The sequence below is a fragment of the Sesamum indicum genome, linkage group LG15 (assembly GCF_000512975.1).
Source record: "Sesamum indicum cultivar Zhongzhi No. 13 linkage group LG15, S_indicum_v1.0, whole genome shotgun sequence".
NCBI lineage: Eukaryota > Viridiplantae > Streptophyta > Magnoliopsida > Lamiales > Pedaliaceae > Sesamum > Sesamum indicum.
The window spans coordinates 8,744,558-8,800,777 of record NC_026159.1 but is presented as its reverse complement, the minus strand read 5'-3'; the positions used below and the strand labels follow the sequence as shown (position 1 = coordinate 8,800,777).

The following is a 56,220-nucleotide window of genomic DNA, read 5'->3' as shown; positions in this document are numbered from 1 at the left end:
CCCCCCCTTCCCCTCCCTTTGGTGCCGCCACTCTTTCTATATTATATATGCCACACACATAATATATATAATACATAAATATATAATTTTAAATCCAAATCGTTGAATCAAATTAAGTAGAACTTAGGTTATTGATCAAATTAGATCCAACAGCTTTTAAATAATATTATAAATATAATTTTATAATTTAAATTAAAAAAATTAAAGGAAGAGCACATGCACTTGACAGAATCGCATGAGAGGTAATTTGGTATTTTTTTTTTCAATGGGGGGATAATTTGCTAAATTTGGTATTTTTTCACAGGAGGATAATTTACCCATTTCCAATATCATAGAGAACAAATTGCATTAAACCCCATAAAAATATCCTCAATTTGCATCCAACACATGACATATGTGTGACATCTGTTCAGCTAAATAGTCAATTTTCTCCGACCAAATTTTTTTTTTTCCTTTATTTTAAAAATAAATTTAAAGTGAATCAAAAATACCATTTCTTTATATTTACAGAACGAAAATTACAATATTTTTCGACCCATTAGATATGATTCGCAAATTATCTCATATCTGCTGTCCCTTTTTCACTTTATGATCTTTTCCTATGTTCCCTCTTGTTGGGGACTGTAGAAAATTCGAAAATATAAATGCAAAAAAGAGAGGTGTAGTATAATTACTAATAAATTTGAATTTTTCTGGGGCAGCCCATTGCATTGCATGGCCTGCAGCTAACTGCAAGATATTTCCTGCTGTGGGTGTTTTTCAGTATCTGCAAAAGCTGCACATCTAAATGCTAATAATTGTGGTCCACAACACAAGGGTTAATTTAGTCAATAAATAGAATCATATATGCCTTTGAAACATCACTATAGTTTTTTGATTCATTTCCGAGTGTTTTATTGTATTTTATAGAGATAAAGACAAAAAAATAAAAATAAATAAGTATGTGTTAGAAATAGTATGTATGTTGAGATTTGTTTTTGGAGATAATTTAAAATAAGTATTTTATGTTTAATATTGAGTTTTAGAAAATAAAAATTACTATTTATTATCGAATTACTGTCAAATAATATTTTTTTTATATATATATTTATGGTTTCTAAGACGGAACGTTTTCCATCTTAAATTTTTGTAATTAATTTCATATCAAAGACGGAATTAGCCACAGAATATTTTTTTATAGTTTTATTTTCTTAATTTTTTTTAAATGCCAATTCATTAGAAATGCTACAAGATTATTTTATAATTAAAGACGAAAATACTTTTCGTCTCTGAATTCGTCTCTGAAGGTTAAAAAGTATTGACGGATACTTTTTCATCTCTGATTTCCATCTTAAAAGCATGCTCTCTTGTAGTGCCTTATCAACAAGATTGGCCAAATCAAACAGCTAGTAACCACTTCATAGATTTATTGATTGGCAATGATCATTATATAGTCATAATTTTGTCCAGATAAGTCCAAATCAAGTCCGGATACTTTCGTTAGTTAGCTAACATCTTTGACTTTCTGAGCTATAGCTTGCTCTAACTGACAATTTCAATTTCACCCTAAATCCCGTTATAAATAGAGATCATATAACAGTAAAAATGGTAACTCAAATGATTGACACTTACACTTTCACTTTCCGCAAACAACAAGATATCTGTTTCAAGCTCTTTCTGCACTCCATAAGCTTACTTTAACTTCTATTTTCATATTCACACACTCCATCATGATTATTTTACTATTGTTTAATGTTATTTCAAGTATTTCCAATTCTTTTTAAATAATTAATTATGCACAAACTTAAATATTGAAGTGCTAACTTCTGTTTTGCAGATTAATTTGTAGGTAAGTTTAAGATTTTTAAGAAGATCTTTCAACCATTATGGTGCTACTAAACTCCATTACGCATCAAATATGATTAACATCGAATGGATTTTTAATTTTATAATACTAAAAATAAGTTAAGAACTCTTTATTTTATTTTACTTTTTAAAAAAAACTTATAAGCTCTTCATATCTTATTTTAGGATCTGACAAACTTTACTTATCATAAATTCATCCAAACACCCTCCGACAATTTTCAGACAATTTTTTAGACAAGACAAAATACACCTAATGTTTATCTCTTTGTTTTCACACCTTGTTTGTGTGTTTTATTATTTTTGAACTTTCTATATATTATATATATATATATACACATTTATATATATAAATATAATATAAAAGAAATATGATTTGACAATGAATAGTAATTTTTGTTTAAAAAAAATACAACATTAAACATGCAATATCTATATATATACATATTTATATATAAAAAATAATATAAAAGATACATGATTTGACGATGAACGGTGACTTTTGTCTCCTAAATCCCAACAACAAACATGCACTATTTATTTTAAAATATTTTAAATTATATCTAAAAACAAATCCAAACATACACTCTATCTCCAGGACACACTTATTTATCTCTATTTTTCTCTCTCTATCTCCAAAACACCAAACAAAACACTCCAAAAATAAAACCAAACATTATGTTTACTTTTTACAAAATCCTTGCTTTGAAATCTTGGAGTTCCATCTGTCAAATGAAAGGAGTGGGACTTCAAAAATTTGTTGATTTCAATAAAGCCCTTGTTTTTAAAATTGCATGGAATATTGCTCAGAATAACAACAAACTCTAGTTTAAGATCCTAATTGCTAAATATGTTAAAAGTGACACTAATCTCTCTGAATTGCAGGTTCATGGCACATCCTAGGTCTGATAAGATGTGATCAGAAGCTTGAAACTCATTAAGGAGGGTGCATGCTATACTATGTCATCTCAATCACCTCTCTGAATATGTGATGACCCCTGGATCCCGTCTATTGAAGGTTTTAATCTTAAACAGCCAGCAATCGATAACCCCCCGTGGCCCACTCAAGTCCTTGGTCTCATCAACATGCAAAACCTCTAATGGAAACCCGAATCCTATCCCAAATGTTTGATCCTCAAGTCGTCAACAAAATCCGAAAAATTCAAATTCCGATTTCAATGGAATCCCCAAGGCTTTTCTGGGTTCTCTCTAAAACAGAGAAATTCTCTATCAAGACAGCGTATCTTACACTTTTGAAACCGCACATTCCAACAAACCAGGAGGATGAAGATATTGGGAAGGAAATCTGGAGAGTTCACATGCATAACAGACTTAAGTTATTTGCTTGGAGGGTCCTTTTTGATTGTCTTCCAATTCGAGGTAAAACTTTGTCAAATTTTCCCGAACCCGGATACTAAACGTTAGAAATTGGAGAGCATAAATTTTTATAAAATTCTAAGAGTGGAGAAAATTAATTTGTTTTATCTTCTAACTTTAGATCTTGACTTCTTACAAAATGATGAATACATGAGTATTTACAGGTGATACCCAAGATGTATCTTACACACATTCATGAATCAAAATTAACTCAACTAATAAATTAAGTGCATGTATTGACCATGTTTATCGAAAAACTTATTTATGAACTTTGACTAATTACTTAATTAATCTAGATTATATTTTCAACATCCCCTCTTAAACTAGATTAATTACTCCGAGCAAACAACGCAGCATTTCGAAGACATCGGACTTCAATGGTTTTGTGAAGATATCAGCAACTTGATCTTGAAACTTCACATACTCGAGCTTCACTTCTTCCTTCGATATGCATTCTCGAATAAAATGATACCTAGTATCAATATGTTTGCTTCTCTCATTAAGCACCGGATTCTTTGCCAATGCAATTGCCGACTTGTTATCAACATAAATTTCCGTCGGACCTTCTTGGGCAAATTTGAGTTTTTTTTAACAAACTCCTCAACTAAATAGCATGACAAACACACGATGTTGCAGCCACATACTCCGCTTCACATGTTGAAAGAGTCACAATAGGCTGTTTCTTTGAGTTCCACGTGAATGCTGAATTTTCCGTCAAGAAAACAAACCCGGTAGTACTTTTCCAACTATCAACATCATCGGCCCAATCGCTATCACAATAGCCAACAAGCTTAAAATCTTGAGAATTACCATAGAAAATTCCATGATCAATCGTACCTTTAATATAACGAAGAATCCTTTGTGCTACCTTCAAATGTGATGAAGTAGGAGCCTCCATGTACCGACTAACAAGTCCAACACCAAAGAGAATATCCGGTCTCATACAAGTTAAATATCTTAAACTTCCAACGAGACTTTTGAAAAATGTTGGAACAATTTTCTCACCATTTTCATAAAAGGACAACTTTACTCCACATTCCACTGGGGTGCTCACCGGCTTGCAATTCTCCATTTCGAATTTCTTGAGAATTTCTTTCGTATATAGTTCTTGCGAAATAAATATTCTATCTTCTCGTTGCTTCACTTTGATGCCAAACTAGTAGGGCATCAAACCAATATTTGTCATCTCAAATTCTTTTAACATAGCTCTCTTGAAATCATCGAACATCTTTGGATTGTTTCCTGTAAAAATCAAATCATCCACGTACAAGCATACAAGTAGTATATCACCATTTTTGCTCATCTTTACATAGAGAGCATGCTCATATGGACATTTTGTCGAAAATATTGATCAATTTGACTGTTCCATGCGCGCGGGGCTTGCTTTAAGCCGTAAAGAGCTTTCTTCAATTTTAGCACCTTGTTTTCTTGGCCTTGTACCACGTAACCTGGAGGTTGAGTAATATATACTTCTTCCTTCAAAACTCCATTTAGAAAAGTGGATTTCACATCCATTTGATGGATTTTCCATTGATTTTGGGCTGCAAGTGAAATGATCAACCGAATTGACTCCAGGCGAGCAACAGGAGCAAATACTTCGTCGTAATCAATTCCTGTCTTTTGCTTATACCCTTTTGCCACCAATCTTGCCTTGTATTTCTCAATCTCGCCTTTTGCATTTCTCTTTATTTTGTACACCCACTTTACTCCAATAGCGTTCTTGTCTTTTGGTAATGGTACAAGCTCCCAAGTATCATTCTTTGTGATTGCTTTTATTTCTTCATTCATAGCTTTCTTCTATTTTCTTTCATGTGTAGCATCTTCATAACTTAGGGGCTCAGTTTCTGCAATTAAGCAATATTGAGTAAAATCACTCAAATTTACCTCTTCAGGAGCATCATAAATGTCTCTCAAGCTTCTAAATTTCCAAGGCCCTTCACTCGAACTTGTTTCATCAACTTGTGCATTTTGTGTTGGTGGTGGAGTGTTAGTTTCTGCCGAGTCTTCTTCTTCCTCATGATCATCAAAGAAAGTGCTATATTCAGTCTCCCTTTTTAAAGTACTCCACTCCCAAACACCTTCTTCATCAAACTCTACATCTCTGCTGATGACAATATTCCCAGTGATTGGATTATGCAACTTGTAGGACTTAGAGCTTTGATCATACCCAATGAAGAGATACTTTTCACTTTTATTATCAAGTTTAGTTCTTTTCACATCAGGAATATGCGTGTAGGCAATACTTCCAAACACTCTCAAGTGTGAAACACTAGGCTTGTATCCACTCCAAGCTTCTTGAGGAGTCATACCACAAAGAGTTCAAAGGTCATTCATGCATTCTCCAATGTTTATCCAAAAACTTATTTATGAACTTTGACTAATTATTTAATTAATCTAATTTATATTTTCAACACTAAATGCCTATTTTGTGACTTTCAGGTGGAGGACGGTGGTCATCTCTTCCTCCGATGCCTTGTGGCGAAACAATTGTGGCTACTCTCTAAATGAAAAGTGGGACTTCTTCTTTGGTCCCACTTGTCAATTAGAGAGTAGATCTTGCTCATCTCAAATACACAATCAAACATCTTCACAAACCACTGTAGGGTTTAAACACCCCTTCGTTGTATTCCTTTCCAGAAATTTCTAACCAACTATTACAAAAGAATGGAGTACAAAACTCCTTAAATAATTACAGACCAATAATATAAATAAACATATCAATAAAATAAATAGAATAATGAATATGAATATGAGAATAAGAATAGGCTCAGATATTGCCAGATCCAAACCACAGATGGTCAAAAAACTCAGTCACAAAAACTTAGCCACCATGGACAGCCACACCCACGATTACACCACTGAACCACACCAACGGATCACAGAGATCTTAGTTTAACTCGGTCACAAAAACCCACTACAGAGCTCACTTAGAACTTTTAAAATGAAGGAGAAGTGTGTGTGTGTAGTTATCTGTTCTTTAGAGCCGAAGGGGAGAACAAACCGTAGAAATTGAAGTCCATGGTGGCTTTCCAAAAGCCATTAGATTGGCTTTGGAAAGCCACCACCATTTCTGGTGGTGAAGAAAGGAAAGGAGAATCAGAGTATCCATGGTGAAAAAAAAGAGAAGAAGAGAGAGGTATAAACTGTCGGCGCAAGGAAAAAAAGAGAGAAGAGAATGAGGGATATTAGAGTTAGGTTAGAATTAAATAGGTAGTGAAATGGGTCGGGTAGGTTAGTGGGTAGCCAGGTGGGTTGGGCTTTCATCAGATGGGCCTACCATTTGAGGTCATTGGACCATTTTTATAACACACTCCACCTTGGAGCAATGATCCACAAGGGAACTCGGGAGTTAATTGGATCTGGTGTACCATCATAGCCAAGGAACTCGCCTTGGGTGTATTTACAAAAAAATGACTTTGATAGAGCATTTGTTAGTCAAGAAACCCAATTCAGAATTTTTAAACATGCGATAAATTTCTCCATGGGTAAGCTCTTAGTGCCCATGTCTGCAGGATTTTCCTCTGTTTTGATTTTCTCTAGTTTTATAACCTCTTTTCCTACAATGTTACGAATGAAGTGATATCTAACGTCAACTTGTTTCGTTCTGTCTTGAAAAACATGATTTTTGCATAGTTGGATGGAGGATTGGCTATCAGAAAGTACTTCTAGTTTTTCTTTAGAGAAATCGATTTCTTTGATTAAACCATCTAACCAAATAGCTGCTTTAAAGGCTTTGGTTGTAGCAATATACTTAGCCTCGGTTGTAGATAAGAAAACTATGTGTTGAAGTTGAGATTTCCAACTAATGCATGAACCACAATATGTAAACACATAAGATGTGGTGGATTTTCTACTATCTTTATCATTAGCATAATTGGAGTCGACATATCCAACAAGTTGAGTGCATTCAGAGTTATTAGAGAAAGTGATGCCAATATTTTCAGATCCACGTAAATATCTATTTAATCATTTTAAAGCTTCCCAATGAGGGGGACCAGGAATAGACATATATCTACTAAGGTAGTTAATGACATATGCAATGTCAAATCTAGTGCACATCATAAGAAACATTATAGACCCAATGATATTTGAATAAGGAACTTTATTCATTTTCTCTTTTTCAGACGCGGTCTTTGGACATTGGTGTTTGCACAATTGAAAATGAGCAGCTAATGGCCAGAGGTGGGTTTAGAATTTTTCATTGAAAACTTTTTCAAAATGGAATAAATGTAAGACTTTGGATTTAAAAGTATGGAAAATCCTTTTCTATTCCTACAAATATCCATGCCAAGAATTCTTTTTGCGTCACCAAAGTTTTTCATTTCAAAATTTTTGGAAAGGTCCTTTTGTAATGATTCAACAAGTTTTATGCTAGGACTAGCAATGAGCATGTCATCGACATATAATACAAGAAAAATAGGCACATCATCCAAAATTTTGAAATAGAGACAATGATCATAATCACTCCTTTTAAAATTAAGGGAAAGCATAAACATATCAAAATTTTTGTTCCATTGTCTTGGTGACTGTTTCAAACCATATAAAGATTTTCTCAACAAGCAAACATGATCAGGTTTGGTTTTATCAATAAATTCAATCGGTTGTTGCATATAAATACATTCATCAAGATCACCATGCAAGAAAGTAGTTTTGACATCCATTTGTTTTAACTCCCAATCAAAATTAGTAAGAGCAAGAATTATACGCACAGTGGTATATTTAACAACTGGGGAGAATATCTCATTATAATCTATCCCTTTTTTTTTTTTTGAGTGAACCCCTTGGCTACTAATCTAGCTTTGTATTTTATGGGGTTTTCTTGCTTTATTTTAAAAATCCATTGGCATTCCACTAAGGAATAATTTTCCGGTTTAGGCACTAGATCCCATGTATGGTTATCCTTTAAGGATTTCATCTCCTCATTCATGGCACTAAGCCATTCTTTAGACTTAAGAGCTTCGTCTATGTTCGAGGGTTCAGAATTTTCAATATTGAAAGCTACTTGGAAATCTTTAAGCCTTGAAGGGATCCTATGTTCTCTTCTACTTCTATCTCGTAACAATTGGTAATCATCTAAGGGGATTTCTTGATTTTCTATAGGTGCTTCTAAGTTTTGTTCATCAATGTTTTCTTCTAAATTATCTCTGGTTCTAAATTTACTCCTATTATTTTTTCTATTTTTGCTTTTGCTTCTACTGTTGTGTCTATAGCTAGAATTTCTAAATTTAGACCTGTCTCTCACAGAATTAACCTCATGCTGATTGTTACTAGGTCTATTCAATTTTAGGTCTATTTTTTTGTTTTTTAGTCCATTCACAATAGTATTAAGATTCACGCTATCTCTACCGTATACCACTGTTGAGTGGATATCAGAAATACTATCCAACTTTTAGAAACGAATATGGAGTACGAAACTCCTTAATACGCCAAAATAATTACAGAAATTATAATGGTTATAAAATAATAATATATGAACAAATCAAATGAAAGGAATACTGCAGTATCAATTAGGATCAGATTCAAACCAGATCCTTTGAGCACACAAAAGTGCCGCACCCACAACCCAATTCACGGTTGCACTACTACCCGAAAACACCACCCATAGGTTCTGTCTCTCAATCACACAAACCTTTCACTTTCTTGGTCACAGAGACCTTTATCACTTAGATTCACAAAGAATGTTGGAGAATAGAAGATACCAGTTTGTATTTCGGTTTTTTTCTGTATTTGGCTGAGAGGGGAGAAGCCCTTTATATAGGGATGAAGATACACAAAGCAATAGAGTCCTTCCTCAAGCCATTGATTTTGGCTAAGGAGAAATTCCATGGAAATCGATGATTTTGAAGGAGGAAACGTTGCAGAGAAGATAAGAGAGAGAGAGAGACAGAGTAGTTTGGCTGAAAGGGAAGAGAAAAATGAGGGAAAAACTTGGATTACCTGATTAAGAGCAGCTCGGATCTGGTCGAAAACGGGTCGTGGGTCGGTAGTGGGCCATCCAAGTGTTAATCTATCCCTTCTTTTTGAGTGAACCCCTTGGCTACTAATCTAGCTTTGTATTTTATGGGGTTTTTTCTTGTTTTATTTTAAAAATTCATTTGCAATCCACTAAGGAACAATTTTCAAGTTGTTTGAACGCCGTATACGATCAGTGGTTCGCCGACGCAGAGCGATCCAATGAATTACCGCCGCAACAAGAATCAGGGGAACATATCTGCGGAATTTGCTTCGAGCCCTTCAAGATTGAAGTCATGGTTTCTGCTTCCTGTGGGCATCCTTTCTGCGTTGGTTGTTGGAAGACTTACGTCTCTTTTTTGATCAATGATGGCCCGGGATGCCTGAGACTGCAATGCCCGAAGCCCAAGTGCAGAGCTGTTGCAGGCGTAGACATGGTCGAGTCGATGGCGTCGGCAGATGAGAAACAGAAATACTATGGATATCTTTACCGATCGTACGACGAATTCGCAGTTGAATTCAAGGATGCCGATGGGTGTGAAAGCTACGATGTGACTTGTGATTGTTATTATAAGTTCTGCTGGAACTGCATAGAGGAGAGCCACCGTCCCATCGACTGCAAAACCGTGGAAAAGTGGATCAAGAAGAATAGTTCGAAGGCAGAGAACACTAATTGGATACTGGAGTACACCAAGCCCTGTCCCAAGTGTCGTCGGGCAATCAAGAAAAACCAAGGCTGCAACCACATGATCTATCAGAGTCCCTGTAAGCATCAATTTTGCTGGGTATGCCTGGGACCCTGGGAGAAGCACACATCTGGTAATTCCACATGCAACACGTACAGGGATGAGGGTTCTAACATAAATGAGGAGAATAGAGAGAGAGTCAAGAACTTCTAGGCAAGATACACGCATTACTATGAAAGATGGGACTCCAATGACAAATCCAAGAAGAGGGCTCTAACTGATCTGAATCAAGCCAGAAACCAGCACATCGACACGTTCGCTCAAACGCAAGGAGAAAACATGGCTGGAGTCCAGCTTGTGATTGACGCTTGGAACCAGATCGTTGAGTGCAGGCGTGTATTGAAATGGTCATACGCGTATGGATACTATCACATGTCGATGGAGAAACTAGGGAAGCTGGATTTCTTCAGGTACTTGCAAGGGGAGGCAAAGGCTGCCCTGGAGAGACTTCACTACTGTGTAGAGAAGGAGATGAGTAAATATCTCATAGCAGATCGGCCATTGTAGGATTTCAAGGATTTTAAATCCAAGCTTTTGCGGCTGACTGCTGTCACGAGGAATTACTTCCAGAATTTGGTGTTAGCATTGGAGAATGATCTTTCTGAAGATGATGATGAGACTCTGTTGAGTGGATATCAGAAATACCTATCCAACTTTTACAAACAAATATGGAGTACGAAACTCCTTAATACGCCAAAATAATTATAGAAATTATAATGGTTACAAAATAATAATATATGAACAAATCAAACGAAAGGAATACTGCAGTATCAATTAGGCTTAGATTCAAGCTAGATCCTTTGAGCACACAAAAGTGCCGAACCCACAACCCGATTCACGGTTGCACTACTACCCAAAAACACCACAATAGGTTCTGTCTCTCTCTCTTATCTTCTTCGCAACATTTCCTCCTTCAAAATCACCGATTTTCATGGGATTTCTCTTTAGCCAAAATCAATGGCTTGAGGAAGGACTCTATTTCTTTGTGTATCTTCATCCCTATATAAAGGGCTTCTCCCCTCTCGGCCAAATACAGAAATACCTATCCAACTTTTATAAAAAAATATGGAGTACAAAACTCCTTAATACGCCAAAATAATTACAGAAATTATAATGGTTACAAAATAATAATATATGAACAAATCAAACGGAAGGAATACTGCAGCATTAATTAGGCTCAAATTCAAGCCAGATCCTTTGAGCACACAAAAGTGCCGCACCCACAACCCGATTCACGGTTGCACTACTACCCAAAAATACCAAATAGGTTCTGTCTCTCGATCACACAGATCTTTCACTTTCTTGGTCACAGAGACCTTTATCACTCAGATTCACAAAGAATGTTGGAGAATAGAAGATAGTAGTTTGTATTTCGGTTTTTTTCTATATTTTGCCGAGAGGGGAGAAGCCCTTTATATAGGGATGAAGATACAAAAAGCAATAGAGTCCTTCCTCAAGCCATTGATTTTGGCTAAGGAGAAATCCCATGAAAATCGGTGATTTTGAAAGAGGAAACGTTGCAGAGAAGATAAGAGAGAGAGACGGAGTAGTTTGGTTGAATGGGAAGAGAAAGAATGAGGGAAAAACTTGGATTACCCGATTAAGAGCAGCTCAGATCGGATCGAAAACGGGCCGTGGGTCGATCGTAGGCCATCCAAGTGAACCGGGTAAGTGGGCCTCTAAACACTTGGGCTATAAAAATACAACAACCACGAGACTTAACACCAGTTCATAACAGTGCGGGTCATCACCCTTGAGTGCATTTGGGGAGCCTGGAATGAGAAGTTTCATGGAAGACGGCCCCATCACCAGTGGACATGGCGAAACCCATTGCGGCCAAGGTCGACGAACACTGTTCGGCGAGTAGGATAAAGCACGCAATCCAACAACCACACTATTTTTGGCATTCCCCACCTCCAAGTTGGTGCAAAGTGAACGTTGATGTTTCATTCAAAGTTGGAAAATCCTTTGCTGCCATTATGATGAGTGAGCATGATGCAGCATTACCATTTTGGAAGCCCACGAAGTCTTTGCATATGATGCTACAAATTCAGAAGTCCGAGCATTATGTTTGGGTTGTCATAAAAATGAATGAACTCAATGTGGAAAAGTGTATTTTCGAATCTAATTCTGCATTGGCTGTTTAGTGGATAACCAACCAAAGTGCAGAAATTGAAATGCTGCTTGCGATAATTAGGAGGATTAAACTGTCTTTTTGGATTATACCAAGGCTTTGTAACAAATTTGCACACGGAGCAAACTAGAAAGGACCAATTTAAAAAAAAATGATGTTTTTTTGTGATTTAGGGCAAGATCCTCTAGACGTTTCTTCCTTTTGAGTGCAAATTACCATATCAAAAAAAAAAAAAAAACAAAAAGGAAAAAGAAAAAAGTCCAACGTATCTTTACAATGTAGAGAAAGAAATATCTTTCTAGTCCTACAACTAAAGAAAATTTTATTTCGCCACAGCTGTTTATAAACTTGAATATATTATCATCAGCGATGAATCTTTTTCTGGAAACACAAATTTGTTCTCCTTTCGTTTGGAGGGATATTTAGTGATAAGTATGTAGGCAAAATTGTCATATCGATAAAATATTGGACCATTTCAACTTGTTTCACACTTCATAAAACTTTATTTTTAATCTTAGATTTCATCAAAACTTGCATTGATGGTCCAAAAATGTAGCAAATTTAGTCATTTTCTCACTCCACCGTTAGTAACTAATGGCACAACCCATAAATTTTCATGTAGCAATCAGCTGGTAACTTTTTATAGGGAAAATTTACGACGTTATGTTCACGTGCACGCAGTAAAAAGCTAAATGAAGCATCGCATAGTAAAATAAACCTAAATTATATGCTTATCCTTTAGAAATTCTCCCCAAATCTTGATCTTTCAATATCAAGTATGTTTTATGCATAATAAATTGGGTGGGTTAGGAAAGATTTCGAAAGGATAAGCAGATGATTTAGGGGGCTATACAGGAATTCTTTTTTATTAATTCGACTATCAGTTTGGCATTTTACTGCATATATATGATAATCATGTGGTGATTTTCTGGACTAAAATAAGTATCAGCCAATGGCCACGTGAAGATCACGTGGGTTATGCCTTTAGTTTCAATTATGAAATTCAAAAGGACTAATTTGCTACATTGGACTAGCAGTGAAAGTTTTAACAAAATTTAGGGTAAAAATAAAATTCCATAAAATAAGGGATCAAAGTTGAAATGACCCAATTTTATGGACCAATTTTACAATTTTGCATAGCTCTGTAGATGCCCCCACTCATGGCGACCATTGTCATGTATATACTAGCCATCATAATACACATTATTTGTGCATATATAATTGAATAAATTGAACATAAATTTTTGAATCAAAATCAATATATGGTTAAAAGCGGAGGAAATGACGAACATAAGTTAAAGTGGAGGATAAACATAATAGTATATATAATGGGGGTTAAATGATAATATGGATCATTTAAAATAGATAAGCAACGATGGTGCTGCAAATATTTTAAGATTATAATTGGTATTTTAAAATTTGAAGTTGTTGTATCACAAATCTCTAGTTGTGAGGGAGAAGTGATTTTTTTTTCTATACTAATTGAATAGCAATCGTGATACGCAGTCCCTATGTGCATATAATAAATTATTTTTCATGCTCTAAAATACGTTATAAATAAAAATCAAATATATGATGAAACACATCACTTTTTTTTAAAAAAAAATAGAAAGAATAAATAAAAAGAAAATCAACATAAGGATAATATTGATACAATAAAAAAAGTAATGTAAGTGTCACAAATTGCCATTTTTGAATGGGAAGTATCTTTTATATTAATATAGATATAGTTATATTATTTTTTTTCGATTTATTTTGATCATTTTAAATTCAAAGAATTTGAAATTTTTCGACTTTATTTTTTAACTATATTTATTAAATAGAAAAAATATTTATTTTAGTCCATTAAATATGCCTATTTTACCTCCAAAACCTCGAACTCCCCCTGACCCGTCGTCGCCTACCCTTCTCCCCAACCCAAGCACCCCCTGCAAAGCATCGCCCAGACCAATGTCGCCCAGAGGTGGAGAGTGACTGCTTCGCCCTCCACTGGTTGAGGGGGGTGAAATGCCGTGGTCCTCCTCTGTAGCGGCGGCGTCCAATTCATTTAAATTAATTTGTTTTTAATCAAATTTTAGTTAATTTGTCTTTAGTTAATTTGATTAAAATAATTAAATTAATTTTAATTAATTTGATTAAAAGTAATTAAAAGAGATTAAAAATTGTTAAACTCAATAATAACTTTTATTAAAAATATTTAAACTAAATAATTATTCAAATTAATTAATAAAATATAATTTTATAATTAATTGATATTTAATCATAGAAATATTTAATTTGAAAAATGAAATTATTATATTAATTTTTGTATTGAAACTATAATTTAATTTTTCAATTTGAAATTACAAAATTTTAAAAAATTTATATATTTTTTTTACAGTTTTGATATTAAAAAAATATCCAGTCAGCATAAATGACCACATATCATTACACATGGCTATATGCGCGTATGAGTAGCCGAAAGTTCAACAACTCCCACGTGCCACGTAGGCAATTCTCTACTAGCTTTCAAAATCCCATCAAAATATTCCCTACAAAATCCTAAATCGAACTAAATTTCACCATATTACAAAACTTAAAAGAGTTAAAAAAAAATGGGCACGGTTATCAAATTAAAATTAATATCAAACATACTTAGCAGACTAAAAAACTAATTTTCTCCATTAAATATTAATAGATTACAGATTCTGTTGATACCCAGTTATTTAAAATCTTTTCCTCAAATATAAATCCACCAAATATAGCTCGAGGGAATCTGGTCTGAGACTCTGACGCACGAGGCAAAGATTATCACAAGCCTAGAACTTTTACTCGTGTTGTTGTGCTTTGGGTAAGGTTCAAATTGTTTTGGGCCTAAATTAAAGAATGCAAATCAAATATAAAAAAGAAAGGCAGTTCACTATCACAAACGACAATTAGTGGTACCGTTGCATTAATTTTTTAATATATTAATTATAGCCCTATGAAAAATATAACATGATGTTTACTTTTTCTTTCTTTCTTTTTTTTTATTTTATTAAAAAATAATTTGTTAGTTTATGTATTTTAAAATATAAAATATTACTTATTTTATACATGCAGGAAAAGCGTGTTATGGTAGCTAGTAATAAAAAAATGATAAATGTGCTTGTTTTATACATTTTGTAGGAAAACATTTTCATCATCTTCTCACCTTAATTGTTATTATAGTTACTAGTTGGCTTGTCGTCCCTGTATGTACATAATAAATAATATTTCATACTTTAAAATGTATTATAAATAAAAATAAAATATATAGACCAATACAACACATATCAGAATAAAATGAAAGAAAAGAAAACCAATTTAAGGGAATTATTGGCACAAAAAATGAATTTGATGTAGTAGTGTCGGAAACTGTTATATCTGACTGAAAAACTCCTTTCCTTTTTCATATTAACTAGCCGTTGTGGTAATTATAGAAATACATTTCATTAAAAATAAAAAAAGAAGAAAGAAAGAAAGAAAATTAATTCATCTATTAATATAAAATTTGAAAAGTTAAATAAGTTAGTTATTTTATCGATTGAAGGACATTTTTAACTTCACAAAAAACTAGTACAACGGTGTCATTAACTATCATTTGTAAGTGTGGAATACCTTATCGTTTTATGTAGTATAGATATAAATATATCTTTCAATAAAAAAAAATAATATTTATTTCTAATAATACATTAATATGACGCGACAAATAAGTTTCAATGAGTGAAAAATATAATTATTACTTCTATTGAAATAAAATTTACATTGATTTTACACCATTGACAGTTTTAAATAAATCCTCAAAAATTAATTCAAATGAATTATTTCATTTCTACACAAAAATACAAATGCATCTTTCCTCTTAAAAACTGAAAATTGGAGCAAAATGGAAGAATCGGTATGATTCGAAACTTGGCAAAAGCACAATGGAAGTATAAAAATAAATATATTTAACTTATAAATAGAAAGGGAATTTATCCCTTAATTTCGGGTGTTCGACACTAAACAAGTATTAAACAAGTTTGAAATCAAACAATTAGTTATTGTGTAACATAGAGTGACGGAAATGTAATCACGAAATTTTACCTTTTCGATTTGTGTAACAGGGTTCGATTTCTCCTTTCAGAAACATTCAATTGTGGCGTTCCAAGAGGAGTCCACTAAGAGAGAATCCCATTCTTATCTAGATAGTTCGAGAACTCTCTACTCAAGTTCTAACTACCTAGATCTGATTGAAGGGTTTTGATCTTGCTGCCAGTTTGGTTCTTTACTTTAAGTCTGAATTTTTTGAACTTTTCAAAAGCCTCAGAGTTACATTTTATCAAGTAAACATAATCATACCGTGAGTGATCATTGGTAAAGATTATGGAGTAAGTGAACCCACCTCTAATTTGAGTGTTAAGTGGCCCGCAGACATCTAAATGGATCAAATCCAACAGATCACTGGCAAATCTGCTTTGTCCTACAAAGGACTTCTTGGTCATTTCCTTTTAGACAAGAATCACAAGCTGGAAAGTCGCCCAAATCATCTATTTCTAAACTCTTTGAGTCCACCAACTTTCTTATCCTATGTCAGAGATATCATAGAGTGGTAAATCGCAATTTTCCCTATTAATTCATGATTGCAATGGTGATTAATTAGAAAAATGACTATTTAAGCTATAAGGAATGTAACATTTAACCATAATTAATAATAAATAACTACAACGAATGATCATTGATCACTTTGATGTAACGATTGTTAGCGTTGGTTTTGAAAGGGTGGCTAAAATATTTATCATGTCTAAAAGTTGTTACACATATTTTTACCATGACCTTTAACTATAGTGCGTAATTTTTTCATAGTCAAGACGTCAGTTCTTTGCATCATTTTTATTTAACTATAATTAATAATAGTTATTTACTACAGTTTCTAACCCATAACTATTAATATTGTATTCAATAGTAATTTTATTTTCTAGTGTTAGTAATTCATTTACTTGTTACAAATATTTTGGGATATTCTGCATCAATGTTTCAATTTCATGTTTATTAAGTAATAACAAGTTTAAAGACTAATTGTCATTTTACTACTATGCCCCATACATAGGACAAGATTTCATATCAAATGTCACAAATCTAACTTGACTGATTCAAACCAGACAAACCACCAATTTTAATCAATTCAAAACAGCAAAATGTAATCCCAAAAAATTAGTATAATATTTGGATTGGTTTTTTGAGTGTTTTATTGTGTTTTGTGGAGATAGAAAGAGAAAAACAAAGATAAATAAGTGTGTGTTAGAGATAATATGTATGTCTGAATTTGTTTTTGAAAATAATTTAAATAAATATTGTATGTTTAATTGTGTTTTGGGTGACAAAAATTACTATTTATTGTCAAATTATAGTCAAATCATATTTTTTTATATATATTTATATATATGTATGTGTGTATATATATGTATGTATTTATACTAAAACAGTTTAAAACACCTAGATAAAATATTTCTGAATAATGATAAATATTGAATATGTTTTAACTTGTCCTAAAAATAATTTAAAAATGAAAACAAACATAGCGTAAAGATTTCTTCAAAACCAATTTTTTGAAAAGTTCTCATTAGGTCCTTTCTTAAATAACAACAATACAACATATATAACAACATTAATTTCTAACAAAAAAACAAATCTGAATTGTTTTTATATTTTTCAAATGCAGCATATTGCTAACTTTAGCGCTTAGTTTTTTGAGTTGGACGCCCCGAGGATACTTCCATTACGTTTGAATTTGTATTTTAGTTGTTTTTATTTTGTGTTTTGAAAATAGAGAGAGAAAAATAGAAATAAGTAAGTGTCTGTTGAAAATAGATAATATGTTTAGATTTATGTTTTGGAGTTATTTAAAATATTTTAAAATAAGTGGTGTAGATTTGATGTTGAAATTTGGGAGACAAAAATCACTGTTCATTTTCAAATCCAATATTTTTATATATAAATATGTATATATATAAATATTTTTTATTTAATATTGTATTTTTGGGAGACAAAAATGACTGTTTATTGTCAAATCATGTCTGTTTTATATTATGTATATATATATATATTATATAGAAAGTTGAAAAAAAAAAACGCAAATAAGGTGTAAAAATACAAAAACAAACATTGAATGTGTTTTATCTTGTCTTGAAAAATGCGAAGATATGAATCCAAACACAGCCTTTATGTCCATAATTGGCATCTCTGTCACATTCCGGGCCATAGCCGTAAGAATTGTCTTCTCAACTCGTCGAGTATATTTTGAAACTTGACTATACGCAACTCCCTGAAAATGAATTAATATTCAATAAATTTACTCGACTTCTTTTTCCCAAATTTTATATATTACTTATCTTATTATTTCTTAATAAATTCACGTTCCCCAAGGTATAATACCACCAGAAAAAAATAACTACGGGCTACAATTTTAATAGTTATAAATTAAAAATCGCGACAAATAATTTTTATTGATCACGGTTAAATAAACTGATGCCAAAACATACACTATGTCTGGATTCATGTTTTCACATTTTTCGAGACAAGATAAAACATACCAAATATTTATTTTTGTATTTTTACAACTTATCGATGTGTTCTTTATTTTTCAACTTTCTGTATATAATATATATATACACTTATATGTATAATATAAAAAAGACATGATTTGATAATAAATAGTAATTTTGTTTTCCAAAACTACAACATTAAACATATAATATATTATATATATACATATTTAATATGAAAATATATATAAAAGAAATATAATTTGATAATAAAAGTGATTTTTGTCTCCCAATCGCAACATCAAACCTACACCACTTATTTTAAAATATTTGAAATTAACTCAAAACACAAATTGAAACATATCATCGTTATGTTTGGCTTCGGTTTTGGGCCATCTCAAAACTGAAGCCATGTTTGGCATTCAATATTTTGCCCATTTTTGTCTCATTTCTAGCTATTTTGTAACAGTAAGTGGGGGTCAAAATCACAGATTAGGTACTGAAATTTCTCTTTCTTTATTTACAAACTCTGAAATTTCTCTTTCCTCATTTTGCAGACGTTGATTTTTAAATACAAATACATTTTATTTTAACTACTTAATATTTTGTACGTAATATGTTCTACATCATTGGAATAATTAAAAATTTAAAAAAATACAAAATAATATAAAAAATTCTACGCGGTTAATTCATATATTACATTATTTGAATAATGTATTTAAAAATTTATCACCTCGAACAGAACGTCAAACAAAAAATATTGTTAATCCATTACTAGAGTGCATTTGATTATTTATAAAAGTGTATTTACATAAATTATTATTTTTTCATTTCCATACATATATAATTAAAAAATAATATTTATTTTAATTTACTCACAACTAAATAAATTATATATATTTTTATACATATATATAAATATATATAAAAGAGACATGATTTGACAATGAACAGTACTTTTTGTCTCCCTACTACCCAACATCAAACATACAATACTTATTTTATATTATCTCAAAAAATAAATCCAAACATACACACTATCTTTAACTTATTTTTATTTATCTTTGTTTTTCTCTCTCTCCACAAAATACGCAAAAATAAGTTAAAAACAGAACCAAACATTATGCATATATCTTGAACATACACTTACTTATCTTTATTTTTCTCTCTCTATCTCCAAAACACTCAAAATACAAATCTAAACACTATGATAGATTTTCCACCAAAAAAAACTTATTTTTCATATGGCTAAGAAATATGGTAAAAATATTTGTCACGGCAAATATTTTAGCTACCTTCGCAGATACCATGACCAACAACCGTCACATAGTCATGATCAATAACTATTTATTATAATTATTTTATTTTTAATCATAACAATTAATTATAATTAAATATTAAATTGATTTGTAATCCACTCTCTACGTATGGTAGAAATTGCAGGAATGGACTAGACTTGATATTTTACTTTCCAAGAGTTCAATGGATATATTTACTAAAACTATTTCTTTTTTTTTTTGGTTACAGTGAAACTCTAAAAGTTCACATATATATAGTTCTATAATTTTGAATTTTTAGTTTCATTAATTTTTTAGTTCAAATATAACATATTATATCATTTAATATATTAGAATATTTGCATGATAATATATCCATTTTTATCACTTATAATCCTATAAACTAACGTATGCCGTAAGTATACTTGCATACTATCAAGGATAGAAGTGTAAATTCGTGCACCATTAAGTTTTCTTGTCTTTGGAAAAGGATAAATGTGTGAAGGATCATCAATTCAACCAAAAAAACAAATAAAAATAAAAGTTTTTTTTAGTTCATTGGATACTTTATTTTAAAAATAAAAATGCATTGGATATGTATAAATATGGATGTAGGGTTATTGTATGAAGGTCGCCATAAGATTTTTTCTCAGAATATTTATAATTTTTAAAACAAACTCTAAATCCCCTTAACCAATTCAAGGTCTTTACGATCCAGCACCGATATATGTCAAATCCTATTATGTTTGAACTCATTGTGTCTGTCTGATCATTTTAGTATATTGGTTCATACAAAATCGTAAAATTCAAGAAACCCTACAAATAGCCATATTCCATGTAGCAAATACAATTTTTGCTATCTTGATATTCTTACGAGCTGATTTAAGCATCGAATAATTATAACTCAGGTCTTCTCAGCGTGGTTCTACGGCGACTTTTCTCGGCTTACAATTGGAATAATTGAGGTATATTTCACCCTTTTGAGATATAGCAATTGCTTAAAATTAACTTAAAAAGATATTATTTCGAATTTTTGGTACAATAAGTACGAAATCAGAGCCTATTTGGTTGTGTTTTCAATGAGATTTTTTTTCACTTTTCACTATTTCGGTAGTTGGGATTTTGTTTGGTCAAACCATTTTCATTGAGAATGCATTCCTATTTGAAATTATAGGTCACATTTGTCATATTTGTCTTATTTTGTCAGCATATTTTTTCTTGTTTCAAATCAATTAAAATTGTTTCAAATGGCAATCACTTTGATTATTTTATAATTTCACATATTCAATCAATTTGGTCATCTATCACATCAAAAATACATATACATATATTCAACATTCTCACACCTATATACCTATATTTGAAAATAACTAATCCAAACATATTCTCAATTTTCGCACAAAAACCAATAAAATATTTTTATACATTTTCAATTGTTAAAAACTGAAAATAAAAATGAAAACACAACCAAACGCCCTCAAATTGCTAATATTTTCTTGTACAAATATTACCTATTACTTTTAATGTTGTCCAAATCAAAGAAGATGAGTGGATGACGTCTTTGTTTTTGTCTATTGTGTCTACCATCAATTTTGTCAATATTCTGTAAAATTCTAAGAATAGTGAGGATGCGTGCTAAAATTATGTTCAAGTTCCGTGACGTACTTCTCTTCTTTATATGAATCTGACATTTTTCTCATGTTATGTTAAAGATAAAAAATATTATTTTATATTATGAATAAATATGAATTTTCATTATCAATTGATATTATGAATCACTTTGATACGGGCCTCATATAAAATAAGGAATTCGTGACATTTTTGTCCATCCAATTCGTGCACGTCTTGTGCATATAAGTTCCTCCTTAAGAGGGTCTTATTATTGGACACTTACATATCGATTTTCTTTTAGATTGTGTTTTAATACCACTCGTTACGAGCTCAAATTTATCTTTTGCAATCAATTGTTACGGAGGAAAAATGTTCCTTTATAAAATACTTTGGTAGGATCCTCTCGGGATCCATGTGGAATGGGGATAGGCAAGAAGGGAATCAACCCTAGTGGTGGTACTTGTTTCAGAGTAATACAATGAAAAAAAAAACGTGTGAAAATTGAATTTTTGGTCCTATATATTAGATTCTATTTAATGTTGATCCCATTTATTGTAAAATTTTCAATTTCAGGATGATTGATGGAATACGCTAATTGTAGTTAAAAGAGGCACACACCCCTCATAGTACCACTGAATGCGTATTTGAGAAAAAATCTTACTTTTTTCAGCTCTAATTTCTTCCCCAAAGTCTTTCTTCTGCGAAATTGCTCCACAAATATCCATCCAAATTAAATCTTTGTTTTTTTTTTTCAAATTCCCATCGAAGAAGCGAAGAAAAAGAGATTATTACTATAAATTGAGTCTTCGTGACCCAAAGTTGAATGATTTTTCCTCTTCTTCTTCATTTCGGCCACATCTTTTTCCATTTTGTGCAAGAAATTCACCTTCTTTCTCATTTTGAAGATTTTTTCGTCCATGTGCATATTGGTGGGTCTTCCGATTATAGAAGTCGAATGACGTTATTTTTTAAGAAATTGAAATTGAAATTGGATTTGGATTGGAAGAGAAAAAATGGTGGAGTAACCCTAATTTCTATTTTTTTTCTCTTTTTTGTCAAGCCTAGTATATATTTTCCCTTAAATACGCATCATGTGGAGGCATGTGCCTCTTTAACACCAATTAACGTATTCCGTCAATTATTTGATGGTGAGACCAAAATTTTGACAAATTAAAAAATATTATCCTAAAATTGAAATTTTTATAATGAATTAGAACCAAAATTGAATAGAACTTGATATAGAGTCAAATAAATATTATTGCAGTCAAATAACTTTTTTCTAATTAAACTATCGTTATAACGGTGAAGATATACTTTATCACATGTATTAACATGTGAAGACGTATAAAGGTAATTTGATCATAAAAAGATTAATTTGAGCTTCTAGAAGAAGGGATATAATTATCTCTTTATTTTATTAATTTTATTTATTTATATCAATTTATGAAATATTATTAAAAAAAATGTCCTTAATTAAACTAACCCCATATCAATTACCCCTCTAAAATATTAAAACCTTAAAAACAAAATCCTGACTTTTACTTTTTAAGTTCGAAAAGTCCATTTTACTGTTACAAAATTGCTTTGTAAAAAAACAATAAAGAAAAATTTTAAAATGTGAAAATTACTATTCGTCTAATTCTAAAGTACCGATGACTCATTTTATTTTAGTTTTATTTGCTTGTCAAACCAGCTTAAAGATAAATTTATACATATATAAAATACCACATTTATACATAATTAATATATTAGTTCAATATTTTTTTAGTTCATCAGCTCTTTTGGTTTTATTAATGGTATATTTGTTTTAGTAAATATATAAATATATACGTATGTATCAGTTTATTTTTAATTTAGTTTTACAAGCAAGTGAAATTAAAATAAAATAAGCTCCAAGTATTTTAAAATTATGAAAGTTAATTGTATATACACGTATAAAATTATTCATCAAGCTCTTTTCATTTTAGTAATCCTAAAATACTTGGAGCTCATTTTTTAGTTTCACTTGTTTGTAAAATCAAATTAAAAATAACTTGATACATGTATATATATTTATATATTTATTTAAACAAATATCAATTAATAAAAATATAGAATTGATATATATTTATAATATATATATATTCATACATATGATAATTATATTAATGTGGTAATTTTATGCATGTATAAATTTATTTTTAACTTGATTTTGATAAATAAGTAAAATTAAAATAAAATGAGCTACAAGCACTTTAGGATACAAAATAAAAAGAGCTCGATAAACAAGTAAAATTAAAATTAGACAAATAGTGATTTTCGCATTTTAAAATTTTTCTTTATTGTTTTTTTACAAAGCAATTTTTGTAAGAATAAAAAGAACTTTTTGAACTTAAAAAGTAAAAGTCAGCTGAATTTTTTTTTAAGATTTTAATATTTAAGGGAGGTAATTAATGTGCTATGAATATTAAAACCCAACCTATAATAATGATTTAGAAAGGGAGGATGATTGGATTTGGATAAAAAAATATTGATTGTAATAAAAAAGTTATATAAAATTTCAATTTTTATTCTTCATTTAACATTTCCATGCAATAATTTTATACTTATAAAGGAGAAAAACGTAATGATGTTACCCTCACTTCATATATATATTATTTCAAAGGGAATGTAGTTTCAAGTACAAAATATTTTTTTAGTCCCATAAAATAATAACGGCAGAATTTTTTTTATACCATAATTATGGCAGGTAACGCTTTTCGTCTCATGAAACTCAAAAATCACGTCCTTTTAGTCCAAAAAAAAAATTGTGATTTTGGGCATTTTTAGTTTCAAAATTACAGTATATTTTTAATCCCAAATGTCTTTTTAGTCCTGAAATCACAACCGACATGACTTTTTGGGATTAAAAATATGTGATTATGAGTTTTATAAAACTAAAAGAGTCACTTGCCATAATTGTGGCACTAAAATAAATTCAGCTCTTTTTTTATGGGACTGAAAAAAGTATTTTGTCCGTAATTTCAATTAACCTTAAAATAAATACTTCATTTTGGAACTACGATTATATATAGAGGCAAGTGAGGCGAGGAGGTCGGCAGTCACTCACGCCTTTGACGTAGCTTATCCGTTGCCAGAGAAACTAAGTAAGAAGAAAGAGAGTAGGGAGGATGAAATACTACTCTTCCTTCCATTTGCTTCTCTCTTTGCTTCTCCTTATCAACGCTACTGCCTCTTCACAATCCATCATCAATACCCTGCCCGGATTTCATGGAACCCTGCCCTTCAAACTCGAAACCGGGTCAGTAATATACATACATATATTTACATGTTGTGGGTTTTGTATATTTAACTTATTATTAACTTAAGTGTTGCATGAAATATCAGATATATTGGCGTGGGAGAAGAAGATGAAGTGCAGCTGTTTTACTATTTCATTGAATCAGAAAACGACCCGCAAACAGACCCTCTGATACTATGGCTCACAGGGGGACCGGGTTGCACCGGTTTTTCCGCGCTGGTTTACGAGATTGGTGGGTTTTTTCTTTTTTAAAATTTAATACCAATCACACCGCAAATATATTGTATTTGTCTTATAATTGATTCAGGTCCGATGAAATCCAATTTGTGTCAGAATTTCTCATTTTTTGGAAAATTTTATGAGTATCAGTGCGACCGAATCGAACCAATCACAGAACGAGACTGATATACTTGCGATGTGATCGGTCGCTTTTCTTAAATTGTATACCAATCATACTATAAGTCCATTGCACGTGGCATACAATTGGTTTAAGTTCAACCAAACCCAGGATTAGAATTTTCCATTCTTTGGGATTTCCCATATTCTTCTTCTTCTTGTTTCAATTTGCTTCAATGGGTCTTGGAAGAGGCAACAGTTACTTGTATTTTGATTAAGTACGAGATTTTTCAGCAGAAATTCTGCCCTGATTTTGGATGTAGGTCCATTAGCTTTTGATCTTGAAGCTTTTGATGGAAGCTTTCCTTCTTTCATTACAAATCCGTATTCATGGACAAAGGTTGGTACCAAAATTCTTATTCAAATCAGCTCTTATAATATAAAATTACTGACAAAAACAATTAAGTGATAATTTTAATATTATCACTAATTATATATATATTTAATGATAATACAGTTTCTTTTTGTCACAATAAGAAATTTTATGATTTTAATAATTACTATTATTTGTAAAAATTGTTATTAACATGAATCCATGACAAAAGAATGTGCATTAAGTTGTCACTAAATACAATTAGTGACTAATGTATAGCTACGATCTAGTGACAACTAAATTGTTACTAAGATGTATCACTAATTGTATTTAGTAACAACTTTTCATACATTTTTTATCACTAATAATTATATAGTGACAAGATAAAAATTATTATCACCTAATATATATTACTAGAAAGCATGACGTGTGATGCATGTATACAAATATATTTTTAGAGGTAAATATATCTATTACTTATAGTTAGTAATAAAAATATAAAGTTTGTGATATCATTTATGTTTCGAAACATTAGTATTATATAATTATATTTTTCAAATAAATTGATAATAATTTTAATTGATAAGAAAATTATTTATTTCTATTATTTGTAATTTAATTTCTAAATTTAATTGGTAAAATTAAATAAAAGATATTCCACAGAATTAAAATTTTGTATTTCATGTTCACTAATGATTAAATTTCATTATCTTGTATCAAATTCATTAATATAAAAATAAAATTAATAATATTAAAAAATTCCATAGTAAAACAAAAATAATTAGTCAAACCTCAATTTTCTCTTCATCCTAACATGTAGTTATTATTTAATTTAAAAAATTAATAATACAAACGGCAGGATTTAGGCCTATTTTTGGGTCAAGTTTCGAAGAATTCTCTGACAGTCGAAATTTAGCAGTTTTACGCATTTTTATTAAAGCAATTTATTTATCACCCTAACATGTTGTGTTCATTTAGCTTATAAAATTTACCATACAAATATTAGGGTTTAGGCCTACTTTTAAATCAAATTTTGTGAAATTTTGAGACAAACCAAATTTTAGCAGTTTTATATGTTTTTATTAAGCAAGTTTATTGTCTTTCATCATACAATGTAGTTCTTATTTAACTTAAAAAATTTACCATACAAATTCTATAATTTTAGGCCTTGGATTATGTTTACAAGAATTCTCATTAATAAACAATTAACAATATACCCCAGTAAGGATATGAATGTTTCTCATAATAGGAATAAATAGTCAAAATTTTTTCTCTAGTTTATATTTAATCATAAGTTGCACTTATTAATATTGTTAAAATGATACGTCCGTTATATTATTGAAAAAAATTACCATCTAAAAAGTAATTATTTAATATTAATATTAAATAAAATCAATTAGTGCAAAGAGAAGTGATTTAAATTTAGTAAAATTGAGGGTATTTATTCTATATTATAATTTTATTTTTGAAGTTTGGATTAATATTGATAGGTTACTAATATGCTATTTATTTTAAATTTGATTGTACCCTAGTAACTTATTTTTTATAAATATTTAAGATTTTTCCTAGCAAATTAAGCATGTTACAATATTATTTGCCTATTTATCTTTTAGTTAGAGTAGTCATTATTGTGCACGGTCTCTACGAGGATATAAAAAGAATCATAGTATGGGATTAAAAAAAAAAATTGTGAAAAGATATCAACGTAGTTTAAGTTGAAAAGAAAGAAAGAAATATGTGATAAGAAATAAATGTAGGAGGAGTTGAGAGACAAAAAAATAAATTATAACTTATGAGTTTATTAAAAATATGAAAATTTATGAGTTATATATGTATATATATGAAGAAGGTGAGGGGGAAACATGGGGTAGCAGTGGGTTGAGATATGGAGTAGTGGTTGAAGGAAAAAAGTTTAATTATAAAATAACTAAAAAATATTTAAATTACTATTACGGACAATTCTTTTATGAAAAAATAGAATGGATTAAAGGGTAAATTGGGGCAATAAAAAATTGATACGATCAAAGGGTTTTCTTTTATAATAGTATAGATATATCATTAATATTTTTCTATATAGTTTAGAGGAATTAGAAATATCATACATTTTTTTGTGTTATAATTAAATATTATAGTTGATCCCTTAAGTTTTCATTTAAAACCACTTTAGTTCACCAAGTTCAGTTTTTGACATTAGCATCCCTAAAATTTAGTTTTGTCTCAAATTAATGGTTCTGACCATATTATAATTGAGAAAAAAATAATTAGTTTAGTGTTTATTAAGTTGTCAACTCGGAGTTAGTGTCATTTCAAACAAGGGAAGTTAGCTTCATAGAATAATGATTTGTTCATATTTAAGAACTCAAATTTATATATATGTACAATAAAAAAGCAATTAAATCGAGTTCGGTCAAATACAATAGATCATACAATAAATGTGTATATTAATTTGATATGTATTTGATTACTCTTCTTAAATTGTACATCAATCACATTACAAATGTATCACATTTACCACATAAGTATTTCATGTTTGACCAAATTCAATTTAAGTTAGGATTTTCTTGTGCACAACACTCCTCGTTATATATTGTGATTGGAATTACCTTCCAAGGGTAAAATAGTCATTTCATATTATGCTCTTTCTCATTGACGGATTCTATTATATTTTTATTTTTGAGTTATTTATTTTCTTTTGAGACGTTGAAAACTAACATATTTTAATAATAATGAGCAAAACTTTGTAGTAGTGCAAATATATTGTGTGAAACATTATTATGACATAATATTGATGCAGTTATATCCTCACATATATATATAAATGCTCAAGAGTTTTTATAACTATTGTACATTTAACCATATGTTGCACTCATTAATATTATTCTACCTGTAGTATATTATGATAAAAATTAAAAGTAGTACAATCTTAAAATAAATTTCTATTATTTATATTAAAATTAAATCATGGAAAACAGTAATTTTGATCACATATATTAGAGCCCTTTTCAGTAAGTTCTATTTGTTACGATTTTTTGAAAAAATTACATCCCATAAGATGATATTTTTTTCAATATTAGTCCTCACGTGTATTTCTGTCCAATAATTAACGAAAAATCCCAACTTAATATTCAGAAAGTTTTAGATTTATGGGATGCAATGTGATACAATTGTAACAAATAGGACTAAAGTGAAAAAGGCTCCAATATTAATAAAAAATGTATGAAAAATGCTAACGTACCATTGAAAAAGTTTTCATCTTATGGAATGTAATGTGATAAAATTATAACAAATAAAACTAATTGAAAAAGGCTCCAAACAATTAATGAGAATTGTACCAAAATGCTAATAACTCTATTAATTATTGGACTAAAAATACATATGAGAACTAAAATTGAGAAAACTTTTAACTTACTGGATGCAACATGAGAAAATCGTAACAAATAGGGTAAATTGAAAAAGATCCCAATATATGGGACCAAAAATGCAATTTTTTATGAAAGTAATTAATTAGAAGTCACCCATTTTAAACCTTTCAAAAGTAATTTAATAAGATTGATATTTTTATTTAAAATTTCATGATATTTATTTGTTTCATATATATATATATATATTTAGTATTTGAAGTTTATATTAGTATTTTATATATTATTTTCTAATCCTATACATTTTAAATTGTAATGTGCCTAATAAATTGATATTTTTAATATTAATATGTAAAAATATTTTCTAACAAATTAATCACGTATTTATCTATTTATTTTTTTTAGTTGGATATATTTTACCATCAATGTCCAAGTACTTTAGAGGCATTAGGATTTAGGACTTTTAAATAGTCTTTCTTTTTATAAAATTTCATCCTCTAGGTTTTTTTATTTATTCTTTAAAAGATTATTTAAGGATATAAACGTCTTTTCACAATGGGAACAAGTACATGAGAGATTCATACTTTTATTTATAATATAGATATCAATTAGTGATAACTTTAGAATTATCACTTAATAGTGTGTCACCAATACCATATTTTCTTGTTGTGTGAACTAGCCAATCACAGAGTGATATACTTGTAATGTGATTCATCATTTTTTCTAAAATGTACACCAAAAACATAATAAATGTATTATATTTGTTATATAATTTATTCAAATTCGACCAAACCCCCTCTACGTTAGAATTTTCGGAGTACAATCACTCTACCATAACTTTTCCATTTATGGTTTTCCTACAGGTTGCTAACATTATATTCATAGACTCCCCTGTCGGAACTGGATTCTCCTACGCCACTACTACAGAAGCCTATAATACCTCCGACACTAAATCCGTCGAACATAATTACTCGTTTATGAGGAAGGTGAGGAGCTCGGAACAACGTAACTATCATCCATCTATGCTCTTTTCCCCTGTTTTCATTTTACTTCCAATTAATACAAAAATATGCAAGCAGCCTCTTCTGAAATTGTAAATGAGTAAATTATTCCGTTATAAAAAAAAATAGCAATTCACATCCCAATATCTTTTAAAATGAAGTAATTAACCCCATATGTTTTTCTAAATGAAGTTTACTTTAAAATATAAAGGGGGTAAATCACTATTATTTTTTTATACGGGGTTAAATTGCTCATTTACAATATCATAGAGAGGTAAATTGGATTAACCCTTGAAAGCTGAAGCAATTATTTGAAGCTAATTCTGTCTATTGGAATAATCCAGTGGTTGTCGAATCACCCAGAGTTTGTGAAAAATCATCTGTATGTTGCCGGTGACTCTTATGGAGGCAAAATCGTTCCCATGGTAGCTCTGGAAATAGCGAAAGGTGGTGTTTAAGACAATGAACTCTTGGTAACGAATTGTGTTGAATTATTCCTTGTCGGGATTGAGTTGAAATTAGTGCTGATTCTCCAGGTAATGAAGCTAGATTTGAGCCACGGATATTACTCCAAGTAAGTTGAAATTCTATAAGTTTTAGCTTGAATTCGACTCGGTCTAACCTGAGCCAACTAAAAAAAATATGATTTTTTGGTACGGATAATTACTATAACCAAAAGAAAAAGACAGTGTCAAATACGAACGAAACACGCCTTCTGAATGGTTATTAGCAGTTGTTTCTGCAAGTGTGGTGAATGCTTTGGCTACGGTTAAAAATCATGGTGAACATTGATTCATCATGGTAAAATTTTGAATTTTTGCTTTGATTTTATTTAATCGTAGTCTTGATTTACCATAGTTTCTAAACTATGGTGATTTATAGTATAGCGAAAACTTAATCTTTTTGTAGTGGGCAATCGTCATCAGTCAGTTTTAACACAGGGAGATTGTCTTGTGAGTGTCTCATTGAAGATAAGTGATGTGGTCGAGGTTTTTTTGCTAAAGGATAAAATCGAAAATTTTAAAACTTCGACCACATCAATAAGAATATTGAGGAATTGAAACAGGGGTACATTGTCGGGAATTCAAGGACAGATGCAAATAAGGATGACAACGAGAAGCTTCCTTATGCTCATAGGATGGCGCTCGTTTCAGATGAATATTTTGAGGTAGTTTTATTTACTTTTAAGATAATTATCATCTACACTCCCTGACCTATAAAATATTTACATAAATTATTTTTGCATCATTAAAAGTTACGTATATTTGTAAACAATGTCAGCATCATTTACACAAATCATTCCTATCTTTTGAAAAATTATATATACATCCTTTAGAAAAGTCAACAACATTACACAAACTATCCCTACTTTTGACTGCCAGGGATGATTTATGCAATTAAGCAAAAAAATTGTGATTATTTGCATAAATGAACCATAAATAAGAGGTTGTAAATATAATTATCTTTTCCTTTTCATGAATATCTTGGGAAAAAGAAAGTTGTTTGAGAAAGCACTAACAATTCAAACATGGAAGCAAAAATGGAAAATTCTAGTCAGGACTTAGTTTGGCTAAATCTGAATTAATTATATGGTAAGTGCAATACACTTGTCTTGTGAATGGTGTACAGTTTAGGAAAAATGAACAATCACATAGCAAGTGTGATACATTTACTTCATAATTAATTTGGTTCGACCAAACTTAATTTAGAGAAGAATTTTCCAGCAAAAATATGGATTATATTTGAAGTCAAAGTGATTATCTTGATTTCATGAAATTCATGTTAGCTGGTTTTGGAACATCATCAGCATTCACCGTATGGTCCCCAAACTCTAAGGTTGATTGGGGCTTGCATTGTGATTGGCCATTCTAAAAGGCTTAAAGGCAATTTTCGTCCCCTAACTTCAGGCCATTCTCGTTTTAGTCCCTTAACTTCAGGCCATGTTTTCACCACATCATCTTTTTCAGCCAATCACAATGCAAGCCCCAATTTAAAAGGTCACATGCCTGGCATGTGACTTTTTTCGGCGAGTGACTCAATTTTCCGACCAAATTTGTACCAAAATTGAGATTTTTCCAGTTTTATGGGACCAAAATGGAACCCTATTAACTTAGGGGACTAAAACGAGAATGACCTGAAGTTAGGGGACGAAAATTGCCTTTAAGCCTTTCGTATTAATTAGATAATATGAAATAAAATAACGAGTATCTTGACAATTTTTCAGCTAGCAAAAAGCAACTGTAATGGAGAGTATGTGAGTCCTGATCCAGATAACATAGGATGCCTTTACGCTCTTCGACTTGTCAATGAGGTAATGTTGCATTTTCTTGTGCTGTCATTTTTTTCCGTTTAGCATGTTTATGTATGCACGGATCCTTCTCATGCATAAACGGATGCAGTGTACGAGCCGTGTCAATGGCGGGCACATTCTGGAGCCGAAGTGCAAACTCATGTCACCAAGACCTAGCGTTTCTCGGTCGCCCCAACTATTCCTAGAAGATGATCCAGTTGACCTCCTTTCCTTGTCCAAACAAGAGAAACCATGGTGTCGTGTAATTTTTGCTCTTTCGTCTAACATATTTTGCCATGCCCCCTCAACACATGATATAGGGTTAATCACATTTTTTCTCCCTTGAGATTTGGTATAATTAAAAGTAGATTTCGTATAATTTTAAAAATTACATTTATTACCCAGTAAGTTTGCTTTTATCTAACAAATGGTTCCCTTCGTCTTTAGCCAAAATTCATTGTATTTGTTGTTATTAACAAAAAAACTGAATGAAAATTGATATTTATCTTTGAATGACTTATTACTCATTTATTATAGGTCAAATAAACTTTTTCCGACTAGACTACCTTTATAACAATGAAAATATACCCCCTGATCACATAAAAAGGGGTAATTTTCTCATAAAAAGGTTTATTTGACATAGAGTAAATCATAATAAGTTAATCAAAGGTAAATATAGTTTTTTATCCCATTTTTTGTTAATATCAGCAAATTAGCCAAATTTTGACTACCAGAAGGACTTATTTGTTACAAGGAAGTAAATCTCAAGTGTACTAAATATAATTTTTCAAACCATAGAAAATAATACGTATAATTATACCATATCTTAGGAGAGGGGAGTATAATTATTCTTATGATATAATATATTATTTGCCACTAGACGTTAGATATTATTGCCAGTACTGGGTTTTCCTAAGCAAAAGTGTTCTTGTTTGCAGAACTATAATTATGCCTCCTCTTATGTCTGGGCAAACAATGAAACTGTCCAAGAAGCTCTTCAAATCAGACAGGTAGATGAACAAACAGACAAGTTCGTATGTCTTCCTCCATTTTGTCCACATTATGAATGTATTAACGCAAATTCAGGGAACAATAAGTGATTGGAAAAGATGCAGTAGGAGCTTATCCTATGAACAAGATGTATTAAGTGTTTTCAAACATCATCAACTTCTCAGTGACAAAGGCTTTCAAGCCTTGGCATACAGGTGATCAAATAAATACCTACTTCCTAAACTATATCCATGGCTCAAAAAATTTCAATCAATTTGTATTTTGCTGTAATAATGCAATTTTTTTAATTATGTGTATGTTACCTCTTTATTTTCAGCGGTGATCACGACATGATTATACCTTACATGAGCACTTTGAAATGGATACGCGATTTAAATCTGACCCTCGACGAGGATTGGAGGCCTTGGACTGTCGACGGTCAAGTTGCAGGGTTAGTTTTCAGTTCTCGATTCCCCTCTAGAAAACTCATGCAAAGTCAATCCAACAAATGAAGTAATTATGTTAATTTTATGGTTTGCATGCAGATACACAATGAAATACAAGAACAATCAAGCAGAACTCACTTTTGCCACAGTAAAGGCAAGAACAAAATGTGAACTGTTTACTTTCAATTCCCTATGAATTGGAATCGTTAAGGGAAAAATGCAAGCAACACCCTTATGATATTGCTAATGAACAAATTACTCCCTTATAAAAAATAAATAGCGATTTATCTCTCTATATTTTATAAAATATAATAAGTTACCCCCCTATGATTTTTAAAATAAAGCAATTTATCTCCCTGTATAAGGAGGTAAATTGCTTCATTTTAAAAAGTATAGAAGGGTAAATTACTATATTTTTTTATAGGGGGATAATGTGCTCATTTTCAATATCATTTGGGGATAAATTACTATTCACCCAAATCGTTAAATATTGAGATAAATGGATGTGTGGCGGTCGATGGTGTGTGTATTTGCAGGGTGCAGGGCATACAGCTCCAGAGTACAAGCCCAAACAGTGTCTTGCCATGATCAAAAGCTGGTTATCTTTATATCCACTATAGGTATTTTGAACATCGTTCATTTATTCTTAGTTGCGCATGGCTTCGAGATATTTAAAGAATGCTAGTGATAAGCACGTGCGTCACACGTGAGTTGTACTAGTTTAATAACATTGTTACACTATAAATAATAATTTAAATGTATAAATAAAAATATATCTATACTATATATAAAAGTGTGAATCGTAATTGTTTGTTCTCCATTGTGAAAAGATACTCGTATTCTTACTTAAGTAATCTTTTTTGTAATAAATAAGAATTAGTTATAAAAGAATAAAATACTATTAAACAGAGTATTTAATAGTCTGAATACCGGTAAACTACTTAGACAATAATAAATATGTCCATTACAAAATATGAATATAAAAATAATATTTGTAACACGATTAATTTGTTAGAAGAGACTTTTAAATACTTTAAAAAAAATTAATTTACTACGGCACGGTAAAATTTACAATGAAATAGCGTCTGGATAATATATAAAATACTAATATAAACTTAAAAAATTTAAAACAAAAATAAATTTATATCATGAGATTTTAAGCAAAATCAATCTAATTAATTAGAAGTGCTTTTGAAAATTAATATGAAGAACTTCCAACTAAATGATTTTATTTTAATTTTAAAATTCGACAATTATTTTTTAGATCGTACTTTCTCATACTTTTGTTATTTATCATAATATTATAGAGGTAAAGCAATACTAACTACACAAGCCAACACAAAAAAACATCTTCATACATTTTTATGCTTTTTGGAGTTTTTGTACATTATTTTTCAAATTTGAGACAAAAGTTAAAGTTTAGAGATGTTAAAGTCAAAAAATGAACTTGAGGAACTAAAATCATTCTAAACAAAAACTTAAGGGATTAACTATAATATTTAATTCCATCCAAGATGAAAAATATTCAATATTTTTAATTCCTTAAGCTATTTAGAAGATGAATAATATATCTAACTAAAAGATAAATAAACAAATAATATTTTAACCCACTTAATTAATTTTCTTTGGTCTTAAACATTTATTAAAAAAATAAATTACTAGGGCACAATAAAATTTAAAGTGAATGCTATTATGAATAACATTTAAACACATATCCAAATAAAATAAAATAAAATATAACATAGAATAAATATCAAATCATGAAATAGTTTGATATTTAAATGAAGAAGAGATAGGAATCATTGTCGGCTAGAAGACCACACGAGTCAAGTGATAATTTAAATGAAGAAGTGATAGAAATCATCATCGGCTCCAACCACGTCAGTATTGTTGAAGGTTTTGACTCGGACATTTCTGAAGATGAAATCGAAAATGGTCCCTCACAGCTTAAAAACTCGGGATGTACTCAAGGAGTTGAATCTTGGTACAATTGAAGAGCCACGCCCTATATTCATCAGTACACTCCTGAGCCCAGAAGAATAAGAGTAATACTGCAAGATTTTAAGTTGTATAGAGACGTCTTCGCATGGACATACAAGGAGATGTCGGGTTTAGAACCAAAAGTCGCTATTCACCACCTTGGCATATAACATGGAGCGTATCATATAAAGCAGTTGCAAAGATTTTTCTTCCAGACCTCATCTCTTGCATTGAGACAGAAGTAAACATGTATCTTTCATGGTTGATGCGACTATCGGATATGAAGCATTATCTTTCATGATGGCTCCTCCGGGTACAACCAAATTAGAATGTTGCCCAAAGACGAAGAGTGCACGGCCTTTCGCACCCCTAAAGGAATCTACTGCTACAAGGTAATGCTCTTAGGATTGAAGAACATAGGGGCTACGTACCAATGTGCTATGCATAGCATCTTTGATGATATATTACATAAGAAGGTGGAATGCTATGTAGATGATCTTGTGGTTAAAACCAAAAAGAGAGAAGAACACTTGGCAAACCTCCAAGTAGTATTCGACCGTTTGAGGAAGTACAACACAAAGATGAATCCTCTCAAGTGTGCCTTTGGTGACATGTCTAAAAAATTCCTCGGCTTCATTGTTCGCCACCTTGGCATTGAAGTCAATCCTGCAAAAGTAGACGTCATTTGAAAAATGCCACAACCAAGAAATTTGAAGGAGTTGCGAAGTTTACAATGCAATCTTGCATTAATAAGAAGATTCATATCAAACCTCACCGGAAGATACCAATCATTCAACCACCTCATGAAGAAAGATGCCCCTTTCTAGTGGGATGAAGGATGTCAAAACACTTTTGAGAGCATAAAATAATATTTGCTAAATTCGTCAGTCTTAGGAGCTCCGACTCCTGAAAAGCCGCTCATACTATATGTAGCAACACAAGAACAGTCCATATGGGCACTCATGACACAAGAGAACGAAGAAGGGAAAGAAAAAACTCTATACTATTTGAGTAGGACTTTGACTAAAAATGAGTTGAAGAACTCACCCATTTGGAAAAGCATGCTTGGAGTTGTTTTATGCCATTAAGAAGTTGAGACATTACTTTGAAGTGTACTCCATAAAGCTTATCTCTCGTGCTAACTGGGTCAAGTTTGTGATGTCGAAACCTATGCTCTTCGGAGGATTGGCAAAGTGGTCCATTGTACTTAATCAATATGCTATAGAAAATGTGCCCTAGAAAACCGTCAAAGGACAAGTTCTTGCCAACTTCATAGCTGACCACCTTATGCTTGCTGCACATGAGATATCTAATAACTTTATAGATGATGACGTCTTTTCCATCGAAATCCTCCCAACATGGAAAATGTTCTTTGACGGGCAGCACGACCGACGGTGCAAGGGTAGGCGTCGTTTTCATTTCACCAGAAAAATAAGTATTGACCCACTTCATTGTATTGATTGAGCTATACTCTAACAATGTCGCTGAGTATCAAATCCTGATCATCGCTCTTTAGATGGCTTTGGAGATGGGGACCATAGACATGAAGTCTATGGTGACTCAAAGTTGATGATCAATGAACTCCCTCAACATATATGAAGTCAAGAAAGCCGACTTGCCTTCTTTCGGCAGGCGTAACACCTACTCAAAGTTTCGAGAGTGTGACTTTAAATAATATCCCAAGGAAAGAAAACAGGATGGTCGATGCATTAGCTAACCTAGAAACCACCTTAGCCCTATCCGAAAGAGAAACCACCAGCGTTCCTGTGTGCACTTGATGGGTACTTCTTTGGATACATCCGATCATGAGACTCTAACGCCATCATAATCGCTGCTAATGATGAAGAACATTGGAGAAAGCTACTGATGGAGTATTTGAAACATGGCAGGTTGCCAAACGATACTCATCATAAAATAGCGGTGCAATGAAAGTCATCTTGTTTCATCCTGTACAAGATATAGTATATCGACGATCTTTCGAAGGTACTTACCAGTGTTGCTTGAGCGATAAGCAAGTTTTTGAAGCCATGATGGAATCTCATCGGGAGTTTGTGGTGCACATCAATATGGTCTGAAGCTTTACTTTAAGATAAAAAGAATGGGTTACTATTTGCCAACCATGGTCAGGACTGCCTGGAGTATGTGAAGAAATGTGAGTCCTGCCAACTACACACTTAGTTGGTAGAGCTCCGCTCTTGCAATTGGGTCGTTGCTATTACGGGTTGGAAAGGGCTGGAGATTTGGCCCTAACCCCATCATATTCAAAAGAAAGGGGTTCCCAGGTCATCGCTCTGCTGCGTCTGGCTTGTCCTCTAGGCACCTTTGAAAGGCAGGGGAGACTTCGGGCAAACAAAGGCGCTGCTCCAGCACGAAAACGGATGCGCTCCGCCTAACTTCATTCACCAAGCACCAGAGCCTCTAAGTCGTGAGGCCCATCACTTGATGCATGGGAACTTGATGTAGTGAGGCCCATCACTCCTAAGTCGTATGTCGGACACATCTACATGCTTGCAGCCATTGATTACTTTTTAGAGTGAGGTGAAGCAGTTCCACTCAAGGAGGTGAAGAAAGAGACTGTAGTAGATTTCATCTGAGTCAACGTCATCTTCCGATATGGTGTTCCTCAGTACATCATCACCGACAAGGGAAAACCTTTCTACAACAAGTCGATGGATAAATTATGCACGTAATTCGGCTTCAAGCAACATAACTCTTCAATGTACAACACAGCGGCGGCGGAAGCATTTAATAAAACCCTTTGCAACCTCTTGAAGAAGGTAGTGTCAAAGTTGAAGAGGGACTGGCACGAGAAGATAGGAGAAGCATTGTGGGCATACTGGACACACATCATACCGCTACTTAAGCTACTCCATATTCCTTAACCTATGGTGTTGAGATTGTGCTTCATTTGGAAAGTCAAATACCTTCTCTTCACATTGCAATACAAGAAGGATTCACTGTTGAGGACGACGCCCTCTGAGATTAGAAGAACTAGAACCGTTGGATGGGAAAAGGCTTGAAGCTCAGCAACAACTCCAGTTCTATCAAGCCCGCACCACAGTCGTTCCAAGACAAAGATTTGATTTTAGTAGTCAGACGACCAATCACGCTTACACAACGAATGAAAAACAAGTTTGTGTCAAAATGGGACTGCCCTTACGTGGTGAAAGAAGTTTACACAATTGGTGCCTGCAAGCTGGTCGACAAAGATGGCTTGCGGATTGGTTCCATAAACGGTAAATTCCTGAAGTGTTACTACCCATGAAGGATATACTACATGAGGCACGAGACTAAACTGCATGTTACTCCTAGCCCACATGAGTATAAATTTTTGCACAGTGCCCTTCTTGTAATTAAAAAAAAAAAAAGAAAGAAGAGAATTCAATTTTTTCTTAACTCTTGATCCCTTCGCCGGGTACATAGGCAGCTTGGGTATGTTCACTCAAGTTTAGTTATATTTTTAAAAAAAAAAAGAAAAAGAAAAAGAAAAAGAGAAGAGAGAATCAACGACTAGTCACGTCTTCGATAAAAATTGATATATTCTTCGCTGGGCCTTGAAGGGGGGCATCTATTTATATTAAAATATTTTGTAATAAATTACCAATTAAAAGCCCAAATAAATTAGCTCATAATTAGTTCCAAAACAAAAGTCCATAATAAATTTTTGTTTTTCATATTTTCAAGACCATAAATTCATGAGGTCATACCAAGTGGATGCCAAACAAATATTTTCTAACTAAACTATTTTTATAAATTTTCACACCTAATGCATGTGAAACAAAGTGCATTTTCACCCTTATAAGGACGATTTGGTGATAAAGACTTTATTTAGCTTGCAATAAACTTTATTTGCATTGATAGTCCAAAAACATAGCAAATTTAGTCATTTTCTCACTCCACCGTTAATAACTAATGGCACAACCCATAAATTTTCATGTAGCAATCAGCTGATAATTTTTTATAGGGAAAATCACTACATTATGTTTACGTGCATGCAGTAAAAAGCTAAATCAAGCATCGCATAGTAAAAAAAGATAAACCTAAATTATATGCTTATCCTTTAGAAATTCTCCCCAAATCTTGATCTTTCAATATCAAGTATGTTCTATGCATAAAAATTGGGTGGGTTAGGAAAGATTTCGAAAGGATAAGCAGATGATTTAGGGGGCTATATAGGAATTCTTTTTTATTAATTCGACTATTAGTTTGGCATTTTAACTGCATATATATGATAATCATGTGGTGATTTTTTGGACTAAAATAACTATCAGCCAACGGTCACGTGAAGATCACGTGGTTATGCCTTTAGTTTCAATGATGGAATTTGCTACATTTTTGGACTAGCAGTGAAAGTTTTAACAAAATTTGGGGTAAAAATAAAATCCCATAAAATAAGGGATCAAAGTTGAAATGACTCAATTTTATGGACCAATTTTACAATTTTATGCCCCCACTCAGGGGGACCATTGTCATGTATATATATACTAGCCATCGTAGTACACATTACTTGTGCATATATAATTGAATAGATTCAATATAAATTTTTTCAATCAAAATCAGTATATGGTTAAAAGTGGAGCAAATGATGAACATAAGTTAAATAGAGGATAAATATGATAGTATATATAATGGCATTAAACGATAATATGGACCAGTTAAAATAGATAAGTAACAATGGTGTTGCAAATATTTTAAGATTATAATTGGTATTTTAAAATTTGAAGTTGTTATATTACAAATCTCCAGTTGTGAGGGAGAAGCGATTTTCTTTTCTATACTAATTAAATAGCGATCGTGATACGCAGCCCCTACGTGCATATAATAAATTATTTTTCATGCTCTAAAATACGTTATAAATAAAAATCAAATATATGATCCAACACATCACATTTAAAAAAGAAAAAAAGAATGAATGAATGAATAAAAAGAAAATCAACTTAAGGGTAATATTGATACAATAAAAACAGTAATGTAAGTGTCACAAATTGCCATTTGTGAGTAAGAAGTATCTTTTATATTAATATAGATATAGTTATATTATTTTTTTTCGATTCATTTGGATCATTTTAAATTCAAAGAATTTGAAATTCTTCGACTTTATTTTTTAATTATATTTATTAAATAAAAAAATATTTATTTTAGTCCGTTAAATATACCTAATCCGCCTCCAAAACCTCGAAATCCCCCTAAGCTGCCGTCGCCTACCCTTCTCCCCAACCCCAGCACCCCTTACAGGGCATCGCCTAGACCAACATCGTCCAGAGGTGGAGAGCTGACGGCTTCGCCCCTCCACTGTAGTGGGTGACGGTTGAGGGGGGTGGAATGCCGTGGTCCTCCTATGTAGCAGTGGCGTCCAATTCATTTTAATTAATTTGTTTTTAATCAAATTTTAGTTAATTTGTCTTTATTTAATTTGATTAAAATAATTAAATTATTAAAAGTAATTAAAAGAAATTTAAAATTTTTAAACTCAATAATAACTTTTATTAAAATATATTTAAACTAAATAATTATTCAAATTAATTAATAAAATATAATTTTATAATTAATTAATATTTAGTCATAAAAATATTTAATTTGAAAACTGAAATTATTATATTAATTTTTGCATTGAAATTATAATTTAATTTTTTAATTTGAAATTATAAAATTTATAATTTTATATATTTTTTTTACAATTTTAATATTAAAAAAATATCCAGTCATCATAAACGGCCAATGTCGTTACACGTGGCTATACGCGTGTATAAATTACCGAAAGTTCAACAACTCCCACGTGCCACGTAGGCAATTCTCGACTAGCTTTCAGAATCTCATCAAAATATTCCCTACAAAATTCTAAATCGAACTAAATTTCACTAGATTACAAAACTTAAAAGACTAAAAAAATATGAGCACGGTTACCAAATTAAAATTAATATCAAACATACTTAGCAGATCAAAAAAATAATTTTTCCCATTAAATATTAGTAGATTTAAGATTATGTTGATACCCAATCATTTAAAATCTTTTCCCCAAATTTAAATCCACCAAATATAGCTCGGGGAATCTGGTCTGAGACTCTGATGTACGAGGCAAAGATTATCACAAGCCTTGAACTGTTACTCGTGTTGTTGTGCTTTGGGTTCGGTTCAAATTGTTTTGGTCCTAATGGTACAGCAAACACCAACTGCCAAGAGAGCTTTTGGGCTAAATTAAAGATGCAAATCAAATAGAAACCATGGCCTTGTCAGTTTTTTAGAATTTATACTAATATTAAAAAAGAGAGACCGTCCGCTCTCACAAATGACAGTTAGTGGTACCGTTACATTAATTTTTTAATATAATAATTATACTCCTATGAAGAATATAACACGACGTTTACTTTTCTTTCTCTCTTTCTTTGTTTATTTTTTAAAAAAATGATTTGTTAGTTTATATATTTTATTATTTACAGTATATTTCAAAATATAAAATACTATTTATTTTATACACGTAGGAAAAGCATGTTATGATAGCTAGTAAAAAAATTAAATGCGCTTGTTTTGTACATTTTGTAGGAAAATATTTTCATCATCTTCCCACCTTAATTGTTATTATATTTACTAGTTGGCACGTCGTCCTGTATGTACATAATAAATAAGATTTCATACTTTAAATTGTATTATAAATAAAAATAAAATATATAGACCAATACAACACATATCAGAATAAAATGAAAGAAAAGAAAAGAGAACCAATTTAAGGGAATTATCGGCACAAAAAATGAATTGATGTAGCAGTGTCGAAAACTATTGTTTCTGACTGAAAAACTCCTTTACTTTTCATATTAACTAGTCGTTGTGGTACGTTGTTCCTGCGTGCATATAATGAATAATTTTTTTACGTACTTTAAAATATATTAGAAATGCTATTATAGATAATATATATATATATATAAATCAATACTTTTCATTAAAAATAAAAAAGAAGAAAGAATAAAAAAACTAATTCATTAGTTAATATAAAATTTGAAAAGTTAAATAAATTAGTTATTTTATCGGTTGAAGGGCATTTTTGACTTTATGAAGAATTGGTACAACGGTGTCATTAACTGCTGATTGTAAGTATGGAATACCTTATCGTTTAATGTAGTATAGATATAAATATATTTTTTGATAAAATAATAATATTTATTTTTAATAATACATTAATATAACGCGACAAATAAGTTTCAGTGAGTGAAAAATATAGTTATTACTTCTATTGAAATAAAAATTACATTGATTTTACACCATTGATAATTATAAATAAATCCTCATAAATTAATTCAAATGAATTATTTCATTTCTACACAAAAATCTATACAAAAATACAAATGCATCTTTCGTCTTAAAAACTGAAAATTGGAGCATAACAGAAGAATCGATACAGTCCGAAACTTGGCAGAGCACAATGGAAGCATGAAAATAAGCATATTTAAATTCTAAATCAAAAGGGAACTTATCCCTTAATTTTGGGTGTTCGACACTCAACAAGCATTAAACAAGTTTGAAATCAAACAATTGGTTATTGTAACATAGAACAACGGAAATATAATCACGAAATTTTACCTTTTCGATTTGAAACTTTTTTCAAGCTTTTCTCCTTCAACCCTGTGTTCATGCAAAGTCCAACGAGACCTCCTTCACCAGACCTTGCTTTTGCCTTGCTTGATGCTCCGATCGAGCTAGCTATGTTCCAGAGCCAGAACTCGTAATCCACCAAAATCACATAGAACACGAGGGCCAGGACGAAATCAGAGCTCCCCAAAGCCGAAAGCGAGGACCGGAGCTCGAAAACAAGCCTTGAATTCACATTCAATAAACAGAAAAGCTCACGTCGAACACATAAAACACCACAAGATGGTTTACACAAATCCTTGCTAGAGGTAAGGTGTATGTAGTATAAGAGATTTGATTATACTATTAATTGAGGGCACCTTTACTTCTGTGGTAATGATAAGGACTTGATTAATTAAAAAGTGATTGTACTTGTGATTACCTATTTGGTGATTGTTAAGTTTTATGTTTACTATATATTATTATGTAGTTGATTTGGATTTATAATATATGCCTAATTTGCTTACTATGAACTATTGTGAATTTGATAACTTTTCTTTTTCCGTAAATAACCTTTGGAACTGTAACGAGTTGTCAACATCAGCTCACTGTTTAGGTAGCTTCCAAATCCTCAAAGGTCATTATCTTCTTCTTCTGTTGCAATCTATTTCCCTAAAAAAAGAAGAGCATTTTCAGTTTCCACAGAAGGTAGGCCTTGGAAAGCATTCCATGGTTTGTTGAGATTTGGTCTCCCTTCAATAAAATATTCTATCATTCTACCTTGGATCCTAAATCGGAGGTTGCCAGGTAATAGTATCGTTCACATTTTTTTTAGGTCATGTATTATACTTGTTGTTGGCTATTCCTATCTTTGTTCTATAGCTGGTGATCCACAATATTTAGAATATTTGAATGTTGAAAATTATGTTTTATAACTTTGCATCCGAGAAGCTTATATATATGTTTGGCGAATGATGCTTTATATTTTTTATTCTGCTTATTATTTGAAAAATATTGGAGTGGATACAGCTATGTTGTGATCCCTTAGTAAGAAAGCATTTAATTCGTGTTTTTATTTAATGCGCCATTTAGTAATTGCATATATTGACCCTATATTACTATAATTGCATATCAGCACACTTCATCATTGTGAAGAAATTGTTAATTTACCAAAAAATCTTTCAATGTGTTTCCTTCATTCTGCTTTGTCTCATACCTATGTCACTAAGTTTGGCCTCCTTTATGTAATGCAAAACTTAGTTGCACTTTGGAATTGGTATAATATGCAATAGTTTATAGGTTAAAGAATGTACCAAATAGCTATCCATTTGTAGTAGTATGACACATTAGTAAAAATATGGCTATTTTTGGGAAATGATATGATGCTTGTGTAATATTTAAAAAATTCTACACATGTTAGATGAATCGTAATCCCATAAATTCATCACAATCACATTCTAGTAGCGCTTCATGTACCAATCCGGCGTAATATATTTCCTTGGCCGAATCTAATATCGTGCGCACTTGTTTGTGTGGACTAGAGGTTGTTGTTCGTATGCCATGAAAAAACACTAATTTTGGTCGATGATTTTGAGGCTGCCCTGGTGAAGGAGTATGTAAAATTGACTTTAGTTCACCGTTAATTATATGTTTGCGATGTCGTCTTCTTGTTATAACGATTACTGCCAGTAATTTTTTTTAACCATTTGTATCTTCATGTAGGGGTCCTACTCCAATGTCTTTCAGTGAGTTGATCACTGATGTGTTGTAGCGGGAACAAAATAATATTTGATCTACTTGCTAGAATATCTGATAAAGAGAAACAAGTGAACGAGTTTCGTCAAATTGTTTCTATGAAGGAGTCCATGAAGCGTCGGATGATGACATATCTCTTGCTGGGTATTATAGTTGTCATCAGCGCTCTAGTCCTTGCAATTATGTACATTAAAGCGATGATGGCTTGCATGTGATTTTGATGTTATGTGGTAGACCTAAGCCTTCTTTTGGATTAAGTCGTCTATTTTGTTCTAGTAATTGTTAATTACAAGTCTAAGATACATACCTGTATCAGCCCCTGTTTTTGTGGACTGTGGGATCTCTATTGCATATCTTGATCCTATTAACTTTTGTTATTTTGGCCTGGTGAAGGCGAGGTTCTAATTTTATAAATGCTGTAGGACTCCATGCATAATTAGCTGTTTGTATATGTGTTTTACTTCACGAGAACGAACAAACTATGATTATTACTTAATATTCACATTTTTCTCTATATTTTATTGTGTTGTAACATTATATCCCAAGTTACTTATACTAACGGGTGGGTTAATGATAGTCACCCCTATTTTCAAAGTAATCTAAAATAAGACCACCAAAATTACTAGCCTATTAAATTAAATATTATGTTAATCTGATGTTTTTAGATTGTTTTGCAATTTTGAACTATCGTTTTGTTGTCGATAATCATATTTAACGTGTGGTTAGTTCATATTTAAGTGTTTATACAAATTACATATAATATTTATGTGTTTTTTGATAAAAGTATTTTTCAAACTGGAAGATCTTAAGCCATAAGAAAAATATATGTAATTACATAGCAACAATACACCCCATATAGCATATAATATCCGCTGAGGTTGCCAAAATTAAATTATCCACTAACCATATTTTACATTCATTCACTCCTTCATGTGATAAGATCTACTTCTGCAAGAAGAATTAAATTGGAGACTTTGCATTGTTAGGCAATATAAATTTGTCCTTTCTTGAATTCTCAATCTATTTTGCGTCGTCGGATGGAAATTACTTGTAATTGTAACTAAAATCTTGTCTGTGAAATCTCCATCTCCTGTGTAATTTTTTGAACTTTTCAAAAGCCTTGGAGTTACACTTAATTAAGTAAACATAATCACACCGTGAGTGATCATTGGTAAAGGTTATGAAGTACGTGAACCCACCCTCTGATTTGAGTGTCAAGTGGCCCACAGACATCTAAATGGATCAAATCCAATAGATCACTGGCAAGCTTGCTTTGTCCTACAAAGGACTTCTTGGTCATTTCCTCTTTCAGACAAGACTCACAAGCTGACAGGTTGTCCAAATCAATTATTTTTAGATATTTGAATCCACCAACTTTCTTATCCTATATTAAGAGATATCATAGGGTGGTAAATCGTATTTTTCCCTATTAATTAGAAAAATGACTATTTGAGCTACAAGAAATGTAACATTTAACCATATTTAATAATAAATAGTTATAGCGAATAATCATTGACTACTTTGTCGTAACGGTTGTTAGCGCTGATTTTGCTAGGGTTGCTAAAATATTTATCATATCTAAAAGCTGTTGCACATGTTTTTATTATGACCCTTAACTGTGGTAAACAATTTTTTCATAGTAAAAACTTCAATTCTTTGCATTGTTTTTATTTAACTATGATTAATAATTATTATTTACTACAGTTTTAACCCATAACTATTAATATTGTATTCGATACTAATCTTATTTTTCTAGTGTTAGTAATTCATTTACTTGTAACAAGTAGTTTGGGATATTCTGCATCAACGTTTCAATTTCATGTTTATTAAGTAATAACAAGTTTAAAGACTAATAGTCATTTTACTATTATACCCCATATAGGACAAGATTTCATATCAAATGTCACAAATCTAACTTGACTGATTCAAACCAGACAAACCACCAACATGGGATTCCTTCTTGTCCCCATGTCTTATTCCTCGGATTCTTCTTGTTTTTGTCCAATTTTAATCAATTCAAAACAGCAAAATGTAATCCCAAAAATAAAAATTTCTCATTAGGTGCGGGGGCATAGATGTCCTTTCCGAAATAATAACAATACAACATATATAACAATATTAATTTCTAACAAAAACACAAATCAGAATTGTTTTTATTTTTCTCAAATGCAGCAGATTGCATACTTTAAAGCGTAGTTTTTTTAGTTGGACGCCCGGAGACACTTCATGCCCATAATTGGCCTCTCTGTCACGTTCCGGGCCGTCCACCGTGAGAATTGTCTTCTGAACTCATCGAGTATATTTTGAAATTTGACTATCCGATTATCCACAACTCCCTAAAAATGATTAATATTCAATAAATTTACTTGAGTTTTGTTTTACCAAATCTTATATATTACTTATCTTATTAGTTCTTAACAAATTCACATTCCACGAGGCATCATACCACTAGAAAAAAAATAACTATTGGTTACCATTTTAATAGTTAGGAATTAAAAATCATCACAAATAATTTTTATTGATCACGGTTAAATAAATTGATGCAAAAACATAGATTTTCCACCAAGAAAAACTTATTTTTCATATAGCTAAAAAACATGGTAAAAATATTTGTCACGACAAATATTTTACACACCCTCACTTGATACCATAACCAAAAACCGTCACATAGTCGTGATCAATAATTATTTACTATAATTATTTTATTTTTAACCGTAACAATTAACTATAACTAAATATTAAATTTTTTTGTAATCCACTCTCTATGTGTGGTGGAAATTGCAGGAGTGGACTAGACTTGATATTTTCCTTTCCAAGAATTCAATGGATATTTACCCTCATTTTTTATCTCCAAATTATGTTTTTGACTTGATATTTTCCTTTTCATTTATGATTACCTACGCTTAGATTACTAAAAGTATTTCTTTTTTTTTTTTTTACAGTGAAACTCTAAAATAAAAGTTCATATATATATAGTGCTATAATTTTGAATTTTTAGTTTCATTAATTTTTTTAGTCAAATATAACATATTATATCATTTAATATATTAGAATATTTGCATGATAATATATCCATTTTTATCACTTATAATCCTATAAACTAGCGTATGCCGTAAGTATACTTGCATACTATCAGGGATAGAAGTGTAAATTCACGTGCACCATTAAGTTTTCTTGTCTTTGAAAAAGGATAAATGTGTGAAGGATCATCAATTCAACCAGAAAAAAAATAAAAATAAAAGCTTTTTTTAATTCATTGGATACTTTATTTTAAAAATAAAAATGCATTGGATATGTATAAATACGGATGTAGGGTTATCGTATGAAGGTCGTCGTACGATTTTTTCTTAGAATATTTATAATTTTTAAAACAAACTCTGAATCCGCTTTACCAATTCAGGGTCTTTACGATCCGACACCGATATATGTCAAACCCTATTATATATGAACTCATCGTGTCTATCTGATCATTTTACTATATGTGGTCCATACGAAATCGTAAAATTGAGGAAACCATAAATAGCCATATTCCATGTAGCAAACACAATTTTTGCTATCTTGATATTCTTACGAATTGATTTAAGAATCGAATAATTATAACTCGGGTCTTCTTGGCGTGGTTCTACGGCGACTTTTCTCGGCTTACAATTGGAATAATTGAGGTATATTTCACCCTTTTGGTTTGGTCTATTGTGTCAACCATCAATTTTGTCAATATTCTGTAAAATTCTATGAATAGTGACGATGCGTGCTAAAATTACGTTCAAGTTCCGTGCACGTACTTCTCTTCATTATATGAATCTGACATTTTTCTGATGTTATGTTAAAAAAAATATATTATTTTATATTGTAAATAAATATGAATTTTCATTATCAATTGATATTATGAATCACTTTCATATGGGCCTCATATAAAATGAGGAATTCGTGACATTTTTGTCCATCCAATTTGTGCACGTCTTGTGCATGTAGGTTCCTCCTTAAAGGGTCTTATTATTGAACACTTACACATCGATTTTTTTTTAATATAGATAATTTTAGATCGTGTTTTAAACCACTGGTTACGAGCTCAAATTTGTCTTTTACAATCGATTATTAGGTGGAGAAATGTTTCTTTATAAAATACTTTGGTAGGATCCTCTCGAAATCCATGTGGAATGGGGATGGGCAAGAAGGGAATCAACTCTAGTGGTGGTTGTTGTTTCAGAGTACTACAATGAAAAAAACGTGCTAGGGAAAATCTAATATTTGGTCCTACATATTAGATTCTGTTTAATTTTTGTCCCATTTATTATAAAATTTTAATTTTAGGATAATATCTTTTGATTATCTCAATTTTGATTCCGTCATTAAATAATTGACGGAATATGTTAATTGTCATTAAAAGAGGCACACACCTCTCATATGGTACCACTGAATGCATATTTGGGGAAAAATCATATTTTTTTTGTTCTAATTTCTTCCCCAAATTCTTTCTTCTGGGAAATTGCTTCTGCCAAAAATCCATCTTAATTAAACCTTTTTTTTTTTCAAATTCCCATCGAAGAAGCAAAGAAAAAGAGATTAATACTATAAAATTGAGTCTTCGTGACCCAAAGTTGAATGATTTTTCCTCTTTTTCATTTTGTGCAAGAAATTCACCTTCTTTCTCATTTCAACGATTTTTTCGCCCATGTTCACATTGTTGGGTCTTCCGATTATAGAAGTCGAATGACGCTAATTTTTTAGAAATTGAAACTGGTTTTGGATTGGAAGAGAGAAAATGGTGGAGTAACCCTAATTTCTATTTTTTTTCTCTCTTTTGTCAAGCCTAGTATATATTTTCCCTTAAATACACATCATGTGGAGGCATGTGCCTCTTTAACACCAATTAACGTATTCCGTCAATTATTTGATGGTGGGACCAAAATTTTGACAAATTAAAAAATATTATCCTAAAATTGAAAATTTTTATAATGAATAGAACCAAAATTGAATAGAACCTGATATAGAGTCAAATAAATATTATTGCAGTCAAATAACTTTTTTCTAATTAAACTATCGTTATAACAGTGAAGATAAACTTTATCACATGTATTAACGTGTGAAGATGTATAAAGGTAATTTGATCATAAAAAGATTAACTTGAGCTTCAATAATTAGTAATAAGTCACTTTGGGGTAAATATAAATTTCTATCCTTATCTTTTTGTTAATATCAGTAAATTTGATGAATTTTGATGGAGGGTTTATTTATCAGATGAAAGTAAACTTCAAGGATACTCAATGTAGTTTTTCGAACCACATGGAGCCTACATGTAATTGTATCTACTTTTAGAAGAGGAGCATATAATTATCTCTTTATTTTATTAATTTTATTTATTTATGTCAAATTTTTTGAAATATTATAAAAAAAATGTGCTTAATTAAACTAATAGTAAGACATAAATTTATAAGGGTTAAATAAACAGTTACCACCCCTGAAGTATCCACCCCATATCAATTACCCCTCTAAAATATTAAAACCTTAAAAACAAAATCCTGACTTTTACTTTTTAAGTTCAAAAACTCCATTTTACCCTTACAAAATTGCTTTGTAAAAAAACAATAAAGAAAATTTTAAAATGTGAAGATCACTATTTGTCTAATTCTAATTTCACTTGTTTATCTAGCTCTTTTTATTTTTTAATCCTAAAGTACCTATGACTCATTTTATTTTAGTTTTACTTACTTGTCAAACTAAGTTAAAAATAAATTTATACATATATAAAATATGACATTTATACATAAATATATTATGAATATATTAGTTCATCAGCTCTTTTAGTTTTAGTAATGGTATATTTGTTTACGTAAATATATAAATATATATATGTATAAATTTATTTTTAATTTTGTTAATTTTGGTTTTACAAGCAAGTGAAATTAAAATAAACTAAGCTCCAAGTATTTTAAAATTACGAAAGTTAATTGTATATACACGTATAAACTTATTCATCAAGCTCTTTTCATTTCAGTAATCCTAAAATACTTGGAGCTCATTTTTTAGTTTCACTTGCTTGTAAAATCAAATTAAAAATAATTTTATACATATATATACATTTATATATTTATTTAAACAAATATCAATTAATAAAAATATAGAATTTATATATATTTATAATATATATTCATATATATTATAATTATATTAATGTGGTATGAACTTTATGAGTGGTAGCTGTATTTAAACCCAACCTAGGGGTGGCAAGTGAGTCGAGCCGGCTCGTGAGACTTTGAGCTCGACTCGCGAGCTGGTGAATATATATATATATATATATTTATTTTATATTTTTATTTTTAAATTTTTTATATATTTAATTTTATATTTAATATTTGATCAGTTTTATAATTTAAATTGACCATATATTATAATTATTAATTAATATCATACATTTTATCTTGAATAATAATAAATTATGGTACTTTTATTTATGCATTTGATCTTTATATAAAAATAAATTTAATCAACAACTTAGTAAATTATAATTTTTTTATAATTAAAATTATTATAATATCTTTATGTCATATTTTAATATATATTTGTATTATGTTATACATTTTTTAAATTGACAAGTAATTCACTTATAATTTTTTTTATTTATAAATTTATGTCAAAATGTAGTAATTCCTACGAATTAAGCGAAAAATCATAATAATAATAACAATAATAATAATAATATCAACAACAATAATAATAATAATAATGATGATGATGATGGTTGAACTTCTAATTATTATTTTATTATATATATAATGAGATTCAAAAATTTAATCAATAATTACGATATCTTAAAATTCGGACACCTGATTCATACGAAATTTAAATATATACAAGACTGTATCTGTTAGATCATATCAGACGGTATGATTTAAAATCACGTGGCCTGATTCAACTATACACCGTCTTGAATGATTACTCTTATGTTTCGAGTATGATATCTTGACATCCGTATATTCAATAAGTTTAAAACTTTACGAAATGTATTTTTTTGTAAGTTTTATCATATATAACTTTGATCTAAATTTTGATGGCCCGATTAACCCATGTTGTTCAACAATATAAGACGATAGTTAAATCAATGTTATACTAACATTAATAAATATATAAATTTTGCAGATTGTGAACATATATTAATTTCAATTATATATATCTAAAATAATAATAACAATAATAGTTGTAGTAGTAGTAATAATAATAATAATAATAATAATAGTTGTAGTAATAATAATAATAATAATAATAATAATAATAGTAGTAGTAATACAAAAAGTCAAAAATCAAAACCCATCACTTTCTCTCTTTTGTTCTGGTTTCTTCTTCCTCTTTCTTTCTCTCTTTCTGTTTCTTCTCCATTCTTTCTCCTCTCAATTCTTCTCCAAACCCATCTCTTAGATTCCTAACTCCAAACTCACGGCAACAAGAACGGCAGGTCGGCAACGAGTACGTCGACGAGTACGCCGACGATCTTTCTCCTCATTTCTTCCCCAAACCTATCTCTTAGAACCCTAGTCCCAAACTCACGGCAACAAGGACGGTAAGTCGACAACGAGGACGGCGACGAGTACTGCTTTAAGGTAATCCTTCTCTCTGTTGCATTTTGCTTGTTCTTCTTTTTTTTGGTTTTGGGTGTGTTTTTAGCATCTTCTTTTTTTTTCTTGGGTTTGGTTGCGTTTTTAGGGGATTTGTTTAATTCTTGTTGTTAGATTCCTTTCCAGCCTTAGTTCCTTACAATTTTGTTTGCTTTGAGAGTTGTAATGTCGTAAGAAAGACCATTATCAATTAGTAACATTTCTGAATTTCCTATCGTCTCTTTCTTCTCTCCTTCCCACCTCCATTCTACTGCAATGTTATTCAAATTTTCTGCTACAATTTTCTGGAACAAGTTCTCGAGCTTGAGCTTGAACTCGAGCTCGACAGCTCAAGCTCGCTCGAGCTCGAGCTCAAAAATACTGTATCGAGCTCGAGCTCTACTTGGGCGAGCTCGTCGAGGTCGAGCTCGACAAAAATGGTCGAGCTCGACTCCTTGCGAGCTCTAACCCAACCTATAATAATGATTTAGAAAGGGAGGATGATGATAACCTTGTAGGGGCATAGGTCCCACATCTGACAGAAGCACAACGGTGGCGCCGACAGAAAAAATGAGGGGTGGTAGGAACATTACAAGTCCTCTCGTATAACTAATCCACTACTGCTAACCTACAGACGATGCCAGCAGTAAACTATAATGCAAACAATTTCCAAAAAGAAAAAATTATATTTATATCTCTTTCAAAAATTACCAATTATACATAAATCCTTTGATTCGATTTGGATAAAAATACTGATTATAGTAAAAAATTTATATAAAATTTTAATTTTTATTCTTTATTTAACATTCCTATGCAATAATTTTATACTTATAAAGGAGAAAAACTTAATGATGTTACCCTCACTCCATATATATTTTATTTTCAAAGAGAATGTAGTTGCAAGTACAAAATGTCTGTTTAGTCTCATAAAATAATAATAGCATAATTTTTTTTGTTACCACAATTATGACAGGTAAAGCTTTTAGTCTCATTAAACTCAAAAATCACGTCCTTTTAGTCCCAAAAACAAAACAAAATGATTTTGGGCATTTTTAGTTTCAAAATTATAGCACATTTTTAATTCCAAACAACGACTTTTTAGTCCCGAAATTACAACCCACGTGACTTTTTGGGACTAAAAGTACGTGATTATGAGTTTTATACAACTAAAAGCGTCACCTGTTATAGTTGTGATACTAAAATAAATTCTGCCGATTTTTTATGGGACTAAAAATGTATTTTGTCCGTAATTTCAATTAACCTTAACATAAATACTTCATGTTGGAACTACGATGATATATACAGGCAAGGAGGCGAGGAGTGGTTACTTTCCATAGATGAGTGATAGCTGGGCAGTCACTCACGCCTTTCACGTAGCTTATCCGTTGCCAGAGAAACTAAGTAAGAAGAAAGAGAGTAGGTAGGATGAAGTACTACTCTTCCTTCCATTTGCTTCTCTCTTTGCTTCTCCTTATCAACGCTACTGCCTCTTCACAATCCATCATCAATACCCTGCCCGGATTTCATGGAACCCTGCCCTTCAAGCTCGAAACCGGGTCAGTAATATATATATATATATGTATATATATGTACATGTTGTGGGTTTTGTATGTTTATCTTATTACAAAGAAATTATTAAGTGTTGCATGAAATATCAGATATATTGGCGTGGGAGAAGAAGATGAAGTGCAGCTGTTTTACTATTTCATTGAATCAGAAAATGACCCGCAAACAGATCCCCTGATACTATGGCTCACAGGGGGACCGGGTTGCTCCGGTTTTTCCGGGCTGGTTTATGAGATTGGTGGGTTTTTTTATACCAATCACACCGCAAATATATTGTATTTGTCTTATAATTGATTCAGGTCCGGTCAAATCCAATTTGGGTCAGAATTTCTCATTTTTTGGAAAATTTTATAAGTATTAGTGCGATCGAATCGAACCAATCACAGAGCGAGACTGATATACTTGCGATGTGATTAGTCGTTTTTCCTAAACTGTATATCAATCATACTATAAGTCCATTGCACGTGCTATACAATTGATTTAAGTTCAACCAAACCCATTTTGAATTAGAATTTTCCATTTTTTGGGAAATGCTTACTCAATAGTTTAATATATTTATCATATGATACATAATAAATCTACTGCACTTATTATATGATTTATTTAAATTCGGTCAAATCGAATAGGATTTCCCATATTCTTCTTCTTCTTGTTTCAATTTGCTTCCATGGGTCTTGGAAGAGGCAACATTTACTTGTAATTTGATTAAGTACGAGATTTTTTAGCAGAAATTCTGCCCTGATTTTGGATGTAGGTCCATTAGCTTTTGATGTTGAAGCTTTCGATGGAAGCTTTCCTTCTTTCATTACAAATCCGTATTCATGGACAAAGGTTAGTACTAAAATTCTTACTTTTATCGATATTATAAGAAAATATAAAATTAGTGACGAAAACAATCAAGTGACAATTTTAATATTATCACTAATTATATATATTTAATGATAATACAATTTTTTCTTATCACAAAAAGAAATTTCATGATTTTAATAATTACAATTATTTTGTAAAAATTGTTATTAACATGAATTCGTGACAAAAAAATATGCATTAAGTTGTCACTAAATACAATTAGTGACTAATGTATAGATACGATCTAGTGACAACAAATAATAGTTGTCACTATATTGTCACTAATTATATTTAGTAACAACTGTCTATACATTTTTTGTCGCTAATAATTATATAGTGACAAGACAAAATTTATTATCACTTAATATATATTTACTAGAAAGCATGACGTGTGATGCACATGTACAAATATATTTTTAGAGGTAAATATATCTATTATGTATAGTTAGTAATAAAAATATTAAGTTCATGATATCATTTATGTTTCTGTTATTGAAACATTAGTAGATATTGTTTAATTATATTTTTCAATAAATTGATAATGATTGTTTTAATTGATAAAAAAACTATTTACTTTATTATTTGTAATTTAATTTATATAATTGGTACAATTAAATAAAAGATATTCCTGCAAATTAAAATTTTGTATTTCGTGTTCACTAATGATTGTATTTCATTATACTGTATCAAATTCATTAATATGAAAATAAAAATAATAATATTAAAAGTAAGTTTATTTTTCTTTCATCCAACCATGTAAGTCTTATTTAGTTTAAAAAATTTACCATAGAAATGCTAGGATTTAGGCCTCAGATTGTGTTTACAAGAAATCTAATAAACACTTAACAATATACCCCATTAAGGTTACGAATGTTTTTTCACAATAGAAATAAACATTTAAAAGATTCTCACTATTTTAGATTTAATCATAAGTTGCACTTATTACTATTATTAAAATGATACGTCTATTATATTATAAAAAAAAATTACAATTTAAATTAAGTAATTATTTAATATTAATATTAAAATAAATTTAATTAGTCCAAAGAGAAGTGATTGAAATTTTTCAACAACACTTTAAATTTAATAAAATTGAGGGTACTTATTTCATATTTTTTTTTTTTGAAGTTTGGATTAATATTTACATGTTACTCATGATCATATGCTATTTATTTTAAATTTTACTGTGCCTTATTTTTTTATAAATATTTAAGATTTTTCCTAGCAAATTAAGCATGTTACAATTTTATTTGCCCATTTATCTTTTAGTTAGACTAGTCGTTGTTAAAAGCGGTCCCCGCGAGCATATAAAGAGAATCATAGTATGAGATCAAGAAAAAATAAATTATAAAAAGATATAAAATTAATTTAAGGAGAAAAGAA

The 56,220-nt window shown here is 30.7% G+C and overlaps 3 protein-coding genes across 5 annotated transcripts in view; all 3 read left to right on the top strand.

The window, feature by feature from the left end:
• Positions 9,468-10,424, top strand: LOC105178412 (probable E3 ubiquitin-protein ligase ARI7). Its single transcript, XM_020699155.1, has 2 exons — positions 9,468-10,009; positions 10,097-10,424. The coding sequence occupies exons 1-2, from the start codon at positions 9,468-9,470 to the stop codon at positions 10,422-10,424; spliced, it is 870 nt and encodes a 289-aa protein (XP_020554814.1).
• Positions 24,507-35,591, top strand: LOC105178269 (serine carboxypeptidase-like 13). The gene is made up of 15 exons (XM_011101715.2): positions 24,507-24,743; positions 24,830-24,975; positions 25,403-25,479; positions 29,675-29,797; positions 30,157-30,259; positions 30,349-30,386; positions 30,879-30,980; positions 32,037-32,123; positions 32,212-32,364; positions 33,041-33,112; positions 33,189-33,307; positions 33,430-33,543; positions 33,638-33,692; positions 34,075-34,158; positions 35,435-35,591. Exons 1-14 carry the CDS (start codon positions 24,613-24,615, stop codon positions 34,156-34,158), a joined length of 1,404 nt encoding a protein of 467 aa, XP_011100017.1. The 5' UTR covers positions 24,507-24,612; the 3' UTR covers positions 35,435-35,591.
• Positions 52,149-56,220, top strand: part of LOC105178267 (serine carboxypeptidase-like 18) — a 10,947-nt gene continuing 6,875 nt past the window's right edge. For 2 of the 3 annotated variants that reach the window (XM_011101714.2, XM_011101713.2), the window contains exons 1-4: positions 52,150-52,428; positions 53,728-53,978; positions 54,081-54,226; positions 54,743-54,819. In XM_011101714.2, the coding sequence (XP_011100016.1) occupies positions 53,848-53,978; positions 54,081-54,226; positions 54,743-54,819 (354 nt within the window). In that variant the 5' untranslated portion in view covers positions 52,150-52,428; positions 53,728-53,847. Of the gene's footprint in view, positions 52,429-53,727; positions 53,979-54,080; positions 54,227-54,742; positions 54,820-56,220 lie in introns of all 3 variants that reach the window. The other variant, XM_020699322.1, reaches the window with a different exon arrangement.

Excerpts from the sequence above, each read along its gene's own strand:
- LOC105178412 (XM_020699155.1), top strand. The coding sequence starts at position 9,468 with ATGGTTTCTGCTTCCTGTGGGCATCCTTTCTGCGTTGGTTGTTGGAAG. Across the intron at positions 10,010-10,096 it reads GGTAATTCCACATGCAACAC|ATGGGACTCCAATGACAAAT; the intron begins GTACAGGGATGA and ends TTACTATGAAAG.
- LOC105178269 (XM_011101715.2), top strand. The coding sequence starts at position 24,613 with ATGAAATACTACTCTTCCTTCCATTTGCTTCTCTCTTTGCTTCTCCTT. Across the intron at positions 32,365-33,040 it reads AAGAGAAACCATGGTGTCGT|AACTATAATTATGCCTCCTC; the intron begins GTAATTTTTGCT and ends TCTTGTTTGCAG. Across the intron at positions 33,308-33,429 it reads TTTCAAGCCTTGGCATACAG|CGGTGATCACGACATGATTA; the intron begins GTGATCAAATAA and ends CTTTATTTTCAG.